The sequence below is a fragment of the Hemiscyllium ocellatum genome, unplaced genomic scaffold (assembly GCF_020745735.1).
Source record: "Hemiscyllium ocellatum isolate sHemOce1 unplaced genomic scaffold, sHemOce1.pat.X.cur. scaffold_2695_pat_ctg1, whole genome shotgun sequence".
NCBI classification, from domain to species: domain Eukaryota; kingdom Metazoa; phylum Chordata; class Chondrichthyes; order Orectolobiformes; family Hemiscylliidae; genus Hemiscyllium; species Hemiscyllium ocellatum.
This window is the reverse complement of record NW_026868166.1, coordinates 2,646-68,579: the sequence shown is the minus strand read 5'-3', so window position 1 is coordinate 68,579 and position 65,934 is coordinate 2,646. Positions and strand designations below refer to the sequence as shown.

The window sequence follows — 65,934 nt, the reverse complement described above, 5'->3', positions numbered from 1 at the left end:
TTTGAGGCACAAGCTCTTCATCAGGAATGATGCGTGGATGTTCAGAGGGGCATCAGCGTCCTTCTGTGCCAGTTGTCAGACAGGTGCAGCAGGCAATGAGCAAGGCAAGTGGTGTGTTAGCAAGAGGAATGGAGTTCAGAGATGGGAATGTCATCCTGCAGTTAGGGGTCATTTGAATAAATTCAAGGTTGAGTTAATCTGATTTTTGAACAAGAAAGAAGTGGATGTTTATTGCGGAAGGCAAGAAAATGGTTTTAAGCCCAGTTTAGAACATTCCAGAGTCAGACAACACAGAAACAGACCCTTCAGTCCAACTAAACCATGCTGACTGTGTTCACAAACTAAACTAGTCCCACCTGTGTGTATTTGGCCCATATCCCCTGAACCTTTCCTATTCACGTACTTATCCAAATGTCTTTTAAACCTTGTTACTGCACCTACATCCACCACCGTGTCTGGACATTGATTCCACACACAAACTACTCTCAAAAAAAAGGCGCTACTCCAGTCTTTTGAAAATCTTTCTTCACTCACCTTCCTCATTTGCTCCCTAATCTTGAAACCCCCATCCTAGGGAAAGGACACCTGCGGTTCACCTCATCTACCCTCCATGATTTTATGAGCCTCCTTTTAAGGTCACATCTCAACCTCATGTGTTCCAGTGAAAAAAGTCCCAGCCTATCCACCCAGCTGTAGGTATATTCATATCCAGTTATGAATTGTTCAATGCTGGTGCTGACTCGAAAGACCGAATGGCCTAGTCTTGCTCCCAACTCTCTCACTCTGTGTCCAGGACAGCAAGAGGCCCTAAGTCAGAGGAGCAGAAATTAGGCCATTCAGTCCATCAGGTCTAATCACCCCATTCAATCGTGGCTGCTAGGTTTCTCAACCCCATTCTCCTTTAAACCCTTGATCCCCTTGATACTCAAGAACCTATCTGTCTCAGTTTTAAATATCCCCAGTGACCTGGCCTCCACAGCCTTCTCTGAAAATAGATTCCACAGATTCACCGCTCTCTGGCTGAAGAAGTTTCTCCTTTCTAAAAGGACTTCCCTTTACTCGAAGCGCTGCCCTCTGGTCTGAGTCTGTCCTACCAATGGAAACATCTTCGCAACATCCACTCTGTCTGGGCTGTTCAGGATTATGTATGTTTCAATTAGACCCTCTTCCCCCCCGAGTGTGGGTCTTTAATCAGCATGAACCAGACCATTCAGGATGAGGTACAGCAGGGATTGGGGTCAGCAAAATGAGAATGGAGGGAGAGTGTGTGGATGGAGATTTTCAGCTTGGGAATGAGAGAGAAAAGAGGGTTTGCTATAAATTAGAATTGATCGGATGGGCCAAAGTGTGGTGGATGGAATTAAATTTTGAGAAATTCGAGTTGTTGCATTTTGGTCAAGCAATTCAGGCAGGACTGACAGAGTTAAGGGAGTGTTGCAGAACAAAGAGACCTTGGAGTGCAGGTTCCATAGTTCCTTGAAAGTGGAGTCTCCGGTAGACAGGATAATGAATGAGGCATTTGGTAGGATGGCCTTTATTGGTCAGAGCATCGAGTAGATGAGTTGGGAGGTCATGTTGTGGCTGTCCAGGATGTTGGTTAAGCCAATTTTGGAATACTGCGTTCAGTTCTGGTCTCCCTACTGTAGGAAAGATGTTATGAAACTTTGAAAGGGGTCAGAAAAGATTTGAGCTGTAGGGAGAGGCTGAATAGGCCAGGGATATTTTACATGGAGCATCAGAGGCTGAGGGGTAAACTTATAGACCTTTGTAATGGGCATGGATAGGGGGGGGGGAACCTAAGGTCTTTTCCCCAGGGTAGGGGAGTCCAAGAAATCTAGAAGGCATATGTTTGAGGTGAGAGCATAATGATTTAACAGGGGTCTGAGGGGCAATCTTTTCACATAGAGGGTGGTGCATGTATGGCACGAACTGCCAGAGGAAGTGGTGGAGACTGGCACAATTACAACATGTAAAAGGCATGTGGATGTCGGTCTGTTCTCAGCTCTGCTGGATTTCTGTTGAAGCTTTGACCCCCCCCCCCCCCCCCCTGCCACAACTGTCTTTACACCTTCTGGGACAATAAAACATTCAGTCAATCAAGTCCCAATGCACAATCTCCCAGCCTGTGAACCATCCAGGCACAGTGTAGTCACAGCAGGGAATCAAACAAGAAAAATGAAACAACATTAAAAAAATAGGTCACCTATTTATTTAATGTTTTTCATTAGGAAGTAAACCAGAAATAAGGCTCTATTTGTATTTGCAGAATGATATTTGCAGATACATTCTATTTTGCTCAAAAAATACACAATCAGTAAGCAGTCAATCCATGTAATTTACAAAATATTACACTTTGGAAATAGAACCAGTCTGACTCAAGACTGGGACACAGACAGACTCTGACCTCACACCTTTAATGCATTATGTGAACTGAGATGTCACATTTTGCTATAAAACCTCGAGTTATCTTGATAAGGTGCCTTGCAAGAAGGTCTGGGATTTACATGTGAATGATAGCTGCAATCCAGTCTAAAAGATGAAAGACTTGACAGTCCAGGTTTGTTCAATATATCATTTCGGTGGCAGAACGCGATAATGTTTTTCTATAAGTTATGTCTTAAGATCTTATTCTCCACAACCACCTGAAGGATCAGCGCTCTGAAAGCGAGTCATTCCAAATAAACCTGTTGAACACTCACCTGGTGGTGTGATTTTTAACTTTGTCCCGGTTAGGATGGATTGACCATGCCCAGAGATGTGCAGGTTAGGTGCATTAATCAGGGACTAAAAGTTGAGCAATAGGGGGTAGGGGAATAGGTGTGGGTCTGTTACCCTTTAGAGGGTCGGTATGGATTTGTGGGGCTGAGTGGCCTGCTTTCACACTCTGGGGATTCTCTGAAGGGAAGGGATTGGCACAAACTCATTATTTTTTTTTGCTTCCCAAAATCAGACCTCCTCACCTCTCAGCAGTATCCCAATGTTGTGAAAGATATTAACTTTCAGGTGGAGTTATCCAAAATTCAGAGAGATGTCAGTCTTGACGTTTTTGCTTTTCTGCCCCTGGAAGATCCTGAATCAGCACCTTCAGGGGAATTAGTTAGATGGAGTGAGAACAGAGGGAGAGAGAGTGGGATGTGCTTTCAATTTTGTGAAATAACAAAAGAAAAGAACTTTCCGCAGAAAGTAGAATTGCTTGTTCAGAATTTCTACCCTGCACTGACAGTGATGACTTTTGTAATCTCTTTTTTACATTTCAGGATCTGAAGATGGAAGTTTCAAAATCAACAGATGAAGGCCTAATGCCCAAAACGTTGACTCTCCTGCTTCTTGGATGCTGCCTGACCTGCTGTGCTTTTCCAGCGCCGCACTTTCTGACTCTGACTCTCCAGCGTCTGCAGTCCTTACTTTGACGTCCATGTCTGACAGTCATTCAATCCAATCCATCGGGACCGCAACAGTTTGCAACTATGATTCTGTGAGGAGCAAAGCTGTTGGGTACGTTTTCAGCATCAGTGGGACTGGATGAGAGACCCTACCGTTACAGTGCACTGAGTGAGGAGCGTGCAACAGCTCTACGGTTTGGAAAGAGGAATTCACGGTGGAGAGAAGCTCCACATGCGTTTGTGCGGCTGAAGCTTCGGCCATGGAGAAACCCGAGGAATCCCGCCCCGTGGAGAAACCATGGAAGTGTGGCAACTGTGGGAAAGGCTTGTTTCCCGTCTGCCCTGGAGACTCATTGGCGCAGTCACACTGGGGAGAGGCCGTTCCCCTGCCCTGACTGCAGGAATGACTTAAGCGATTCCTCCAACCTCCAGACCCACCAGTGGATCCACATGGGGGAGAGGCCCTTAAGCTGCCCCGAGTGCGGGAAGGCCTTTACCCAGGCCGCCTCCTTGCTGACCTACCAGCGGGATCACGTGGCATTGCAGGAGGATTGAAAGAAGGACGGCCGAGTGCCTTTACCAACTGGACTATCAACCCAGTTCCAGTGGCTCCTGAGTTCGATTCCCACAACAGATGGCGGAATTGGAATTTGGTCAGAAATCTGGAGTTCAGAATCTAACGGTGAAACTATTGTCGGTGGGGTGGAGGTGGAAAAAAACCCCCTTCTGATTCACTCAGTTCTTTTTTAGGGAAGACTTGAGCAGTTATTAGAGCAGTCGTCCCAGCTGCATCCTCTACCCGCTCTGGCCTACACATGACTCCAGACCCACAATAGTCTGGTTGACTCTATGCTGCTCATCCAACTTACTTGGATACAGGTTGAAATTGCTGAGTGAGGCAATACTTCCTCCAGATTATGGCTACACCAAGGATCCAATTACAAAGGGATAACTCAGTGGTGACCAATAATGAAGAAAGTGAGGAGTTGCACTTTGACCTTGAGCTGTTTTTAAAAAATTGCTACTTTTTCTACACCTTTCTGCTGGGAGATTCTGAAGCTGTAACAAAGTTGGGTCACAATAAAGATTACCTGATCTTCACACTGAGCTCATACTCTCAATGAGAGCTTTAAACTGCAACAGGTTTTTGGTTTAAAACTGCTGATTTCTTACAGGAGAAAGTTAGAACTGCAGATGCTGGAGATCAGGGTCAAGATTAGAGTGGTGCTGGCAAAGTACTGCAGGTCAGGCAGTGTCCGAGGAGCAGGAAAATCGACATTTCGGGTTTGCTCCAGACTCCACCCTCCTTACTGTGTCAACCATCTGTGAGTAAGGTACTCTCTTCACAACTCCTTTTCCATTTTTTTCATTCTGGGCTTCAATTTATGACTTGCAGCAACTGAAAGGAAAGAGAATGAATCCATGGAATGGACAGAATTGGGAAAAGTTTGTTTATAACAGAGTGTTTCATGTATTGAGTGAATGTAAAGAGGAAGTGGTGGATACATGTTCAGATGCAACGTTTAAAAGACATGTGGATAAGTACATGAATAGGGAAGGTGTGGAGGTATATGGGCCAAACACTGGCAAGTGGCACTAGTTTAGTTTGAGAACATAGTCAGCATGGAATAGTTGGACTGAAGGATCTGTTTCTGTGCTGTCTGACTGTAACTGTTCTTTCGTGGTCTTAAAACCATTTTCTTGCCTTCCACTTTAAAAATGTCTACTCTTCCTGTATCCAAAACATAAACCACAAAAAAATACACCTCATCCACACCACATAAAAATCCACACTTTGTTGTTCAAAAATCAGATGAACTCAGCCTTGAATAAATTCAATGACTCCCTAACTGCAGGAAGACATCCCCACTTCCAATCTCAGTTCAGCCTGCTAATATACCACTTGCCTTGCTGCACCTGTCTGACAACTGGCATTGACTGATGTAGAAGGATGCCTGTAATCAAAGCACTGATCACAGGGTGGTCTGGTTTCAGGACCTGATTTCTCTATCCTCTGTTGATCTCCCTGTTCCCACAGACTAAGATGTCGGTCTGTTCTCAGCTCTGCTGGATTTCTGCTAAAGCTTTGACCCCGCCTTTTATAACTTCTGGAACGATAAAATATTCAATCAAGACCCAAGCCACAATCTCCCAGCCTGTCAACTATCCTAATACAAGGTGTAGTCATAGCAGGGAATCAAACAAGAACAATGAAACAAAATCGTAAATAAATAGGTACACGTGCTTAATGTTTGTTCATGAGGAAGTAAACCAGAAATAGGGGTCTCCCAGGAATCTTCCAGTGCCCTACTTGAGGAATTCTGTCACCCTTACACCTATGAAGATCCAGCTATGAATTACAACAACATTTACACCAACAGAAATAAAGCAACGGTTATCAAATAGAGATAAACAGCACGGAAATAGACTGTTTCTCTATCTCATGCACACACGAGATAGATCATCCATGGGGGTGGGTTTGTATTTGCAGCATGATGTTTGCAAATACATTCTACTTTGCAAGGTTTGTAGCTCAGGTTGAAGATTAGGGTGTAGGTTTGATATCCAGACGTTTCATTACCTGGCTTGGGAACATCATCAGTGGCGACCTCCAAATGAAGCGAAGCTGTTGTCTCCTGCTTTCGATTTATATGTTTGGCCTGGATAGGGTTCCTGGGGTTTGTGGTGATGTCATTTCCTGTTCATTTTCTGAGGGGTTGATAGATGGTATCTAGATCTATGTGTTTGTTTATGGTGTTGTGATTGGAGTGCCAGGCCTCTAGGAATTCTCTGGCATGTCTTTGCTTAGCCTGTCCCAGGATAGATGTTGTCCCAGGATAGATGCTGTCCCAGTCAAAGTGGTGTTTTCTTTCATCCGTATGTTGGGCTACGAGGGATAGAAGGTCGTGTCTTTTTGTGGCTAGCTGGTGTTCGTGTATCCTGGTGGCTAACTTTCTTCCTGTTTGTCCTACGTAGTGTTTGTGGCAGTCCTTGCAAACCCCCGAGTATGGGTCTGGGTGATATACGCGTCGGCAGGTCGGTGTGGACTTGTTGGGCCGAAGGGCCTGTTTCCACACTAAGTAATCTAATCTAATCTAAAAAGATTTACAAGGATGTCGCCAAGACTGGAGGATTTGAGCTATAGGGAGAGACAGAACAGGCTGGGCTATTTTCCCTGGAGCGTCAGAGGCTGAGGGGTGACCTTATAGAGGTTTTATAAAATCATGAGGGGCATGGATAGGATAGATAGACAAAGTCTTTTCTATGGGATGGGAGAGTCCAGAAATACAGGGCATAGGTTTAGGGTGAGAGGGGAAAGATATGAAAGAGACCTAAGGGGCAACCTTCTCATTTAGAGGGTGGTACGTGTATGGAATGAGCTGCCAGAGGAAGTGGTGGAGGCTGATACAATTGCAACATTTAAAAGGCAACTGGGGGAAATATGGGCCCCGTGCTGGCAGGTGGGACTAGATTGGGTTGGGATATCTGGTTGGCATATACGCGTTGTCCAGGTTCAGGTGGATTGACAGTACTGAAATACCCATAGTGCCCAGGGATGTGCACGTTAGGTGCATTAGTCAGGGGTAAATGTTGAGCAATAGGGGTAGGGGAATTGCATGGTGGGTTACCCTTTGGAGGATCGGTGTGTAGTCTTTGGGTCGAGTGGCCAGCTTCCACACTGTGGGGAGTCTCTGAAGGGGAAGGGATTTTTGTAAACTGTGCAAGGCAACGCAGGCGTAGTGCGGGGGCCTGCTGTTGGCCTTGCCCTGCCCCTTGCACCTCCCCCTGTTGTTGAGCTGTCTAAAACACAGCTACTCTTTCTCTGCCCTTTTGCTGGGGGCATCTGCAGCTGTAACAATGTTGGGCCACAATAAAGGTAACCAGAACGTACTGCTGGGCTCAGGCTCTCATTGAAAGCTCCAAGCGGTTTTTGTTTTAAAGCTGCTCATTTCTTGCAGCCTCCTGCACTAAGTTTCCAAAGTCGTGTATCAGATGGAGCAGTGAATGAGTAGCTGGTTTCGTTAGAAATTATACACTTTTCAGGCGTGCAGGCACTGCATCATTTCATCGGCAGTTTACTGGCAGCACTGGGAGGTATGGGCTGTGTTCATTAGAAAGGAGGTGGAGGTGCTGCTGTTGGACTAGGTGGGACAAGGTTGAAAAATCACAACAGTGGGTTATAGTCCAACAGATTTATTTGGAAGCACTAGCTTTCGATGCGCTGCTCCTTCATCGGGTAGCTGTGGAGCAGGATCATAAGACGCAGAGTTAAGAGCAAAAGGTCCCAGTGGCATGCAACTGATATGATATATTGACAAATGTAGATTGATGTTAAACATTCAGCACACTTACCTTAATTGTTCACACCATTGAATAAAGGAGTTGGGACATCATGTTGAAGGTGTACAGGATGTTGGTGAAGTCACTTGTAGAGTACTGAGAAGGCTTGTGGTGGCCCTGTAATAGGAAGAATACTATTACAGAGGGTTCAGTAAAGATTTACCAGGATGTTGCCAGGACTGGAGGGTTTGAGTTATAAGGAGAAGCTGAGACTGTCTTCACTGGAGCACAGGAGGTTGAGGGGTGACCTCATTGAGATTGATATGATCATGAGGGTTCTAAGTAACATGAACATCAAATAGCGAGGAGCCTGCACGGTTATGTCAAGTGAGTGGGGGAGAAATTGTGGCATTTGGATACTTTAAATCCATCAGAAACAGCATCTCCATAGAGCATACTGTGCATGTCAGGTGAGGTGCCAGAAGACTGGAGGTTGGCTAACGTGGTGCCACTGTTTAAGAAGGGCGGTAAGGACAAGCCAGGGAACTATAGATCAGTGTGCCTGACATCAGTGGTGGGCACATTGTTGGAGGGAATCCTGAGGGACAGGATTCTACCTTCATCTAGGTGGATGGGCTGGGACTTTTTCACTGGAGCATTGGAAGTGGAGATGTGACCTTATCAACGTTTATAAAATCATGAGGGGAGAGATGAGGTGAACAAAGGGTGTCCTTCCCCTAGGGTTGGGGTTTCAAAATTAGGGAGCAAATTTTGACGGTGACAGGAGAAGGATTTTAAAAAGACTTGAAGGGCACAATTTTTTTTTTTACACAGAGTAGTTCACGTGAGGACTAAATGTCTAGAGGATGTGGTGGATGCAGGTACAGTAACGTCATGAATAGGAAAGGTTTGGAGGGATATGGGCCAAACACTGCCAGGTGGGACTGGTTTAGTTTGAGAACATAGTCAGCATTGACTAGTTGTACTGAAGGGTCTGTTTCTGTGCTGTCTGACTCTGGAACTGTCTTAAAACTGGATACTGGTCTTACAACCATTTTTTTGCCTTCCCCCACAAGCATCCACATAAAAATCACGTGAACTCAGCCTTGAATATATTCTATGACCTCCTAACTGCTGGAAGACATTCCCACTTCTGAACTTAATTCCTCTTGCTAATATGCCACTTGCCTTGCTCATTGCCTGCTGCACCTGTCTGACAACTGGCACAGCAGGACGCTGATGCCCCTCTGAACATCCACGCATCATTCCTGATGAAGAGCTTGTGCCTCAAACTACGACTGTCCTACTGCTTGACCCACTGTGCTTTGCCAGTTATGGTCTTCTCTACGTCAGGAAGACCGAGCGTAAACTTGGGGAATGGTTTGCCGAGCATCACAGCCGGGTCCTCAGAGGCTGAGCGGACTTGCCAGTCTCCACCCATTTTAATGCCCCTTCCTACTCCCCTTCTGACAAATTGGAGGAACAAAACCTCATCTTGTCTGAGCAGTCCACAGCCCGGAGGACTCGAGACTGAGTTCTCCAATTTCAAATAATCTCCCATCCCATCCCCCAACCCACTTCCAAGCCCTTTCCACTCTTCCCTGCCAACTAGATTCCTTCCTCCCATTCACCAACCAGGTTATGGGGATAATGCAGGAACAGGATACTGATTGAGGATGATCAGCCACGATCATAATGAATGGTGGTGCTGGCTCAAAGGGCAGAAGAGCTGACTCCTGTCCCTATTGTCTATTGTACCTTTTACCTGTCTCCACCTATCCTCACTTCATCACCCTGCCCCAGCACACCCTTGTTCCACAGCTCTCCCTATACCCACCCCCAATCCTGAACAAGGATTCCACCAGATACCTCAACTCTTCCACCTCCTGATACTGCCTGGCTTGCTGCATTCTTCCAGTCTCCTGCCTGTCTATTTTGTCAATTGAGACAAAGGCTTGGACTAATTTTTCCAGAGTCTGTCCCCTCACTGGATTCACTCCCAGTCCTTTCAGTTGCTCCAAGTCAACAATTGAACCCCAGAATGAAACGTAAATGGAAAAGGGGGTGAGAAAAGAGAATGCTGTACTCACAGATGTTGGACAGAGGAAGGAAGCTGCAGTCTGAGTGAAGCTCAATCTTCATTGAGAGAGAGGAGGGGCAGGAACTTCAGAACCTCATGGCCCAACTTCCGCGTTCACCAATAGGGGAGCTCCGAATGGCAGGAGGACAAGTCTCCTTCCGGTCCTCCAGTGATCCTTTTTGTCCATCAAAAGTAGGTTTCGGCCCTTTTCTGCTGACAGCGAGGAACACGCCCAATGTTTTGGTGACACTGGCAAACATGTGCCTTGCTTGTTGACACCGAGGAGTGTACACAATATGCTCTGTAGCAATGCTGGTGTTATTGACAGATTTTCAGTTTCCAAATGTCTATTGGAGATCAAAAAGGGCAGAGCGATATTTTTTCCCCTATGTGGCTCGATATTTGATTGAGCAGCCAAACAAATGGAAAAGCAATGTTTTTAAGTCTTTTCCTCTGTGTTGGGGTGACCTTCACAACTCGAGGACATAGGTTTGGGGTGAGGCCACAAAGATATAAAAGATACCTGAAGGGCAATGTTTCCATGCAGAGGGTGGTGTGTGTATGGAATGAGCTGCCAGAGGAAGTGGTGGAGGCCGATATAATTACAGCCTTTAAAAAGTATCTGGATGGGTATATGAATAGGAATGGTGTAGAGGGATATAGTGCTGGCAATGGGAACTAGATTAATGTAGGATATCTGGTTGGCGTGGACAGGTTGGACTGAGGGGATCTGTTTCCGTGCTGAAAATCTCTACGACTCTAAATAATAAAAAGTCAACTTTTCCAATGAACATATCCATGTTAACAAGGCTTAGTGCACAACCTGCTTTACTAACCATTCTCAACAGGTCCTGCCCCTTCAATGACTGAGGAACATATACATGCTGGTGCATAGTATCCTTCACTAGTATTTACACACTACCCTCAGCAATTGCACAAGTAACAGCAAAGGGTAAACAGCACAAGGATTAAAACACAGTGAGGGGTAAACAGCACAAGCGCCAGTAAAAGCAGATGGAAAGTGAGTGTAAAATGTGACTATGACAGGACAGGCCCCACATTCCTTCCCCTCCGTCCCCCCCACAACCTGCCTCACCTTTCACCTCCCGGGCCCAGTACCTTCCAGGTGGCCCCATAGTTGACACAGGGGCCGCCCCACGACCAGTAGAACTCCACCACCCAGGCGGCCGACCAGTTCCCAAGCAGGGCCTTAACCCCATCCGCCTCCAGAATGGTCACCGGCTCCTGCCTGCTGTACAGCCGGCCGGTGTGGCCGTGACACAGCAGCTGCACCAGGAAGGCGGCGGTGACCAGTGACGGGGGTCTGCCCCGGGCCGCACGGCGCCATTTTCCTAACGGCCGCCGCTTCCCCGCTCGAGCGACTTCTCCTCCCAACCGCCTTCACCCCCGCGTGACGTCTGCACGGGGGGATGGGCGGGGCCGGGGGAGCCTCACCGTCACCAAGCAACAGCCACCTCGCGCTACAACTGCTCATTCACAAAAACAAACTCTCCTGTCTCGCTCTGCAGCTGCAGGGGGGGACACTGCCACGTTTCGAGGAGCCCTGTCTACATTGGGAAAGCTCACGGCTCCATTTAAACAGATATTCCGACATCTAATACAACTATGTTAACTTTCAACTACTTTCAGGGAACATGTATTTTGCTCTGAGTAAGTCTATTGAGTTTAACTGCAGCATGGCTGTAGTTTTAAACTTGTTTGCTTTCCTGAACAGCTAGGTTTAAATGTTTTATTCGTTAGAGAACCAAAATTAGTGATAGTTCACATATCCACCCTGAAATGGGGTGGGTAACTGGATTGAGTGGGTAGGCGCCATACTAAGTTTAACTTTGGGGACAGCCTTTGAGCTGCATATGAATAAACTGCTTAAATGTTGCACTTATCGACTGCTAAATATCTGCTCTTGTTATCTTAACACTTAGCCTTCTGATTGGACATTGCAAAGGTTCACCTCCCGCCCACGCCCCACCAGCACCCTTCCCAAGGGTCAGACCCTCCCTCTCTCCAGGCACACAGTCTGAATAATTGACGAAGCAAAATTCACTGTCAAATCCCATCAACATGGAAGATCCCAGCCCACCCTACCTCCCACTCTGTACCCAACCCATCCAAAAACCACAAAACATCATCTCATCTTTAAAAAAACAAAAGAAAAACTGGACCGCATCAAAACGTTCAACAACGGTCAACGCTATGACTGTTACACAACACTGTACGGAGCTACATTTCAACTCGAGTTCGTTTGCACTCCCTCATGAGAGTTCACATTAAAAGCTCATTGTACCAAATCAACGGCATGCCACAGCTCTCTGGAATTCAGCGGAATTCTTCCTGGTATCCCTCATGTTTTCTGTTTTTTTTGAGAAAGGAGACCCTCCCGTGAGCTTCGCCTTCAGATCTCCTTGGCTCCGCCCAAGTTTCGGCTGATCAGTTCAAGCACAGGGTCGCAGCCTTTTCTTGCTAAGCTCAGCTGGCTTAAACGTTAGCAACGCCTCTGGTTCCCGTTGGGATTTACGCTCCCGAGCGCAGACCTGGCCCGCAGCCTCTAGTCCCACACGTCCTGCTGACTGCAAACTGCCCTTCTGTCAGCAAAAATACAAACACGACAGGGACAGTGTTCATTTCGCTATTCTCAATGTCAACTCTGACCCCACGAAAGGTTCTCTTTTCAGGGGCGGGCATGTCAATTGCCGACTTGGGGTTTGGTGAAATGTCTCAACAAGTGGTTCCGTTTGTCTATATTTACAAGAATTCTAACCCCAACTAGACATTTACATGTAAAATCTAAGAATTATGCAACGTGACACATGAAAGCATGATGAGGAGCATCTCCTGTGTCCTCTCTCAGCTCAGAGAAGACTTAAACCCCGCTCCCCACTGTAACATTCCTCCAGGTGACAAAAGGAATTTAACGCAGGCGGATTATAAGGGGTTGCTCAGTGGTCACAGCGCCAAGGGACCCGGGTTCAATTTCAGCCTCGGGGCGACTGTCCGTGTGGAGTTTGCACATTTCCAGCCTGCGCCTGCGAGGGTTTTCTCCGGGTGCTCCGGCTTCCTCCCACAATCCAAAGATGTGTAGGTAAGGGTGAATTGGCTATGCTAAATTACCCATAGTACTGTTAGGACGGAATCTGTTCTTGCATGTTCGTTTTAGGAGGAGAGACAACAGACGCTCAATTGTTTGGCACAAGCAGGCTTTAATGCAGAATCGTAGCTGATACAGTGAATCACCATGCATTCACTGGAGAAGGCGCGTTCTGCCTTCCCCTCCCAAATCTGCTCCTGATATACTCTTTGCTAAGCAGAGCTTCGCGGAGCTACTAAGCATTGCCTTATTAGGACATTTCGCGTTTGCTAGGCGTTTCCTGTTATTGAGCTCATTTGGGCGTTGGCAGCTGAGCTGGCCACGTAAGCAACAGTTTCGATTTCCCAAGCAGCAGCTACAGCTACAGTTTCGATTCCCCAAACAGCAGCTATAGCTCCACCCTCCCTTGACCTATTTTATCCTAACAGTACCCAGGGATATGTAGGATTGGGTAATTTAGCATGGCCAATCTACCCTAACCTACACATCCCTGGGTACTATGGGTAATTTAGCATGGCCAATCCACCCTTAGTGTAGGATTGGCCAGGCTAAATTGTCCTATAGTATCCAGGGATGTGCAGGTTTGGGTGAATTGGTCAGGCTAAATTACCCATAGTGTCCAGGGTTGTGTAGGTGAGGGTGGATTGGCCATGCTAAATTGTCCTATACTATCCAGGGATGTGCAGGTTTGGGTGGACTGGCCGTGCTAAATTACATAGTGTTTGGGGATGTGCAGGTTAGGGGGGCATTGGCCATGCTAAATTACCCATAGTGCCCAGGGATGTGTAGGCTAGGTGGGAATTGCAGGGTTACAGGCAGAGGTCTGGGTGAGGTGTGGGTTGGATGGGCTGAAGGGCCTACTCCTACAGTGCAGGGGTTCTAAGCGTGAGATGAGGTGCTTGACGGAAACGATGGGGAAGAGGCAGTGAAAACACAACGAGACCGTTTGAAAGTGGGAGCATGACAGGAGGGGGTGGGTAAATGGGATGTGGTGAGGGAGGGGGCTTAGGAGAGAAAGAGACACAGAAAGAGAGGGTCACACACAGATACAACTGGTGAAAGTGGGGAAGATTGTGATAGGTTCAGATAAGGTGGAGGAAGAAAAGCTGTTCCCTATTCACTGATAGTGACAAGGTCAGGGGCGGCCTGAAGTTCAGGGGTTTGAGCAGGAGAGAGAGGGGGAAAACAGAGGAAAAACAGGTTTACCCAGCAAGCAGCAATATGCTGGAATCCGCTGTCACCTCAGAGAGACAGACAGACGCAGAGGCAGATGCAGAGAGAGACACACAGAGAGAGAGAGAGAGACACAGAGAGACAGAGAGCCAGAGACAGAGTCAGAGATGGGGAGGTAATCAGATGAAAGGCCTCCCTGTGCTGTGAGATCCAAAAGGAGCACGCGAGCAGCTGCCCCAGTGTTTCTGGCGGTCTGAGGCATCTCCCCCTCGCCCCCATTACCGGTACCGCTCTCCCGTCCCATTGGCACCTTCCCGGTGAACGGCCCACACTCCCAATGCACTCAAGCTGCCCCTTACCCCCCGGGGGCTGGAAGAGGACGGAACAGCCCGTTCCGGAGCGGGGCTCGGGAACGCTGCCCATGTCTGCGACGTCCTTTCCGAGAAAGGAAACAAAAAGGACAACAGACAGGGGACCACCCGCATCAACGGGAATGACAACATTTCACCCTCAGACAAGGCTTTGTCAAGAGATGTACAGCACGGAAACAGACCCTTCGGTCTAACCCGTCCATACCGACCAAATATCCCAACCCAAACTAGTCCCACCTGCCAGCACCCGGCCCATATCCCTCCAAACCCTTCCTATTCATATACCCATCCAAATGCCTCTTAAATGTTGCAATTGTACCAGCCTCCACCACATCCTCTGGCAGCTCATTCCATACACACACCACCTTCTGTATGAAAACGTTGCCCTGTAGGTCTCTTTTATATCTTCCCCTCTCACCCTAAACCTATGCCCTCTAGTTCTGGATTCCCCAACCCCAGGGAAAAGACTTTGCCTATTTATCCTATCCATGCTGGTCATAATTTTGTAAACCCCTATAAGGTCATCCCTCAGCCTCCGACGCTCCCGGGAAAACAGCCCCAGCCTGTTCAGCCTCTCCCTGTAGCTCAGATCCTCCAACCCTGGCAACATCCTTGTCAATCTTTTCTGAACCATTCCAAGTTTCGCAACAGCGGGGAGACCCAGAAATGGAAAAGACTGAAGGGGGAAGTCAGCGGTAAATCTTTTGAAGAGGTTACAAAGGAGAGACCTCTGTCTGCAGCGGGAATGACCCCCACAGTAGCAGGTCGAGGTAGACGGCATTTAAGGAGAAGCTGGATACAGACGTCAGGGAGAAAGGAACTGAAGGGAATGCTGCTGTAAGGGAAATCAAGTGTGAGCAAGTGAAGGGGAGGTGCGTAGAGGCTCACATGGGTCAGAAATACTGAGAGAGACCAGTTGAGCTGAAGGACCTGACTGGAGACTCAATGGGACAGAGAGTGAAATCTTGGATCCACCTGCAAGAGAAGGAGAAACACGTGATTTACCTCCCAGGATTTCGCAAGTCCCGCAGATTCTGCAGATCACTTTTTTGGTCAGAGCACTGAGTATAGGGGTTGGGGTCTGGACAGGACGTTGGTTATGCCACTTTTGGAATACACAGGAACCTCGATTATCCAGAGGACACATGCAGGGTGTATTTCAGTCGCTTGACGATTAGATCCCTCACAGTGTGGAAACAGGCCCAACCAGTCCACACTGACCCTCCAAAGAGTAACCCACCCAGACCCATTTCCCTCTGACTAATGTACCTAACACGTCGGGCAACTTAGCATAGCCAATTCACCCTGACCTGCACATCTTTGGACTGTGGGACAGAACCGGAGCACTAGGAGGAAACCCACGCAGACGCGGGGAGAATGTGCAAACTCCACACAGTCTGTCGCCTGAGGCAGGAATGAAACCCGGGTCCCTGGTACTGTGAGGTAGCAGCGCTAACCACTGAGCCACCGTACTGGTTCATCTAATTCTGGATAATCGAAGTTCCTCTGTATTATGTGCACTTCTAGTCTATCGGAAGGATATTGCAAAACTTGAAAGGGTTCAGAAAGATTGACAAGGATGTTGCCAGGGTTGGTGGGTTTGAGCGACAGGGAGAGGCTGAACAGGCTGGGGTTGTCTTCCCTGGAACGTCGGAGGCTGAGGGTTGACTTTAAGAGAGGTTTATAAAATTATGAGGGGCATAGATAGGGATAGACAAAGTCTTTTGCCAGTACTAGAGGGCATAGGTTTAGGGTGAGAGGGGAAAGATTTAAAAAGGGTCCTAAGGGGCAACATTTTTCACACAAAGGGTGGTGTGTGCGCGTGTGGAATGAGCTGTCAGAGGAAGTGGTGGAGGCTGGTACAATTGCAACATTTAAAAGGCAACCACTTGGGTATCTGTGTAAGGAGGGGTTTGGAGGGATAGGGCCAATTGCTGGCAAATGGGACTTGATTAGTTGAGGATATGGAGGAGTTGGAGCGAAGGGTCTGTTTCTTTGTTGTACATCTCTACTTCAGGAGGAAATGCGCAGTCGCAGGCTCGCAGAGCCACTGGCTGCCAAGCAGATGGGAGCACAGCAACTGCAGTGACCCTCCACCCTCCCACCCAGGGTTCAGCCCTGGGCGGTGACTCACAGCAGCTGGCCCCGTCACTTGTGCCCCCGCTGGTACCGCAGCAGGTGCTGGGAGTGAGCGAAGCCCCTCTCGCAGACGGGGCAGGTGAATGGCCACTCCCCGGTGTGGACCCGCTGGTGTGTCCGCAGGTTGGTCAGCCGGGTGAAGCCCTTGCCGCAGACGGATCAGATGAACGAGTGCTCGCCGCTGTGAAGCCGCCGGTGCGACAGCAGGTTGGAGGAGCAGGTGAAGCCCTTGCCGCACTCGGGGCAGGTGAACGGCCTCTCCCCGGTGTGGACCCGCTGGTGTGAGAACAGGCGGGACGAGCGGGTGAAGCCCTTGCCGCAGACCGAGCAGGTGAAGGGCCGCTCCCCGGTGTGGACCTGCTGGTGGGTCAGCAGGTTGGATGACCGGGTGAAGCCCTTGCCGCACACCGAGCAGGTGAAGGGCCGCTCCCCGGTGTGGACCCGCTGGTGGATCTGGAGGCCGGAGGAGTGGGGGAAGCCCTTGCCGCAGACGGAGCAGGTGAAGGGCCGCTCCCCGGTGTGGATCTGCTGGTGCCGCAGCAGGGTGGACGAGTGAGGGAAGCCCTTGCCGCACACCGAGCAGGTGAAGGCCCCCTCGCCGGTGTGGACCTGCTGGTGGGTCAGCAGGGCGGACGACTGGGTGAAGCCCTTGCCGCAGACAGAGCAGCTGAACGGCCTCTCCCCGGTGTGGACCCGCTGGTGGGACAGCAGGGCGGACGAGTGAGGGAAGCCCTTTCCGCAGACGGAGCAGGTGAAGGGCCGCTCCCCGGTGTGGACCCACTGGTGCCGCAGCAGGGTGGACGAGTGAGGGAAGCCCTTGCCGCACACCGAGCAGGTGAAGGCCACCTCGCCGGTGTGGACCCGCTGGTGGGTCAGCAGGTTGGACGACTGGGTGAAGCTCTTGCCGCAGACGGAGCAGGTGAAGGGCCGCTCCCCAGTGTGGATCCGCTGGTGGGTCAGCAGGTTGGACGACTGGGTGAAGCCCTTGCCGCAGACGGAGCAGGTGAAGGGCCGCTCCCCGGTGTGGACCCGCTGGTGGGTCAGCAGGGTGGACGAGTCAGAGAAGCCCTTGCCGCACACCGAGCAGCTGAACGGCCTCTCCCCAGTGTGGACACGGCGGTGGATCTCCAGATCGGATGGGTAGCGGAATCCTTTCCCGCAATCCCCACACTTCCACGGTTTCTCCATGGCGCGCGGAATGCCTCCTGAGACTTCCTTTCCCCACAGTGGGCAAACTGGCTCAGGCACGTGCCCCTGTGGTTCAGGTAAAGACGATACTTCAAGAGCCTACTGAAGCAGACAAAAATGTTCAAAGAATTTTCCCCTTCTGGACTGAAAGAGGGACGTCTCTCCTATCCCACGAATCAAGGGGCTCTGTCAGACCTTCACATGGTACTCAGTTGGGGAGCTCTACCTGCAAAGCTGCTCTTCTCATATCCTGTGAAAAGGGGATTACAAAAGTCATTGCTGCCTGCACATGACAGGAATTCAGAACAGATCATTCTAGTTTCTGTAGAACTTCCCTAAAACAATCAAGTTACAATATGCAGATGCCAGTGTTGGGCTGGGGTGTACAAAGGTAAAAAAAAATCACATCACCAGGTTGTAGTCCATTAGATTTGTTTAGAAGTTCGAGCTTTCAGAGCTCTGCACCTTCATCAGGTAGCTAGTAAAACCTCCAGGCGAAAAAGACAGCAGATGCTGGAGATCAGAGTGGTGCTGGAAAAGCACAGCAGGTCAGGCAGCATCCGAGGAGCAGGGAAAAAAAAAGACGTTTCAGGCAAAAGCCCTTCATCAGGAATGAGGAAAGAATGAGGACACTTTCCTCATTCCTGAAGAAGGGCTTATGCCCGAAACGTCGAATCTCCTGTTCCTTGGATGCTGCCTGACCTGCTGAGCTTTTCCAGCACCACTCTGATCTCCAGCATCTGCAGACCTCATTTTCTCCTATAACCTAGAGTTGTGTGATTTTTAACTTTAAAAAAAAGTGTTGCAAATCTCCACCCGACATACACACTTTTCTTCAATTCTCACTCTGCTGTTTCTGATATTACCCATCCCCCAGTATTGTCCAGAAAGGGACTTATTACCTAAAAAAGCTGTAAATCTCCATCCCACACACTCTTTAACTCTTGCTGTACCTAATATCCCACCTCCCCCCATGCTCCAGCAGGGTCTGACTGATGCTCATTGACTGAGCCACACTCACCTCTTCCTGGATACATGGACCCTCCAGACCAACACAACATCAGCTCCCCTTAACCGCCCCTCCGCAACGGCGCATGTGCAGGAGCAACCGGTCACGTGAATGGAGGGACCGCCGTCGTCACAAAGGCCGCGCGTTGATTGGACGGAGCGCCCGTCCGTGCGGCGTTCCAGCCTTTCCCAATGGTCCACCACGCCGTGCGTCACGCGGCGGCACTGGTCTTTGTGACGCCCACGTGACCTCTCCCCTCCTCCACACCCCACGCGCCCCTCCCTTCACTCGACACGGGGAGGCCTGACCAATGGGGAGCCGTGGAGGACCGGAAGGAAGGCTGGTCCTCCTACCAATCAGAGCATCCCCTCAATGTTTGAATGCGGAACTTGGATCATGAGCTCCTGCTGCTCTCTCTCTCTCTCTCTGAATGAAGATTGAGTGTTACCCCAGACTGCACCAACCTCTGTGAGTACAGCACCCTCTCTTCTCACCCCTCCTATTCCATTTCTTTTCTCATTTTGGGATTAAACTGTTGGTTTGTAGGAAGTGAAGTGAAAGGAGGTGAACTCAGGAAAGGTGCATATGCTGGATGCATTGGTCTGGATCGCTGTCTCTGTCCCTCTGTGTCTGTGTCTCGGTGTCTGTATCTCTGTGTGTCTCTGTCTCTCTCGTGTCCTTCATCAGGAATTGCGGAGGGGGAGGGGGGTGGAAAGGGTGCTGAGAGATAAATAGGAAGGTGGGAGTGGGGCTGGGGGTAAGGTAGATGCAGGTTGGGTGGGGTTGATGGCGACAGGGTGGAGCAGATTGGTGGGAAGGAAGATGGACAGGTGAGACAGTTCAAGAGTGTGGTGCTGAGTTGAAGGGTGGAGCTGGGGTGGGAGGGGGGAGGGAATGTGAGGAAACTGGTGATATCGATGTTGATGCCATGTGGTTGCAGGGTCCTAGGCCACCTGATACCTGGAGGAAGAATGCCTCTGCATTGGGACCCTCCAACCATACAGGATCAATATTGATTTCACCAGTTTCCTCATTCTCTCTCTCTCTTCCCCCCCCCCCCCCCCCCCCAGCCCAATCCCAGATACAACCCTCGAACTTGGGACTGCTCTTTTGAACTGTTCCACCTGTCCATCTGCCTTCCCATCTATCTGCTCCACCCTCCTCTCTGACCTGTCACCTTCTTCCCCCGCTTTCATCTACCCATAGCATTCTCAGCTCCCTTCCCCCAGTCCCACCTCCCTCTCATTTATCTCTCAGCCCCTTTGGGCCCACCCCACATTCCTAATCAAGGGGTTATGCCCAAAATGTCAAACCTCCTGCTCCTCAGATGCTGGCTGACCTGCTGTACTCTTGCAGCACCAGACATTTTGGTGCTTATTTGTCTGGATGTTCTGATGTGACCCATTCGCAGATGTGAAGTCACATTCGAGAAAAACTCCTTCATGGAATGTGGGCTTTTTTTTTGGCAAGGCCAACAATGTTTTTGTCCCTAACTGCCCTTCAGACAAGAGGATTGCCAGACTTTAGGGGGCATTTTAAAAGTCAAGCACGTGAGCCATCATATGCAGGCAGCACCAAGTTAATGCTGACGGGTTTCCTTCCCTGAAGAGCGTTATTGAATCAAATGGGTTTTCAGAAAAGTTTCATTCTCTCAATGACTGAGACTAGTTTTCAATTCAGATTTTAAAAAAATACATTTAATTTCCCCAATGTTTGTTTTTACTGGTATTTGAACCCATGAGCCCAGATTATTTGCCTGGGGCCTCTGGATTGCTGGTCCAGTGTTGTTGTTATAACATCACTGACTCGCCTGGACAGCATTGAGAGTCATACAGATGTATAGCACACAAAGAGACCCTATGTGCAACTGGTGCATGCCGAGCACATAGCCAAAATTGATCTAGTCCGATGTGCCAGCACGTCCCTCCAAACCCTTCCCATTCATATTCCCATCCAGATGCCTTTTAAATGTTGCAATTGTCCCAGCCTCCACCACTTCCTCTGGCAGCTCATTCCATACACGCACCACCCTCTGACTGACAAAGATGCCCCTTAGATCCTTTTTATGTCTTTTCCCCTCTCACCTCTAGTTCTGGACTCTCCCACCCCAGGGAAAAGACCTTGTCTATTCACCCTATCCATGCCCCTCATTATTTTATAAACCTCAATAAGGTCAGCCCTCAGCCTCCGATGCTCCAGGGAAAACAGCCCCAGCTTATTTAGCCACTCCCTATAGCTCAAACCCTGGCAACATCTTTGTAAACATTTTCTGAACCCCGTCAAGTTTCGTTTAACTGAACAGTAAAAGTCATACTGGACAGGGATATATCATAGTGTTACTATGCAATATGTATTTATTTACGACTGTATAAATTTGATTTATAATTATTTCTAGTTATATCATAGTGTTGTAGCCATGTTATGTATTCCAAGTTTGGGAGAGGATTTGTAGCTCGGCTGCTCGTTGTTGTGGTTCTGTTTGCCGAGCTGGGAATTTGTGTTGCAGACACTTCGTCCCCTGTCTAGGTGACATCCTCAGTGCTTGGGAGTCTCCTGTGAAACACTTCTGTGTTGTTTCCTCCGGCATTTATAGTGGTTTGTCTCTGCCGCTTCCGGTTGTCAGTTCCAGCTGTCCGCTGCAGTGGCCGGTATATTGGGTCCAAGTCGATGTGTTTATTGATTGAATCTGTGGGTGAGTGCCATGCCTCTAGGAATTCCCTGGCTGTTCTCTGTTTGGCTTGTCCTGTAATAGTAGTGTTATGGATGTGGATCATTAGCTGTCTTCCTGTTTGCCCTATGTAGTGTTTTGTGCAGTCCTTATTGTGTACAAAATCCCATGCAAGGCCTGCACAAAACACTACATAGGACAAACAGGAAGACAGCTAACGATCCGCATCCATGAGTACCAACTAGCCACGAAACGACACGACCAGCTATCCTTGGTGGCCACACACGCAGATGACCAGCAACATGAATTCGACTGGGACAACACTACTATTATAGGACAAGCCAAACCGAGAACAGCCAGGGAATTCCTAGACGCATGGCACTCATCCACAGATTCAATCAATAAGCACATCGACCTGGACCCAATATACCGACCACTGCAGCGGACAGCTGGAACTGACAACCGGAAGCGGGCAGAGAGAAACCACTATAAATGCCGGAGGAAAGATGACAGAAGCGCTTCACAGGAGACTCCCACGCACTGAGGATGTCACCTAGACAGGGGACGAAACGTCTGCAACACAAATTCCCAGCTCGGCGAACAGAACCACAACATGTCATGTATTTCCAGTCATACCCGTTACAGGACAGGAGAATACTGGGCTCAATGCTGACTCTGTGGATGAATCTAGTCAGACTCATTCCTCTCTATATCCACAGAGTCCTGTAAGTGTATTCCTCTATAGGGTCCCTCCAGTCTCACTTGGGTATTGAGCGACTCCACTCCAGTCATCCTCAGAGCGAGCATGTTCTAGGTCTTGTTACCAAAGCAAAGTTCTTGCTCTGATTCTCTTTCCCTTCCCCCCCACATCTTGGTCTGTCAACATGGTAGAAAGAGAGTTGGGGGGCAGATAACTAGGTTAGCAAACTGCATGAGGGTGGCATGATGGCTCAGTAGGTAGCACCGATGCCTCATAGTGCCAGGGACCTGGGTTCAATTCCAGCCTCGGGCGACTCTCCGTGTGGGTTTCCCCGGAGTGCTCCGGTTTCCTCCCACAGTCCAACCTTGTACAGGTGAGGGTGGGTTGGCCGTACTAAATTGCCCAGAGTGTTCAGGGATGTGTAGCTTAGGTGCACGTGTCAGGGGTAAATATAGGGGAATGGGTCTGGGTGGGATACTCATCACAGGGTCGGTCTGGACTTGTTGGGCCGAAGGGCCTGTTTCCACACTGTAGAGGTTCTAATTCTTAACTTTTCTTGGAGCTAGATCTGCCAAATGTCAGGAATCAGAAAAATTGGGAGGGAGCGTATTAGGTACGGCAGTAGGGAGAGTGTGTGGGATGGAGACTCACAGGTTTTGGGTTATGGGCGTGGAATGAATATTCCGTGAAATCGATCTGTTAAACTCTGAGATTCTACGTGATACTGACAGCGATGACTTTCTAATTTACAGGCTTTCACAGGAGGATTTACCTGCATATCTTGAACTAATTGCCTCAGCCAGCTTGACTCATTGGGACTGGAATTTTATCGATCTTTTGAGTGGAGAAGGAGGATTGTCCCGCCTGCTTCCAGAGATCTGACTGGTAAAGCACTGAGATGCCGCTGTTCGAGGGTGGAGGGAGCTTTACCGGAGCGGAGAGTTAGCCAGCCGGCCACCCGCAGCAGAGTGGGACGTCAGAGGGAGCGTCGAACCTGGAGGGAGCCCGCGCCATGGGGAAACCGTGGGGAATGCGGGAAGGGGTTTCGAGTCCCCTCTGAGCTGGAGATCCACTGGCGCGGTCACACCGGGGAGAGGCCGTTCTCCTGCCCCGAGTCCGGCAAGGCCTTCGTTGGGTCCTCCAAGCTGCTGAGGCACCGGCGGGTCCACACCGGGGACAGGCCGTACCCCTGCCCCGAGTGTGGCAAGGCCTTCACCCAGCTGTCCCACCTGCAGACGCACCGGCGCCTCCACACACCAGGGAGAGGCCTCTCACCTGCCCCGGGGGCGGCAAGGCCTTCAATCGATCGCCGACCCTGCGGACGCACAGGCGCCTTCCCAACGTGATCGCACGGAGTTGAAGTCTGCAGCGAATCCCCCCCAGGACTGGGGGGGATCGTGCCCCGTGGGGGTATTGTGCCCCGTTCGAAGACAGTGGGTGAAGCGGGAAGGGAGCGAGGCTTCCTTTCTGCCGGACTGGCCGCTCTCACTCCCTTTGCTTCCCGTGGGACCGATGCTGTTTGAGGCTGGGACTGCACGTTCCCCGGGCCAAAGATCTGCAGGAGCTGAGGAAGTGCACTCCTTTCACACCGGATGGTAAATCATGTTTGTCCCATCTATTTCGGTCTTAAATACCCTCCGTGACCTGGCCTCCCAGCCTCCTGTGGCAGTGAATTCCACAGATTCCCCACTCTCTGTCTGAAGAGGTTTCTGCTTATCTCCGTTCTAAAAGGTCTAAGGCTGTGCCCTCGGCTCCTGGTCTCTCCTACCAATGGAAACGTCTTCCCAATGGCCACAGATAGATCAGAGTCAAATACAATAGCCTCTATTCCATTGAGTGTCCAGCACACTTTATAACACTTTGTAAAATCAGGAGGGCCATTGATGAGGTGAGTGGCAGGTGTCTTTTCCCGATAGAATAAAGAATATTCCAGCACAGGAACAGGCCCTTCGGCCCTCCAAGCCTACACCGATCCAGATCCTCTATCTAAACCTGCTGCCTATTTTCTCAGGATCTGTATCCCTCTGCTCCCTGCCCTTTCATGTATCTGTTGAGATACATCTTAAATGACGCCATTGTTCCCGTCCCTACCATCTCCGCTGGCAACACATTCCAGGTATCCAGCACCCTCTGCGTAAAGAACTTTCCATAGATATCTTAAATCTTTCCCCTCTCACTTTGAACTCATGACCCCAGGTAACTGAGTCCTCCACTCTGGGGAAAAACATTTCTTGCTATCCACCCTGTCTATACTTCTCATGATTTTGTTGGCCTCAATCTGGTCCCCCCTTAACCTCCGTCTTTCCAATGAAAATAATCCTGATCTATTCAACCTCTCTTCATAGTTAGCATCCTCCATACCAGGTAACATCCTGGTGAACCTCCTCTGCACCCTCTCCAAAGCATCCACATCCATTTGGTAATGTGGCGACCAGAACTGTACGTGGTATTCCAAATCTGGCCGAAACAAAGTCTTGTATAACTGTAACATGACCTGCCAACTCTTGTACACAATACTCTGTCCGATGAAGGAAAGTGTGCCATATGCCGCCTTGACCACTCTACTGACCTGCATTGCCATCTTCAGGGAACAATGGGCCTGAACACACAGATCTCTCTCTACATCAGTTTTCCCCAGGACTTTTCCCATATTACCTCACTGCTCGAGTCCTTCATAGTGCCCTCCTTCAGCACAGCTGTGATAGCCTCTCTGACCAGTAATACAACTCCTTCACCTCCCTCTCTATCCCACCTGAAGCATCGATATCCTGGGATATTTAGTTGCCAATCTGGCACTATGAGGCATCGGTGCTACCTACTGAGCCATCATGCCACCCTCTTGCAGTTTGCTAACCTAGTTATCTGCCCCCCCCTCTCTTCCTATAATAGTAGTTTGGTTTGTCCTATAATAGTAGTGTTATCCCAGTCGAATTCATGTTGCTTGTCATCTGCGTGTATGGCCACCAAGGATAGCTGGTCGTGTCGTTTCGTGGCTAGTTGGTATTCATGGATGTGGATCGTTAGCTGTCTTCCTGTTTGTCCTATGTAGTGTTTTGTGCAGGCCTTGCATGGGATTTTGTACACAATAAGGACTGCACAAAACACTACATAGGACAAACAGGAAGACAGCTAATGATCCGCATCCATAACACTACTATTACAGGACAAGCCAAACAGAGAACAGCCAGGGAATTCCTGGAGGCATGGCACTCACCCACAGATTCAATCAATAAACACATCGACCTGGACCCAATATACCGGCCACTGCAGCGGACAGCTGGAACTGACAATCGGAAGCGGCAGAGACAAACCACTATAAATGCCGGAGGAAACAACACAGAAGTGCTTCACAGGAGACTCCCAAGCACTGAGGATGTCACCCAAACAGGGGACGAAACGTCTGCAACACAAATTCCCAGCTCGGCAAACAGAACCACAACAACGAGCAGCCGAGCTACAAATCTTCTCCCAAACTTGGAATACATAACATGGCTACAACACTATGATATAACTAGAAATAATTATAAATCAAATTTATACAGCCGTAAATAAATACATATTGCACAGTAACACTATGATATATCCCTGTCCAGTATGACTTTTACTGTTCAGTTAAACGAAACTTGAAAGGGTTCAGAAAATGTTAACAAAGATGTTGCCAGGGTTTGAGCTATCGGGAGTGGCTAAATAAGCTGGGGCTGTTTTCCCTGGAGCATCGGAGGCTGAGGGCTGACCTTATTGAGGTTTATAAAATAATGAGGGGCATGGATAGGGTGAATAGACAAGGTCTTTTCCCTGGGGTGGGAGAGTCCAGAACTAGAGGTGAGAGGGGAAAAGACATAAAAAGGACCTGAGGGGCAACTTTGTCAGTCAGAGGGTGGTGCGTGTATGGAATGAGCTGCCAGAGGAAGTGGTGGTGGCTGGGACAATTGCAACATTTAAACGGCATCTGGATGGGAATATGAATGGGAAGGGTTTGGAGGGACGTGCTGGCACATCGGATTAGATCAATTTTGGCTATGTGCTCGGCATGCACCAGTTGCACATAGGGTCTCTTTGTGTGCTATACATCTGTATGACTCTCAATGCTGTCCAGGCGAGTCAGTGATGTTATAACAACAACACTGGACCAGCAATCCAGAGGCCCCAGGCAAATAATCTGGGCTCATGGGTTCAAATACCAGTAAAAACAAACATTGGGGAAATTAAATGTATTTTTTTTAAATCTGAATTGAAAACTAGTCTCAGTCATTGAGAGAATGAAACTTTTCTGAAAACCCATTTGATTCAATAACGCTCTTCAGGGAAGGAAACCCACTAGCATTAACTTGGTGCTGCCTGCATATGATGGCTCACGTGCTTGACTTTTAAAATGCCCCCTAAAGTCTGGCAATCCTCTTGTCTGAAGGGCAGTTAGGGACGAAAACATTGTTGGCCTTGCCAAAAAAAAAGCCCACATTCCATGAAGGAGTTTTTCTCGAATGTGACTTCACATCTGCGAATGGGTCACATCAGAACATCCAGACAAATAAGCACCAAAATGTCTGGTGCTGCAAGAGTACAGCAGGTCAGCCAGCATCTGAGGAGCAGGAGGTTTGACATTTTGGGCATAACCCCTTGATTAGGAATGTGGGGTGGTCCCAAAGGGACTGAGAGATAAATGGGAGGGAGGTGGGACTGGGGGAAGGGAGCTGAGAATGCTATGGGTAGATGAAAGCAGGGGAAGAAGGTGACAGGTCAGAGAGGAGGGTGGAGCAGATAGATGGGAAGGCAGATGGACAGGTGGGACACTTCAAAAGAGCAGTCCCAAGTTCGAGGGTTGTATCTGGGAGTGGGCGGGGGGGGGGGTGTCGGAATGAGGAAACTGGTGAAATCAATATTGATCCTGTATGGTTGGAGGGTCCCACCTGTCCATCTTCCTTCCCACCAATCTGCTCCACCCTGTCACCATCACCACCCCCCCCCAACCTGCATCTACCTTACCCCCAGCCCCACTCCCACCTTCCTATTTACCTCTCAGCACCCTTTCCACCCCCCCCAACCCCTCCGCAATTCCTGATGAAGGACACGAGAGAGACAGAGAGAGCGATCCAGCATATGCACATTTCCTGAGTTCACCTCCTTTCACTTCACTTCCTACAAACCAACAGTTTAATCCCAAAATGAGAAAAGAAATGGAATAGGAGGGGTGAGAAGAGAGGGTGCTGTACTCACAGAGGTTGGTGCAGTCTGGGGTAACACTCAATCTTCATTCAGAGAGAGAGCAGCAGGAGCTCATGATCCAACTTCCGCATTCAGACAATGACGGGATGCTCTGATTGGTAGGAGGACGGCCTTCCTTCCGGTCCTCCAAGGCTCCCCATTGGTCATGCCTCCCCTTGTCGAGGTGAAGGGGTGGGCGTGCGGGGGGAGGAGGAGGAGAGAGGTCACGTGGGCGTCATAAAGACAAGCGGTGGACCAATAGGAAAGGCTGCAACGCCGCACGCTCCGTCCAATCAACGCGCGGCCTTTGTGACGAAGGCGGTCCCTCGATTCACGTGACCGGTTGTTCCTGCACATGCGCCGTTGCGGGGGGGCGGTTAAGGGGAGCTGATGTTGTGTTGGTCTGGAGGGTCCCTGTGTCCAGGAAGAGGTGAGTGTGGCTCAGTCAATGAGCATCAATCAGACCCTGCTGGAGTATGGGGGGAGGTGGGATATTAGGTACAGCAAGAGTTAAAGAGTGTGTGGGATGGAGATTTACAGCTTTTTTAGGTAATAAGTCCCTTTCTGGACAATACTGGGGGATGGGTAATATCAGAAACAGCAGAGTGAGAATTGAAGAAAAGTGTGTGTGTGTGGAGATTTGCAACACTTTTTAAAGTTAAAAATCACACAACTCTAGGTTATAGGAGAAAATGAGGTCTGCAGATGCTGGAGATCAGAGCTGAAAATGTGTTGCTGGAAAAGCTCAGCAGGTCAGGCAGCATCCAAGGAACAGGAGATTCGACGTTTCGGGCCAGAGCCCTTCTTCAGGGCTTATGCCTGAAACGTCGAATCTTCTGTTCCTTGGATGCTGTCTGACTTGCTGAGCTTTTCCAGCAGCACCTTTTCAATTCTAGGTTATAGTCCAACAGGTTTAATTGGAAGCACTGGCTTTCAGAGAGACACTACTTCATCAGGCAACTTGTTAATATTTCAGATAATGGAAATGTATTGCTGGAAAAGCGTAGCAGGTCAGGCAGCATCCGAGGAGCAGGAGAATCGAGGTTTCGGGCATGAGCCCTTCTTCAGGAATGAGGAAAGTGTCCTCATTCTTTTCTCATTCCTGATGAAGGGCTTTTGCCTGAAACGTCGATTTTTTTTCCCTGCTCCTCGGATGCTGCCTGACCTGCTGTGCTTTTCCAGCATCACTCTGATCTCCAGCATCTGCTGTCTTTTTCGCCTGGAGGTTTTACTAGTGTTAGGTAGGATAGAGATGTAGTTACTTCTTAGGACATTGGGGGGCACTGTGAACCTATAGTTTAAAATGATGATCAAAGTAATTTTAATTCTGGGCTTGTTGCCATGACAACTAACAAAGCTGATGTTCAAATGAAAGAACATCAGCAAGGTCAATTTTGCCTGCTAAACTAAGTGATTAGATTAAGGTAAACTATGTGATAATAAGACTAGGAAAAATGTCTCAATCATAGTAATTCTTTGTGTCTATGATACAGAATGTCTCAAATATATGTAAAGCCTTTGTAAAAATGTTTCCAGAATACATAGAACATTTGTTTGCAAATTATACCATTTTGAAGAAGGCTTTTGTTTGTGAAAGATCACGTTGCATGCATTGAGATTAGAAAATAGTATACCTAACGGAGCTTATCGATAGATTTTCAGAACTTGTACATTTTCTCCAGCGAACCATTCGATCTTTCTTTCGTGCTTCGCTGTAACAGCTAAGTTTCTGCAGCTAAATAAATGTACCTCCAATTATATCAAATAATTGGGTAAGTGTGGTCTCTCCTTAAAAGAACACGCTTGGACGTTATTTCGTCCCAACACTAGCTACCTGATGAAGGTGCAGAGCTCTGAAAGCTCGAACTTCTAAACAAATCTAATGGACTACAACCTGGTGATGTGTGATTTTTTTTTTTACCTTTTGTACACCCCAGCCCAACACTGGCATCTGCATATTGTAACTTGATTGTTTTAGGGAAGTTCTACAGAAACTAGAATGATCTGTTCTGAATTCCTGTCATGTGCAGGCAGCAATGACTTTTGTAATCCCCTTTTCACAGGATATGAGAAGAGCAGCTTTGCAGGTAGAGCTTCCCAACTGAGTACCATGTGAAGGTCTGACAGAGCCCCTTGATTCGTGGGACAGGAGAGACGTCCCTCTTTCAGTCCAGAAGGGTAAAATTCTTTGAACGTTTTTGTCTGCTTCAGTAGGCTCTTGAAGTATCGTCTTTACCTGAACCACAGGGGCACGTGCCTGAGCCAGCTTTCCCCACAGTGGGCAAAGAAGTCTCAGGAGGCATTCCGCGCGCCATGGAGAAACCGTGGAAGTGTGGGGATTGCGGGAAAGGATTCCGCTACCCGTCCGATCTGGAGATCCACCGCCGTTTCCACACTGGGGAGCGGCCCTTCACCTGCTCCGAGTGCGGGAAGGACTTCAGCGACTCGGCCAACCTGCTGGCCCACCAGCGGGTCCACACCGGGGAGCGGCCCTTCACCTGCTCCGTCTGCGGCAAGGGCTTCTCTCACTCGTCCAACCTGCTCAAGCACCGGCGGGTCCACACCGGGGAGCGGCCCTTCACCTGCTCCGTCTGCGGCAAGGGCTTCACCCAGTCGTCCCACCTGATCTCACACCAGCGGGTCCACACCGGGGAGAGGCCATTCAGCTGCTCGGTCTGCGACAAGGGCTTCACCCGCTCGTCCCACCTGCTTTCCCACCAGCGGCTCCACAACGGCAAGAGGCCGTACGTCTGCTCCGAGTGCGGGAAGGCCTTCACTAAGTCGTTGAAGCTGAAGTCCCACCAGCGGGTCCACGCCGGGGAGCGGCCCTTCACCTGCTCCGTCTGCAGCAAGGGCTTTACCCAGTCGTCGCACCTGCTGGCCCACCAGTGGGTCCACACCGGGGAGCGGCCCTTCACCTGCTCGGTGTGCGGCAAGGGCTTCCCTCACTCATCCACCCTGCTGCGGCACCAGCGGGTCCACACCGGGGAGCGGCCCTTCACCTGCTCCGTCTGCGGCAAGGGCTTCCCTCACTTGTCCACCCTGCGGTCCCACCAGCTGCTCCACACCGGGGAGCGGCCCTTCACCTGCTCGGTGTGCGGCAAGGGCTTCTCTCACTCGTCCACCCTGCTGCGGCACCAGCGGGTCCACACCGGGGAGAGGCCCTTCACCTGCTCCGTCTGCGGCAAGGGCTTTACCCAGTCGTCCACCCTGCAGTCCCACCAGCTGCTCCACACCGGGGAGCGGCCCTTCACCTGCTCCGTCTGCGGCAAGGGCTTCCCTCGCTCGTCCACCCTGCTGCGGCACCAGCGGGTCCACACGGGGGAGAGGCCATTCACCTGCTCTGTCTGCGGGAGGGGCTTCGCTCGGTCCCAGCACCTGCTGCGGCACCAGCGGGTCCACACGGGGGAGAGGCCATTCACCTGCTCTGTCTGCGGGAGGGGCTTCGCTCAGTCCCAGCACCTGCTGCAGCACCAGCGGGGGCACAAGTGACGGGGCCAGCCGCTGTGAGTCACCGCCTAGGGCTGAACCCTGGGTGGGAGGGGGGAGGGTCACTGCAGTTGCTGTGCTCTCATCTCCTTGGCATCCAGTGGCTCTGCGAGCCTGCGACTGCGCATTTCCTCCTGAAGTAGAGATGTACAACACAGAAATAACTCCAACTCCAACTCCTCCATATCCTCAACTAATCAAGTCCCATTTGCCAGCAATTGGCCCTATCCCTCCAAACCCCTCCTTACACAGATACCCAAGTGGATGCCTTTTAAATGTTGCAATTGTACCAGCCTCCACCACTTCCTCTGGCAGCTCATTCCGCACGCACACACCACCCTCTGTGAAAAATGTTGCCCCTTAGGACCCTTTTTAAATCTTTCCCCTCTCACCCTAAACCTATGCCCTCTAGTTCTGGCAAAAGACTTTGTCTATCCCTATCCATGCCCCTCCATGATTTTATAAACCTCTCTTAAAGTCAAACCTCAGCCTCCGACGTCCCAGGGAAGACAACCCCAGCCTGTTCAGCCTCTCCCTGTAGCTCAAACCCTCCAACCCTGGCAACATCCTTGTCAATCTTTCTGAGCCCTTTCAAGTTTTGCAACATCCTTCCGATAGACCAGAAGTGCACATAATACAGAGGAGCTTCGATTATCCAGAATTAGATGAACCAGCACGGTGGCTCAGTGGTTAGCGCTGCTACCTCTCAGTACCAGGGACCCAGGTTTCATTCCTGCCTCAGGCGACAGACTGTGTGGAGTTTGCACATTCTCCCCGCGTCTGCGTGGGTTTCCTCCTAGTGCTCCGGTTCCGTCCCACAGTCCAAAGATGTGCAGGTCAGGGTGAATTGGCCATGCTAAATTACCCGTAGTGTTAGGTACATTAGTTAGAGGGAAATGGGTCTGGGTGGGTTACTCTTCGGAGGGTCAGTGTGGACTGGTTGGGCCTGTTTCCACACTGTAAGGGATCTATTCTTCAAGCGACCGAAATACACCCTGCATGTGTCCTTTGGATAATCGAGGTTCCTGTGTATTCCAAAAGTGGCCTAAGCAACGTCCTGTCCAGACCCCAACCCCTATACTCAGTGCTCTGGCCCATAAAGTGATCCACAGAATCTGCGGGACTTGCTTAATCCTGGGAGGTGTTGTGATGAATATAGGTCTAGGGAGGGTAGAACTGTAGTTGTTGCTTGGGGAATCGGGGGGTGCTGCGAAGCTGTTGTTTGGACCGCTGACTGAAACCGTCTCGTAAACAGCTGCCAAGGCCGAGTGAGCTCAATAACAGGCTCTGCTCGGCGCAGCTGCCAAGGCCAAACGAGCTCAAAAACAGGCGGCTGGACTGTTGTTTACGAGACTGAAACCGTCTCGTGGGCAGCTGCCAAGGCCAAACGAGCTCTGTGACAGGAAACGCTTTGTATGCGAGAGATCACGTAGCTTTGCTTAGCAAAAGTATATCAAGAGCGATTTTGTAGGGGGAAGGCAGAACGCGCGCCTTCTCCAGTGAATACATGGTGATTCACTGTATCAGCTACGATTCTGCAATAAAGCCTGCTTGAGCCAAACGATTGAGCGTCTATGGTCTCTCCTCCTAAACGAACACGCGAGGACGGGACTCCCGTCTTAACATTCTGGTGACCCCGACTCAGGGAGGGAAGAGACAGCAAGTTGGCAGATCGGTTGGCAGACAACTTTCGGCCGAAACTTTCTAAGGTAAGGAAGCGCCTGTTACATCTAAAGCTTCCAGTAGTTAACTTTTAAGTTAGTTCTTGTCTGCTTCCCGATCCTCTCCAACCCAAATTAATTTGATTTGGCCGCAGAAGGTGGTTGAGTCTAAAACATTGAATGTTTTTCAAGAAGGACTTAGATAGGGCTAAAGGATCAAAATGTATTAGAAGAAAGTGAGTCCAGCTATTGGAATGTTATTCCTTATTGTGAGGGGAGTTAAATCCCATAAGTTAAGAGACTATGCTTCAGTAAAAGAGGGCAGTTATGGAGACCATATCTGGAACACGGCACAATGTTAGGCACCTGTATTTAAGAATGGGTGTATGTGTTCAGAGAGCATTTGGAAGGGATGGGTTGTCTTTTGAGAACAGGCTTTGTTTGTATCTGCAGGAGCTTTGCAGAGTGAGTGGTTATTAATCGAAACTTAAGATGTTGAGTGGTTTGAAGTTTCATCTGGTGGGATAATCTTAAATTGGAAGTCTCTGTTTCAAAGGCCACAGATTAGAACAATTTTTTCTTCCTTTATGGAGAATTGGGAATCTTTGGAACTGTTCTGCAAAAATGTGGTGTTAAATATAGATTCTTGATCAGCAAGGAGGGAAATCTTCTGTGCTGTACTCTTCTATCTGTGTCCTAAGATACATGGGATTACAGAGTAAATGGATCATCCATAGCTTGAATAGCTGAGCATTTGGAAACCATTAGCAGAATTGGAGACAGTCAGCATAGATTTATGAAAGGGAAGTCAAGCTTGACAAATTTACTGGAATGTTTTGAGGATGTAAATAATAGAGTTACTGAAAGGGAGCCAGTGGAGGTGGTTTATTTGGAATTTCAGAAGACTTTTAACAAAGTCTCAATAAGGGATTAATGCGTAAAGTTCAAGAATGTAGGAATAGATCTAGTTTGAGGTGGATATAAAACTGGTTGGCAAGTGGGAAAAGAGTAAGAAGAAACAGGTCTTTTTCTGAATGGGAGGCTGGAAATGAGGGGCAGTAGCCGGATCCTGATGTGGATAGGTTTTTGCCCTGTTGTAAGATTCTCCATACAGGTATCAAAGGACCCATGCGGAGCGAAGGTGGTATTGGACTCCGACCCCACACAAGATCGCTTACCCGAGGATATCAAGTTGGTACAATTGACAAAGCCAGCTGCAACAGAACCCGTTTCCTCACGAAGAGTGAAGCAGCCGAATTAACGGTGAGCCGAGTGGACCTGTGGTGGTACTGCGGAGGTAGGATCCTGTACAATTGGTTGCCTCTAAATTGGCAAGGGAGTTGTGTCCTAGTAACCCTGAATCCCCGCTCTTTATGTCCCCACGAGCCCCTGGTGATTACACCTTCCAGAAGCCGCCCCGGGGACTCGATCCCCATGCCCGACATAGGCGAAACATCAACCCAATAGTGGATTTAAAGAACCCTCATGGGGTCTGGATCGATGCAATCAGTCACGCCAGAAACATCCCTGATGAGTATAAACTAATAGACGAGGTGGCCTTCGGCTTTGAGAGCTTTCCCCTTTTTGTGGCCATCTTCCCCATCACGATAAATAAACACACCAATAGAATCGATCTCATCCATTATAATGTCCAAAGGCTTGCCAACTTAACCCGAGATGCGGTTGACGCAATCCACGAGCAACTTGCTCAGACTTCCCTTATGACCTTGCAGAATAGGATGGCCCTGGACATGTTACTGGCCGAGAAAAGGGGGGTCTGTGCTCTGTTTGGAGAAACGTGCTGTACTGCGATAACAAACAACACAGGCCCGGATGGCAAGCTCACCAAGACCTTGACAAAACTCCGAGCCCTAGCCACTGAACTGAAGCAACAGTCGGGGGTTAAAAACCCAGTCATAGATTGGCTGAATAGCACATTCGGTAGATGGGGAACTGTGCTGGGACAGCTGGCCCTTGGTTTATGCATCTCTGTTGCTATCTTTATTACCTGTGGTGGTTGTTGTATACCATGTATCAGGACGCTTGTGACACGAAAGATTGACTGTGCCCTGACGGGAAAGGATGACCCCCCGCCCGCATACCAGGCAGCGGTGCTGGAGGAGCCTGTGATGGGGGCACCCCAAGGAAAGATTACGGGATCGGAACCAGAGGGAATGGAGGAGCTATGCCTGAGAGAGAAACGCGGGACAATATATGATTTTGCTTTATATCATTTCTAATCCTTTTCCTTCAGGGCCTCAGAATGTGAGGGCTGTGGTCCAAAGACCCCCTAGTTGTATATTTTTCCCATTCAAATTGGCAACAGGTAAATTTGTGCTTTTTATGCTGCAGTTAGAGATTGTGAAGTGCTATATGCCTCAAGACTGAAGAAACTATTGTTTACCCAAAAGATTCCTAGCCAACATCTTGTATTCCTAAAATGTTTTGATTGGTCTCAAAAGCCACTGATCACAGTAATAAGCCAGTAGCTGTGACGTGGATGTGGGTTTTTGTTGGTCAGTAAAGATAACTGGTTAGCCAGTGACGGGTAAGATTCCTCGAGCGAGGAACAACCTAAGATAGGCACAGTCATGCATTGGCCCTCAGAATAGTGGCCTGTGGCTTTAGCAGATCCCTGGCTTTTGCATCCGTACCGGAATCTGGTCAAGTTTCTGGCTGGCAAAGCAGCTTGATAGAAGGAAAATCGTGCACTCGGTACATTGTATTCACTGTATTTTTGACAAAGGAAAATGCTAGTTTTGTGGCATCTTCCAGAACCGACTTAACAACAAACCTTTGGGAAGGAGGGAAAGCTCATTGAATCCTATTACAAAAGATTTGACACGATGTCAGTAGTTTGAAAATTTATTTCAAGATGTCATGGTATAATACGACCGATTTTAATGAGTAGTTGTATAATTAGGTGTTCTTTGGACAACAGACCTTCATTCTACACTCATCCTAACTTTTGTTAATCTTGAGATCTACTTATGAGACCTTTCTTGTAGTTTTTTTTTAAAAGAAAAGAATCTAGAATTGCCTACCAATTGTTAATTTTTGTTTGTTACTTGTTTTGTAACAGTATGCTGCTTAGTGACCCCTTCACCCTGACCTAATGTTTCCCTAGAACCGGTCAGTCGGGTCAACATAATGTGTTCGGAGAAGCCAAAGGGATGTTTGGTGGGGCATCCGCCGACACACCTGGCACCGGTTGCCGCGCGACATTGCGTTTGTAGCGGTATGGGTTGATGTCACCTCAGTAGAGGCCAAGGGAGGGAATGTTGGGATGGATATAGGCCTAGGGAGGGTAGAACTGTAGTTGCTGCTTGGGGAATCGGGGGGCGCTGCGGAGCTGTTGTTTGGACTGCTGACCGAAACTGCCTGTGCAGCTGGACTGCTGTTTACGAGACTGAAACTACCAAGGCCAGGCGAGCGCAATGGCAGGCTCTGCTCAGCGCAGCTGCCAAGGCCATACGAACTCAATAACAGGCGGCTGGACTGTTGTTTACGAGACTGAGACCGTCTCGTGGATAGCTGCCAAGGCCAAACGGGCCCTGTCACAAGAAACGCTTTGTGTGCGAGAGATCACGTAGCTTTGCTTAGAAAAGTATATCAAGGGCGATTTTGTAAGGGGATGGCAGAACGCGCGCCTTCTCCAGTGAATGCATGGTGATTCACTATCAGCTACGATTCTGCAATAAAGCCTGCTTGAGCCAAACAATTGAGTGTCTGTGGTCTCCTCCTAAACGAACACGCAAGGACGGGACCCCCGTCCTAACAGTATCCACACCGGGGAGAGACCATACACCTGCTCTCAGTGCGGGAAGGCCTTCAGCACATCCTCCCACCTGCGGAGCCACCAGCGGATCCACACCGGGGAGAGGTCGTTCATCTGCTCTCAGTGCGGGAAGGGCTTCACCTACTCCTCCAACCTGCGGAGCCACCAGCGAGTTCACGTGCCGTTGCAAGGGGATTGAAGGAGTGACGGCCGAGTACCATTATCGATTGGACTATCAACCCGGTTCCGGGGACACCTGGGTTTGAATCCCCCCATGACAGATGCAGAATTGGTATTCGGTCAGAAATGTGGAGTTCGGAATCTAACGATGAGACTGTTTCAGGGAGGGGGTGGTGCGGGGGGAGAAAACCCCCATCTGATTCCCTCTCTCCTGTGTTAGGGAAGGGAATCGCCATTGTGGGAAAGGCTACACTCAGTCGTTCCAGCTGCATCCTTTACCTGGTCTGGCCTACACGTGACTCCAGACCCACAGCAGTCTGGTTGACTCTACACTGCCCTTCCTCCACTGGCAAAGGAGCGGGGAGAAACTTACTTGGAGACAGGGTATGGGTTGAAATTGCTGAGTGAGGCAATACTTCCTCCAGGTTACGGCTGTACTAAGGATCCAGTTACAAAGGGACAACTTGGTGCTGACCAATAGTAAAGACAGTGAGGTGGGGGGGGTGGGTGAGGAAACAGGGGAGGTGTGGTGTGTGCACTTTCACCTTGAGCTGTTCAAGAAACAACTACTTTTTCTCTGCCTTTTTGCTGGGGAGATCTGAAACTGTAAGAAAGTTGGGTTGCAATAAAGGTTACCTGAACTTACCACTGGGCTTAGACTCTCATTGAACTCCAAGAGGTTTTTGTTTTAAAGCTGCTCATTTCTTTCAGCCTCCTGCACTAAGTTTAGAACATAGAACAATCCAGCTCAGAACAGGCCTTTCGGCCCTTGATGGTGCGCCAACCTGTGAACTATTCTCAGCTCGTTCTCCTACACTATCCCAAAATCATCCATGCGCTTATCTAAGGATTGTTTAAATCTCTCTAATGTGGCTGAGTTGACTACCTTAGCAGGTAGGGCATTTCACACCCTTACCACTCTCTGTGTAAAGAACTTGCCTCTGACACCTGTCTTAAAGCTATCACCCCTCAATTTGTAGTTATGCCCTCTCTTGAATAAGGGCACAACATTTGCAATCCTCCAGTCCTCAGGTACTAAATCCGTCGACAATGACGACTCAAATATCAAAGCCAAAGGCTCTGCTATCTCCTCCCTAGCTTCCCAGAGAATCCTCGGATAAATCCCATCCAGCCCAGGGGACTTGTCTACTTTCACTCCTTCTCGAATTGATAACACCTGTGTGTAACTAACCTCGATCCTTTTGAGTCTAATATCTCATACCTCATTCTTTTCCTGAGTGAACACCGATGAGAAATGTTCATTTAGCACCTCTCTGCTCTCTACAGGGTCCACACTCCACTTCCCACTTCTGTCTTTGACTGGCCCTATTCCTACCCTAATCATCCTTTTATTCGATTTGCTAAAGACTGCTTGTGTCCTCTCTTTGCTCTTCTTAACTCTCTCTTTCAATCCTTCCTCGGTGATCTGAAATTCTCTATCATCTCATCTGTACCATCTTGCCTCATCAACACATACGCCTCATGAAACAGCATCATAAGACACAGAACTTATATCAAAAGATCAGTGTCATGCAATTAATAGAATATATTGAACAAACTGAGATAGTCTTCATCTCTTAGAATGGGTGCGGGTTTTGGTTCATTAATATGTAACAATGTTCTTGAGTTGACTTAAGGTTTTATTAAAAAAAAGACATCTCCGCTCAGACATTGCATTAAAGGTGTGAGATTTGAACCTGTCAGTATTCCAATCTTGAATCAGACTGGTTCTGTTTCCAAAGTCGGAATTTGTAAAATATTAGATGCATTGACTGCCTGAAGATTGTGTGCTTTTTGAACAAAATTGAATGTATCTGCAAATATAATTCTGCCAGTAGTGTGTGTGTGTGCATGAGAGAGTGAGAGTGTGTGCATGTGAGTTTGTGTGTGTGCGCGCAGAAGTGTGCGTGTGCATGCTTGGGAAAGGGAAGTGTGATGGAGTATGAGGCTGCGAGTGTGAGAGAGTGTTGAGGGGTGTGTGTGTGTGTCTGTCTGAGAGATAGAGTATGTGTGTGAGAGAGAGCCTTAATCAAAGCAAGGGGTTGCATTTTTGCTAAAACAAGGACTTGTACAGATAATGATCGGGCCATGAATCGTGTTAGAGAACAGACAGACGTGGGGGGTCGTGTTCAGAAATAAGGCTCTATTTGTATTTGCAGATACATTCTATTTTGCTCAAAAAATACACAATCAGTAAGCAGTCAATCCATGTAATATTTTGTAAATTACACTTTGGAAATAGAACCAGTCTGACTCAAGACTGGGACACAGACAGACTCTGACCTCACACCTTTAATGCATTATGTGAACTGAGATGTCACATTTTGCTATGAAACCTCGAGTTATCTTGATAAGGTGCCTTGCAAGAAGGTCTGGGATTTACATGTGAATGATAGCTGCAATCCAGTCTAAAAGATAAAAGACTTGACAGTCCAGGTTTGTTCAATATATCATTTCGGTGGCAGAACGCGATAATGTTTTTCTATAAGTTATGTCTTAAGATCTTATTCTCCACAACCACCTGAAGGATCAGCGCTCTGAAAGCGAGTCATTCCAAATAAACCTGTTGAACACTCACCTGGTGGTGTGATTTTTAACTTTGTCCAGGTTAGGATGGATTGACCATGCCCAGAGGTGTGCAGGTTAGGTGCATTAATCAGGGAGTAAAAGTTGAACAATAGGGGTAGGGGAATAGGTGTGGGTCTGTTACCCTTTAGAGGGTCGGTATGGATTTGTGGGGCTGAGTGGCCTGCTTTCACACTCTGGGGATTCTCTGAAGGGAAGGGATTGGCACAAACTCTTTTTTTTTTGCTTCCCAAAATCAGACCTCCTCACCTCTCAGCAGTATCCCAATGTTGTGAAAGATATTAACTTTCAGGTGGAGTTATCCAAAATTCAGAGATGTCAGTCTTGACGTTTTTGCTTTTCTGCCCCTGGAAGATCCTGAATCAGCACCTTCAGGGGAATTAGTTAGATCAGAGTGAGAACAGAGGGGGAGAGAGAGTGGGATGGTGCTTTCAATTTTGTGAAATAACAAAAGAAAAGAACTTTCCGCAGAAAGTAGAATTGCTTGTTCAGAATTTCTACCCTGCACTGACAGTGATGACTTTTGTAATCTCTTTTTACATTTCAGGATCTGAAGATGGAAGTTTCAAAATCAACAGATGAAGGCCTAATGCCCAAAACATTGACTCTCCTGCTCCTCGGATGCTGCCTGACCTGCTGTGCTTTTCCAGCGCCGCACTTTCTGACTCTGACTCTCCAGCGTCTGCAGTCCTTACTTTGACGTCCATGTCTGACAGTCATTCAATCCAATCCATCGGGACCGCAACAGTTTGCAACTACGATTCTGTGAGGAGCAAAGCTGTTTGGTTCCTGTTTGGGTACGTTTTCAGCATCAGTGGGACTGGATGAGAGACCCTACCATTGCAGTGCACTGAGTGAGGAGCGTGTAACAGCTATACGGTTTGGAAAGAGGAATTCACGGTGGAGAGAAGCTCCACATGCGTTTGTGCGGCTGAAGCTTCGGCCATGGAGAAACCCGAGGAATCCCGCCCCGTGGAGAAACCATGGAAGTGTGGCGACTGTGGGAAAGGCTTGTTTCCCGTCTGCCCTGGAGACTCATTGGCGCAGTCACACTGGGGAGAGGCCGTTCCCCTGCCCTGACTGCAGGAAGGACTTCAGCGATTCCTCCAACCTCCAGACCCACCAGTGGATCCACATGGGGGAGAGGCCCTTAAGCTGCCCCGAGTGCGGGAAGGCCTTTACCCAGGCCGCCTCCTTGCTGACCTACCAGCGGGATCACGTGGCATTGCAGGAGGATTGAAAGAAAGACGGCCGAGTGCCTTTACCAACTGGACTATCAACCCAGTTCCAGTGGCTCCCGAGTTCGATTCCCACAACAGATGGCGGAATTGGAATTTGGTCAGAAATTTGGAGTTCAGAATCTAACGGTGAAACCATTGTCGGTGGGTGGGGGTGGAAGAAAACCCCCATCTGATTCACTCAGTTCCTTTTTAGGGAAGACTTGAGCAGTTATCAGAGCAGTCGTCCCAGCTGCATCCTTTACCCAGTCTGGCCTACACGTGATTCCAGACCCACAATAGTCTGGTTGACTCTATGCTGCTCATCCAACTTACTTGGATACAGGTTGAAATTGCTGAGTGAGGAAATACTTCCTCCAGATTAAGGCTACACCAAGGATCCAATTACAAAGGGACAACTCAGTGGTGACCAATAATGAAGAAAGTGAGGAGTTGCACTTTGACCTTCAGCTGTTTTTAAAACATTGCTACTTTTTCTACACCTTTCTGCTGGGAGATTCTGAAGCTGTAACAAAGTTGGGTCACAATAAAGATTACCTGAACTTCACACTGAGCTCATACTCTCAATGAGAGCTTTAAACTGCAACAGGTTTTTGGTTTAAAACTGCTGATTTCTTACAGGAGAAAGTGAGAACTGCAGATGCTGGAGATCAGGGTCAAGATTAGAGTGGTGCTGGCAAAGTACAGCAGGTCAGGCAGCGTCCGAGGAGCAGGAAAATCAACATTTCGGGTTTGCTCCAGACTCCACCCTCCTTACTGTGTCAACCATCTGTGAGTAGGGTACTCTCTTCACAACTCCTTTTCCATTTTTTTCATTCTGGGCTTCAATTTATGACTTGCAGCAACTGAAAGGAAAGAGAATGAATCCATGGAATGGACAGAATTGGGAAAAGTTTGTTTATAACAGAGTGTTTCATGTATTGAGTGAATGTAAAGAGGAAGTGGTGGATACATGTTCAGATGCAACGTTTAAAAGACATGTGGGCATCCAAGATGGCGGCGACTCAGCAAGTCTGAGTTTACAGTGCTCTTCCCAAAACCTGGGTAAAGTGAGTTACTCACCCCCACCACACTTACCAAACCACCCAAAAAAATTTTCTAACCTTAATTAGCTGCTTACTATTATATTTAAGCAGTTTAATATTAAGTGGATAATGAGTAAACCAAAGGGACCCCGCAGCTCTCAGAAAACAAAGACTCCTCCGGCTGCAGCTGATGTAAAAACAGGCCTTGAAGAGATGATTGCCAGGCTGGAAACGACACTCGTCAATTTCATCGCAGAATCCAGACAGAGGTGGAACTCATTCGAAGAAAAGCTACAAAAGCACAGCCAGGCTATTGAGGAACTGCAGGGCCGAGTGGAGGGGGCGGAGCTAAAGGCCACGACCTCCGAGGCTGCAGCACAAACAGCTGCAGAACAGGTGCGAGCTCTGGAGCAGAGAGTCCGGGCCTTTGAAATCTACATGGATGACCTGGATAATAGAAATCGGAGAAAGAATATCCGTCTTCTGGGCCTCCCTGAACAAGAAGAGAAGGGACAATTAGCAGCATTTCTGGAGCGATGGCTGCCCCAGCTTTTAAACCTGGGGGCTGAAACTGACCGGGTAAGGGTGGAGTGGGCCTACCGGGTCGCAGTACGCGGATCTGGCCCAAACCAGCGCCCACGCCCGGTCCTGTTCCGGCTGCAGAGTTATAGGGAGAGGCAGATACTCCTGGATGCCTCCAGAAATCTTGGAAAGGATCCTAAAGCCATGATCCATGAAGGATCCAAGATTATGTTATTTCAGGACTTCTCCCCGGCTTTGGCCCGAAGGAGGAAGGCGTTTGATGAGGTGAAGAAATGTCTAAGGAACTTAAATATTCAATTCATCTTACGCTACCCAGCGACGTTATGCTTTAACCACGAAGGATCCGAGTATAATTTTAGATCACCAGAAGAGGCTAAGGAACTTTTAGACTCGTTTAAATAAATCGTAAGAGACAATTTATGTTGGCTTGCCTCTTCCACACGCCGTGGGGAGAAATGGATACTTTACTCTACTTTACTTTTGCTTCTGGGAGCAGGGTTGTCTTCCCTTGCTATTTTATGTTATTATACTTAACTGTAATTTGTTGGAGTTGTAATTTTATAGTTATGTGTGTTTGTACGTGGCATTGATGCTATCAGATATACTCAGGTATGGGTGGGGAGGGGTGGGGGTGGGGCACTCACTGTTAACTCTAGCTCGGTATTATATCTAAATCCTATTAAGGAGCGCCCGGGTCAAGGGTGGGACACTGTTTGGGAGAGGATATGGTGGACCTTTAGAAAGGAAGTAAGGCCCCCTGAGAACAAGGGGGAGGATCTCCATTCAAACATGTTTTTTTTTGTTCTTATTGTTTGGAAATAGTTTCCTTTTTATTATACTGTTATGAGTGTATTAGAGAACATTTTCTCTTGTTTGAAGGATGTAAGTGACTCAACTATACACTCTGGATAATTGTGGATTAGATTAGTAGTTAACTGAGTTTCATTGTTTTTCTTTCTTCTTTAGTATCATTCCTTTGAATTTTGATGATTATATATTTAAGATCTATTTTTATATTAATGTTTGTGCTTGAAAGTTCAGTTTATTTTTGTAAATCTGTCAAAATATTAAATTTCTAATAAAAATATCTTCTAAAAAAAAATAAAAGACGTGGATAAGTACATGAATAGGGAAGGTGTGGAGGTATATGGGCCAAACACTGGCAAGTGGCACTAGTTTAGTTTGAGAACATAGTCAGCATGGAATAGTTGGACTGAAGGGTCCGTTTCTGTGCTGTCTGACCGTAACTGTTCTGTCGTGGTCTTAAAACCATTTTCTTGCCTTCCACTTTAAAAAAATGTCTACTCTTCCTGTATCCAAAACATAAACCACAAAAAAACACACCTCATCCACACAACATAAAAATCCACACTTTGTTGTTCAAAAATCAGATGAACTCAGCCTTGAATAAATTCAATGACTCCCTAACTGCAGGAAGACATCTCCACTTCTAATCTCAGTTCAGCCTGCTAATATACCACTTGCCTTGCTGCACCTGTCTGACAACTGGCATTGACTGATGTAGAAGGATGCCTCTAATCAAAGCACTGATCACAGGGTGGTCTGGTTTCAGGACCTGATTTCTCTATCCTCTGTTGATCTCCCTGTTCCCACAGACTAAGATGTCGGTCTGTTCTCAGCTCTGCTGGATTTCTGCTAAAGCTTTGACCCCGCCTTTTATAACTTCGGGAACGATAAAATATTCAATCAAGACCCAAGCCACAATCTCCCAGCCGGTCAACTATCCTAATACAAGGTGTAGTCATAGCAGGGAATCAAACAAGAAAAATAAAACAAAATCGTAAATAAATAGGTACACGTGCTTAATGTTTGTTCATGAGGAAGTAAACCAGAAATAGGGGTCTCCCAGGAATCTTCCAGTGCCCTACTTGAGGAATTCTGTCACCCTTACACCTATGAGGATCCAGCTATGAATTACAACAACATTTACACCAACAGAAATAAAGCAACGATTATCAAATAGAGATAAACAGCACGGACATAGACTGTTTCTCTATCTCATGCACACACGAGATAGATCATCCATGGGGGTGGGTTTGTATTTGCAGCATGATGTTTGCAAATACATTCTACTTTGCAAGGTTTGTAGCTCAGGTTGAGGATTAGGGTGTAGGTTTGCTCGCTGAGCTGTAGGTTTGATATCCAGACGTTTCATTACCTGGCTCGGGGTCGTCATCAGTGGCGACCTCCAAATGAAGCGAAGCTGTTGTCTCCTGCTTTCGATTTATATGTTTGTCCTGGATAGGGTTCCTGGGGTTTGTGGTGATGTCATTTCCTGAGGGGTTGATAGATGGTATCTAGATCTATGTGTTTGTTTATGGTGTTGTGACTGGAGTGCCAGGCCTCTAGGAATTCTCTGGCATGTCTTTGCTTAGCCTGTCCCAGGATAGATGTTGTCCCAGTCGAAGTGGTGTTTTTTTTCATCCGTATGTTGGGCTACGAGGGATAGAAGGTCGTGTCTTTTTGTGGCTAGCTGGTGTTCGTGTATCCTGGTGGCTAACTTTCTTCCTGTTTGTCCTACGTAGTGTTTGTGGCAGTCCTTGCAAACCCCCGGAGTATGGGTCTGGGTGATATACGCGTCGGCAGGTCGGTGTGGACTTGTTGGGCCGAAGGGCCTGTTTCCACACTAAGTAATCTAATCTAATCTAAAAAGATTTACAAGGATGTCGCCAAGACTGGAGGATTTGAGCTATAGGGAGAGACAGAACAGGCTGGGGCTATTTTCCCTGGAGCGTCAGAGGCTGAGGGGTGACCTTTATAGAGGTTTATAAAATCATGAGGGGCATGGATAGGATAGATAGACAAAGTCTTTTCTATGGGATGGGAGAGTTCAGAACTACAGGGCATAGGTTTAGGGTGAGAGGGGAAAGATATGAAAGAGACCTAAGGGGCAACCTTCTCATTTAGAGGGTGGTACGTGTATGGAATGAGCTGCCAGAGGAAGTGGTGGAGGCTGATACAATTGCAACATTTAAAAGGCAACTGGGGGGATACGGGCCCCGTGTTGGCAGGTGGGACTAGATTGGGTTGGGATATCTGGTTGGCATATACGAGTTGTCCAGGTTCAGGTGGATTGACAGTACTGAAATACCCATAGTGCCCAGGGATGTGCAGGTTAGGTGCATTAGTCAGGGGTAAATGTTGAGCAATAGGGGTAGGGGAATTGCGTGGTGAGTTACCCTTTGGAGGATCGGTGTGTAGTCTTTGGGTCGAGTGGCCAGCTTCCACACTGTGGGGAGTCTCTGAAGGGGAAGGGATTTTTGTAAACTGTGCAGGCAACGCAGGCGTAGTGCGGGGGCCTGCTGTTGGCCTTGCCCTGCCCCTTGCACCTCCCCCTGTTGTTGAGCTGTCTAAAACACAGCTACTCTTTCTCTGCCCTTTTGCTGGGGGCATCTGCAGCTGTAACAATGTTGGGCCACAATAAAGGTAACCAGAATGTACTGCTGGGCTCAAGCTCTCATTGAAAGCTCCAAGCGGTTTTTGTTTTAAAGCTGCTCATTTCTTGCAGCCTCCTGCACTAAGTTTCCAAAGTCATGTATCAGATGGAGCAGTGAATGAGTAGCTGGTTTCGTTAGAAATTATAAACTTTTCAGGAGTGCAGGTACTGCATCATTTCATCGGCAGTTTACTGGCAGCACCGGGAGGTATGGGCTGTGTTCATTAGAAAGGAGGTGGAGGTGCTGCTGTTGGACTAGGTGGGACAAGGTTGATAAATCACAACAGTGGGTTATAGTCCAACAGATTTATTTGGAAGCACTAGCTTTCGATGCGCTGCTCCTTCATCGGGTAGCTGTGGAGCAGGATCATAAGACGCAGAGTTAAGAGCAAAAGGTCACAGTGTCATGCAACTGATATGATATATTGACAAATGTAGATTGATGTTAAACATTCAGCACACTTACCTTAATTGTTCACACCATTGAATAAAAGGAGTTGGGACATCATGTTGAAGGTGTACAGGATGTTGGTGAAGTCACTTGTAGAGTACTGAGAAGGCTTCTGGTGGCCCTGTAATAGGAAGAATACTATTACAGAGAGTTCAGTAAAGATTTACCAGGATGTTGCCAGGACCGGAGGGTTTGAGTTATAAGGAGAAGCTGAGACTGTCTTCACTGGAGCACAGGAGGTTGAGGGGTGACCTCATTGAGATTGATATGATCATGAGGGTTCTAAGTAACATGAACATCAAACAGCGAGGAGCCTGCACGGTTATGTCAAGTGAGTGGGGGAGAAATTGTGGCATTTGGACACTTTAAATCCATCAAAAACAGCATCTCCATAGAGCATACTGTGCATGTCAGGTGAGGTGCCAGAAGACTGGAGGTTGGCTAACGTGGTGCCACTGTTTAAGAAGGGTGGTAAGGACAATCCAGGGAACTATAGATCAGTGTGCCTGACATCAGTGGTGGGCACATTGTTGGAGGGAATCCTGAGGGACAGGATTCTACCTTCATCTAGGTGGATGGGCTGGGACTTTTTCACTGGAGCATTGGAAGTGGAGATGTGATCTTATCAACATTTATAAAATCATGAGGGGAGAGATGAGGTGAACAAAGGGTGTCCTTCCCCTAGGGTTGGGGTTTCAAGATGAGGGAGCAAATTTTGACGGTGACAGGAGAAGGATTTTAAAAAGACTTGAAGGGCACAATTTTTTTTTTTACACAGAGTAGTTCACGTGAGGACTAAATGTCTAGAGGAAGTGGTGGATGCAGGTACAGTAACGTCATGAATAGGAAAGGTTTGGAGGGATATGGGCCAAAACACTGCCAGGTGGGAGTGGTTTAGTTTGAGAACATAGTCAGCATTGACTAGTTGTACTGAAGGGTCTGTTTCTGTGCTGTCTGACTCTGGAACTGTCTTAAAACTGGATACTGGTCTTACAACCATTTTTTTGCCTTCCCCCACAAGCATCCACATAAAAATCACATGAACTCAGCCTTGAATATATTCTATGACCTCCTAACTGCTGGAAGACATTCCCACTTCTGAACTTAATTCCTCTTGCTAACACACCACTTGCCTTGCTCATTGCCTGCTGCACCTGTCTGACAACTGGCACAGAAGGACGCTGATGCCCCTCTGAACATCCACGCATCATTCCTGATGAAGAGCTTGTGCCTCAAACTACGACTGTCCTACTGCTCGACCCACTGTGCTTTGCCAGTTGTGGTCTTCTCTACGTCAGGAAGACCAAGCGTAAACTTGGGGAATGGTTTGCCGAGCATCACAGCCGGATCCACAGAGGCTGAGCGGACTTCCCAGTCTCCACCCATTTTAATGCCCCTTCCCACTCCCCTTCTGACAAATTGGAGGAACAAAACCTCATCTTGTCTGAGCAGTCCACAGCCCGGAGGACTCGACACTAAGTTCTCCAATTTCAAATAATCTCCCATCCCATCCCCCAACTCACTTCCCAGCCCTTTCCACTCTTCCCTGCCAACTAGATTCCTTCCTCCCATTCACCAACCAGGTTATGGGGATAATGCAGGAATAGGATACTGATTGAGGATGATCAGCCACGATCATAATGAATGGTGGTGCTGGCTCAAAGGGCAGAAGAGCCGACTCCTGCACCTATTGTCTATTGTACCTTCTACCTGTCTCCACCTATCCTCACTTCATCACCCTGCCCCCAGCACACCCTTGTTCCACAGCTCTCCCTATACCCACCCCCAATCCTGAACAAAGGTTCCACCAGATACCTCAACTCTTCCACCTACTGATACTGCCTGGCTTGCTGCATTCTTCCAGTCTCCTGCCTGTCTATTTTGTCAATTGAGACAAAGGCTTGGACTAATTTTTCCAGAGTCTGTCCCCTCACTGGATTCACTCCCAGTCCTTTCAGTTGCTCCAAGTCAACAATTGAACCCCAGAATGAAACGTAAATGGAAAAGGGGGTGAGAAAAGAGAGTGCTGTACTCACAGACGTTGGACAGAGGAAGGAAGCTGCAGTCTGAGTGAAGCTCAATCTTCATTGAGAGAGGGGAGGGGCAGGAACTTCAGAACCTCATGGCCCAACTTCCGCGTTCACCAATAGGGGAGCTCCGAATGGCAGGAGGACAAGTCTCCTTCCGGTCCTCCAGTGTCAAAAGTAGGTTTCGCCCCCTTTCTGCCGACAATAAGGAACACGCCCAATGTTTTGGTGACATTAGCAAACATGTGCGCTACTTGTTGACACCGAGGAGTGTACACAATATGCTCTGTAGCAATGCTGGTGTTACTGACAGATTTTAAGTTTCCAAATGTCTATTGGAGATCAAAAAGGGCAGAGCGATATTTTTTCCCCCATGTGGCTCAATATTTGATTGAGCAGCCAGACAAATGCAAAGTTTTTAAGTCTTTACCTCCGTGTTGGGGTGACCTTCACAACTAGAGGACATAGGTTTAGGGTGAGGCCACAAAGATATAAAAGATACCTGAAGGGCAATGTTTCCCTGCAGAGGGTGCTGCAGGTATGGAATGAGCTGACAGAGGAAGTGGTGGAGGCCGGTATAATTACAGCCTTTAAAAGGTATCTGGATGGGTATATGAATAGGAATGGTGTAGAGGGATATAGTGCTGGCAATGGGGACTAGATTAATGTAGGATATCTGGTTGGCGTGGACAGGTTGGACTGAGGGGATCTGTTTCCGTGCTGAAAATCTCTACGACTCTAAATAATAAAAAGTCAACTTTTCCAATGAACATATCCATGTTAACAAGACTTAGTGCAGAACCTGCTTTACTAACCGTTCTCAACAGGTCCTGCCCCTTCAATAACTGAGGAACATATACATGCTGGTGCATAGTATCCTTCACTAGTATTTACACACTACCCTCAACAATTGCACAAGTAACAGCAAAGGGTAAACAGCACAAGGATTAAAACACAGTGAGGGGTAAACAGCACAAGCGCCAGTAAAAGCAGATGGAAAGTGAGTGTAAAATGTGACTATGACAGGACAGGCCCCACATTCCTTCCCCTCCGTCCCCCCCACAACCTGCCTCACCTTTCACCTCCCGGGCCCAGTACCTTCCAGGTGGCCCCATAGTTGACACAGGGGCCGCCCCACGACCAGTAGAACTCCACCACCCAGGCGGCCGACCAGTTCCCAAGCAGGCCCTTAACCCCATCCGCCTCCAGAATGGTCACCGGCTCCTGCCTGCTGTACAGCCGGCCGGTGTGGCCGTGACACAGCAGCTGCACCAGGAAGGCGGCGGTGACCAGTGACGGGGGTCTGCCCCGGGCCGCACGGCGCCATTTTCCTAACGGCCGCCGCTTCGCCGCTCGAGCGACTTCTCCTCCCAACCGCCTTCACCCCCGCGTGACGTCTGCACGGGGGGATGGGCGGGGCCGGGGGAGCCTCACCGTCACCAAGCAACAGCCACCTCGCGCTACAACTGCTCATTCACAAAAACAAACTCTCCTGTCTCGCTCTGCAGCTGCAGGGGGGACACTGCCACGTTTCGAGGAGCCCTGTCTACATTGGGAAAGCTCACGGCTCCATTTAAACAGATATTCCGACATCTAATACAACGATGTTAACTTTCAACTGCGTTCAGGGAACATGTATTTTGCTCTGAGTAAGTCTATTGAGTTTAACTGCAGCACGGCTGTAGTTTTAAACTTGTTTGCTTTCCTGAACAGCTAGGTTTAAATGTTTTATTCGTTAGAAGAAAATTAGTGATAGTTCACATATCCACCCTGAGATGGGGTGGGTAACTGGATTGAGTGGGTAGGCGCCATACTAAGTTTAACTTTGGGGACAGCCTTTGAGCTGCATATGAACAAACTGCTTACATGTTGCACTTATCGACTGATAAATATCGGCTCTTGTTATCTTAACACTTAGCCTTCTGATTGGACATTGCAAAGGTTCACCTCCCGCTCACACCCCGCCAGCACCCTTCCCAAGGGTCTGACCCTCCCTCTCTCCAGGCACACAGTCTGAATAATTGACGAAGCAAAATTCACTGTCAAATCCCATCAACATGGAAGATCCCAGCCCACCCTACCTCCCACTCTGTCCCCAACCCATCCAAAAACCACAAAACATCATCTCATCTTTAAAAAACAAAAGAAAAACTGGACCGCATCAAAACGTTCAACAACGGTCAACGCTATGACTGTTACACAACACTTTACGGAGCTACATTTCAACTTGAGTTCGTTTGCATTCCCTCATGAGAGTTCACATTAAAAGCTCATTGTACCAAATCAACGGCATGCCACAGCTCTCTGGAATTCAGCGGAATTCTTCCTGGTATCCCTCATGTTTTCTGGTTTTTTTTGAGAAAGGAGACCCTCCCGTGAGCTTCGCCTTCAGATCTCCTTGGCTACGCCCAAAGTTTCGGCTGATCAGTTCAAGCACAGGGTCGCAGCCTTTTCTTGCTAAGCTCAGCTGGCTTAAACGTTAGCAACGCCTCTGGTTCCCGTTGGGATTTACGCTCCCGAGCGCAGACCTGGCCCGCAGCCTCTAGTCCCACAGTTCCTGCTGACTGCAAACTGCCCTTCTGTCAGCAAAAATACAAACACGACGGGGACAGTGTTCATTTCGCTATTCTCAATGTCAGCTCTGACCCCCCAAAAGGTTCTCTTTTCAGGGGCGGGCATGTCAATTGCCTACTTGGGGGTTTGGTGAAATGTCTCAACAAGTGTTTCCGTTTGTCTATATTTACAAGAATTCTAACCCCAACTAGACATTTACATGTAAAATCTAAGAATTATGCAATGTGACACATGAAAGCATGATGAGGAGCATCTCCTGTGTCCTCTCTCAGCTCAGAGAAGACTTAAACCCCGCTCCCCCCTGTAACATTCCTCCAGGTGACAAAAGGAACTTAACGCAGGCGGATTATAAGGGGTTGCTCAGTGGTCACAGCGCCAAGGGACCCGGGTTCAATTACAGCCTCAGGGGCGACTGTCCGTGTGGAGTTTGCACATTTCCAGCCTGTGCCTGCGAGGGTTTTCTCCGGGTGCTCTGGCTTCCTCCCACAATCCAAAGATGCGTAGGTGAGGGTGGATTGGCTATGCTAAATTACCCATAGTACCTAGGGATGTGTACGTGAGGGTGAATTGGCCATGCTAAATTACCCATAGTACTGTTAGGACAGAATTTGTCCATGCATGTTCGTTTTAGGAGGAGAGACAACAGACGCTCAATTGTTTGGCACAAGCAGACTTTATTGCAGAATCGTAGCTGATACAGTGAATCACCCTACATTCACTGGAGAAGGCGCGTTCTGCCTTCCCCTCCCAAATCTGCTCCTGCTATACTCTTTGCTAAGCAGAGCTTCGCGGAGCTACTAAGCATTGCCTTATTAGGACATTTCGCGTTTGCTAGGCGTTTCCTGTTATTGAGCTCATTTGGGCGTTGGCAGCTGAGCTGGCCACATAAGCAACAGTTTCGATTTCCCAAGCAGCAGCTGCAGCTACAGTTTCGATTCCCCAAACAGCAGCTATAGCTCCACCCTCCCTTGACCTATTTTATCCTAACAGTACCCAGGGATATGTAGGATTGGGTAATTTAGCATGGCCAATCTACCCTAACCTACACATCCCTGGGTACTATGGGTAATTTAGCATGGCCAATCCACCCTTAGTGTAGGATTGGCCAGGCTAAATTGTCCTATAGTATCCAGGGATGTGCAGGTTTGGGTGGACTGGCCATGCTAAATTACATAGTGTTTGGGGATGTGCAGGTTAGGGGGCATTGACCATGCTAAATTACCCATAGTGCCCAGGGATGTGTAGACTAGGTGGGTTAGCCAATGGGAATTGCAGGGTTACAGGCAGAGGTCTGGGTGAGGTGTGGGTTGGATGGGCTGAAGGGCCTACTCCTACACTGCAGGGGTTCTAAGCGTGAGATGAGGTGCTTGACGGAAACGATGGGGAAGAGGCAGTGAAAACACAACGAGACCGTTTGAAAGTGGGAGCATGACAGGGGGGGGTGGGTAAATGGGATGTGGTGAGGGAGGGGGCTTAGGAGAGAAAGAGACACAGAAAGAGAGGGTCACACACAGATACAACTGGTGAAAGTGGGGAAGATTGTGATAGGTTCAGATAAGGTGGAGGAAGAAAAGCTGTTCCCTATTCACTGATAGTGACAAGGTCAGGGGCGGCCTGAAGTTCAGGGGTTTGAGCAGGAGAGAGAGGGGGAAAACAGAGGAAAAACAGGTTTACCCAGCAAGCAGCAATATGCTGGAACCCGCTGTCACCTCGGAGAGACAGACAGACGCAGAGGCAGATGCAGAGAGAGAGAGACAGAAAGACACAGAGACGGGGAGGTAATCAGATGAATGGCCTCCCTGTGCTGTGAGATCCAAAAGGAGCACGCGAGCAGCTGCCCCAGTGTTTCTGGCGGTCTGAGGCATCTCCCCCTTGCCCCATTATCGGTACCGCTCTCCCGTCCCGTTGGCACCCTCCCGGTGAACGGCCCACTCTCCCAATGCACTCAAGCTGCCCCTTCCCCCCCCACCGGGGGCTGGAAGAGGACGGAACAGCCCGTTCCGGAGCGGGGCTCGGGAACACTGCCCATGTCCGCGACGTCCTTTCCGAGAAAGGAAAGGAAAAGGACAACAGACTGGGGACCACCCACATCAACGGGAACGACAGTTCACCCTCAGACAAGGCTTTGTCAAGAGATATACAGCACGGAAACAGACCCTTCGGTCTAACCCGTCCATACCGACCAAATATCCCAACCCAAACTAATCCCACCTGCCAGCACCCGGCCCATATCCCTCCAAACCCTTCCTATTCATATACCCATCCAAATGCCTCTTGAATGTTGCAATTGTACCAGCCTCCACCACATCCTCTGGCAGCTCATTCCATACACACACCACCTTCTGCATGAAAAAGTTGCCCTGTAGGTCTCTTTTATATCTTCCCCTCTCACCCTAAACCTATGCCCTCTAGTTCTGGATTCCCCAACCCCAGGGAAAAGACTTTGCCTATTTATCCTATCCATGCCCCTCAATTTTGTAAACCTCTGTAAGGTCATCCCTCAGCCTCCGACGCTCCAGGGAAAACAGCCCCAGCCTGTTCAGCCTCTCCCTGTAGCTCAGATCCTCCAACCCTGGCAACATCCTTGTAAATCTTTTCTGAACCCTTCCAAGTTTCGCAACAGCGGGGAGACCCAGAAATAGAAAAGACTGAAGGGGGAAGTCAGTGGTAAATCTTTTGAAGAGGTTACAAAGGAGAGACCTCTGTCTGCAGCGGGACTGACCCCCACAGTAGCAGGTCGAGGTGGACGGCATTTAAGGAGAAGCTGGATACAGACGTCAGGGAGAAAGGAACTGAAGGGAATGCTGCTGTAAGGGAAATCAAGTGTGAGCAAGTGAAGGGGAGGTGCGTAGAGGCTCACATGGGTCAGAAATACTGAGAGAGACCAGTTGAGCTGAAGGACCTGACTGGAGACTCAATGGGACAGAGAGTGAAATCTTGGATCCACCTGCAAGAGAAGGAGAAACACGTGATTTACCTTCCAGGATTAAGCAAGTCCCGCAGATTCTACAGATCACTTTATGGCCAGAGCACTGAGTATAGGGGTTGGGGTCTGGACAGGACGTTGGTTAGGCCACTTTTGGAATACACAGGAACCTCGATTATCCAAAGGACACATGCAGGGTGTATTTCAGTCACTTGACGATTAGATCCCTTACAGTGTGGAAACAGGCCCAACCAGTCCACACTGACCCTCCGAAGAGTAACCCACCCAGACCCATTTCCCTCTGACTAATGTACCTAACACGACGGGCAATTTAGCATGGCCAATTCACCCTGACCTGCACATCTTTGGACTGTGGGACGGAACCGGAGCACTAGGAGGAAACCCACGCAGACGCGGGGAGAATGTGCAAACTCCACACAGTCTGTCGCCTGAGGCAGGAATGAAACCCGGGTCCCTGGTACTGTCAGGTAGCAGCGCTAACCACTGAGCCACCGTGCTGGTTCATCTAATTCTGGATAATCGAAGTTCCTCTGTATTATGTGCACTTCTGGTCTATCGGAAGGATGTTGCAAAACTTGAAAGGGTTCAGAAAGATTGACAAGGATGTTGCCTGGGTTGGAGGGTTTCAGCTACAGGGAGAGGCTGAACAGGCTGGGGTTGTCTTCCCTGGAACATCGGAGGCTGAGGGTTGACTTTAAGAGAGGTTTATAAAATCATGAGGGGCATGGATAGGGATAGACAAAGTCTTTTGCCAGAACTAGAGGGCATAGGTTTAGGGTGAGAGGGGAAAGATTTAAAAAGGGTCCTAAGGGGCAACATTTTTCACACAGAGGGTGGTGTGTCTGCGTGTGGAATGAGCTGCCAGAGGAAGTGGTGGAGGCTGGTACAATTGCAGCATTTAAAAGGCATCCACTTGGGTATCTGTGTAAGGAGGGGTTTGGAGGGATAGGGCCAATTGCTGGCAAATGGAACTTGACTGGTTGAGGATATGGAGGAGTTGGAGCGAAGGGTCTGTTTCTGTGTTGTACATCTCTACTTCAGGAGGTAATGCGCAGTCGCAGGCTCGCAGAGTCACTGGATGCCAAGGGGATGAGAGCACAGCAACTGCAGTGACCCTCCCCCCTCCCACCCAGGGTTAAGCCCTGGGCGGTGACTCACAGCGGCTGGCCCCGTCACTTGTGCCCCCGCTGGTGCTGCAGCAGGTGCTGGGACTGAGCGAAGCCCCTCCCGCAGACGGGTCAGGTGAACGGCCGCTCCCTGGTATGGACCCGCTGGTGCTGCAGCAGGGTGGACGACCGGGTGAAGCCCTTGCCGCAGACCGAGCAGCTGAAGGGCCTCTCCCCAGTGTGGACCCGCTGGTGGGTCAGCAGGGTGGACGAGTGGGTGAAGCTCTTGCCGCAGACAGAGCAGCTGAACGGCCTCTCCTTGGTGTGGACCCGCTGGTGGGACAGCAGGGTGGACGAGTGGGTGAAGCCCTTGCCGCAGACGGAGCAGGTGAAGGGCCGTTCCCCGGTGTGGACCCGGCGGTGGGTCAGCAGGTTGGACGAGTGGGTAAAGCTCTTGCCGCAGACCGAGCAGCTGAACGGCCTCTCCCTGGTGTGGACCCGCTGGTGTAAGAACAGGTGGGATGACTGGGTGAAGCCCTTGCCGCAGACGGAGCAGGTGAAGGGCCGCTCCCCGGTGTGGACCCGCCGGTGCCGCAGCAGGGTGGACAAGTCGCTGAAGTCCTTCCCGCACTCGGAGCAGGTGAAGGGCCGCTCCCCGGTGTGGACCCGCTGGTGCCGCAGCAGAGTGGACGAGTCGCTGAAGTTCTTCCCGCACTCGGAGCAGGCGTACGGCCTCTCCCCGGTGTGGACCCGCTGGTGGGACAGCAAGTGGGACGACTGGGTGAAGCCTTTGCTGCAGACGGAGCAGGTGAAGGGCCGCTCCCCGGTGTGGACCCGCTGGTGCCGCAGCAGGGTGGACGAGTCGCTGAAGTCCTTCCCGCACTCGGAGCAGGCGTATGGCCTCTCCCCGGTGTGGACCCGCTGGTGGGACAGCAGGTGGGACGACTGGGTGAAGCCCTTGCCGCAGACGGAGCAGGTGAAGGGCCGCTCCCCGGTGTGGACACAGCGGTGGATCTCCAGCACGGAGGGGGATCTGAATCCTTTCCCGCAATCCCCACACTTCCACAGTTTCTCCATGGCACGCGGAATGCCTCCTGAGACTTCCTTTCCCCACAGTGGGCAAACTGGCTCAGGCACGTGCCCCTGTGGTTCAGGTAAAGATGATACTTTAAGAGCCTACTGAAGCAGACAAAAACGTTCAAAGAATTTTCCCCTTCTGGACTGAAAGAGGGACGTCTCTCCTGTCCCACGAATCAAGGGGCTCTGTCAGACCTTCACATGGTACTCCGTTGGGGAGCTCTACCTGCAAAGCTGCTCTTCTCATATCCTGTGAAAAGGGGATTACAAAAGTCATTGCTGCCTGCACATGACAGGAATTCAGAACAGATCATTCTAGTTTCTGTAGAACTTCCCTAAAACAACCAAGTTACAATATGCAGATGCCAGTGTTGGGCTGGGGTATACAAAGGTAAAAAAAAAATCACACATCACCAGGTTGTAGTCCATTAGATTTGTTTAGAAGTTCGAGCTTTCAGAGCTCTGCACCTTCATCAGGTAGCTAGTAAAACCTCCAGGCCAAAAAGACAGCAGATGCTGGAGATCAGAGTGGTGCTGGAAAAGCACAGCAGGTCAGGCAGCATCCGAGGAGCAGGGAAAAAAAAACAATCGACATTTCGGGCAAAAGCCCTTCATCAGGAATGAGGAAAGAATGAGGACACTTTCCTCATTCCTGAAGAAGGGCTCATGCCCAAAACCTCGATTCTCCTGCTCCTCGGATGCTGCCTGACCTGCTGCGCTTTTCCAGCAATACATTTCCATTATCTGAAATATTAACAAGTTGCCTGATGAAGTAGTGTCTCTCTGAAAGCCAGTGCTTCCAATTAAACCTGTTGGACGATAACCTAGAGTTGAAAAGGTGCTGCTGGAAAAGCTCAGCAGGTCAGGCAGCATCCAAGGAACAGGAGATTTGACGTTTCAGGCATAAGCCCTGAAGAAAGGCTCTGGCCCAAAACGTCGAATCTCCTGTTCCTTGGATGCTGCCTGACCTGCTGAGCATTTCCAGCAACACATTTTCAGCTCTGATCTCCAGCATCTGCAGACCTCATTTTCTCCTATAACCTAGAGTTGTGTGATTTTTAACTTTAAAAAGTGTTGCAAACCTCCACCCGACACACACACACACACTTTTCTTCAATTCTCACTCTGCTGTTTCTGATATTACCCATCCCCCAGTATTGTCCAGAAAGGGACTTATTACCTAAAAAAAGCTGTAAATCTCCATCCCACACACTCTTTAACTCTTGCTGTACCTAATATCCCACCCCCCCCATGCTCCAGCAGGGTCTGACTGATGCTCATTGACTGAACCACACTCACCTCTTCCTGGACACAGCGACCCTCCACACCAACACAATATCAGCTTCCCTTAACCCACCCCCGCAACGGCGCATATGCAGGAGCAACCGATCACGTGAATCGAGGGACCGCCGTCGTCACAAAGGCCGTGCGTTGATTGGACGGAGCGCCCGTCCGTGCGGCGTTCCAGCCTTTCCCATTGGTCCGAGTAAAAAATGAGGTCTGCAGATGCTGGAGATCACAGCTGCAAATGTGTTGCTGGTCAAAGCACAGCAGGCCAGGCAGCATCTCAGGGATAGGGAATTCGACATTTCGAGCATAAGCCCTTCATCAGGAATCATTTCCCATTGGTCCACCGCGCCGCGGGTCACGTGGCGGCGCTGGTCGTTGTGACGCCCACGCCCACGTGACCTCTCTCCTGCACCCACCACCCACGCGCCCGTCCCTTCACCTCGACTCGGGGAGGCATGACCAATGGGGAGCCTTGGAGGACCGGAAGGAAGGATGGTCCTCCTACCAATCAGAGCACCCCCTCATTGTTTGAATGCGGAAGTTGGAGCATGAGCTCCTGCTGCTCTCTCTCTCTCTGAATGAAGATTGAGTGTTACCCCAGACTGCATCAACCTCTGTGAGTACAGCACCCTCTCTTCTCACCCCTCCTATTCCATTTCTTTTCTCATTTTGGGATTAAACTGTTGGTTTGTAGGAAGTGAAGTGAAAGGAGGTGAACTGAGGAAAGGTGCATATGCTGGATGCATTGGTCGAGATCGCTGTCTGTGTCTCTGTCTCTCTGTGTGTGTGTGTGTCTCTCTCGTGTCCTTCATCAGGAATTGCGGAGGGGGAGGGGTGGAAAGGGTTCTGAGAGATAAATAGGAAGGTGGGAGTGGGGCTGGGGGTAAGGTAGATGCAGGTTGGGGGGGGTGGTGATGGCGACAGGGTGGAGCAGATTGGTGGGAAGGAAGATGGACAGGTGGGACAGTTTAAGAGGGTGGTGCTGAGTTGGAGGGTTGGAGCTGGGGTGGGAGGGGGGAGGGAATGTGAGGAAACTGGTGAACTCGATGTTGATGCCATGTGGTTGCAGTGTCCTAGGCCACCTGATACCTGGAGGAAGAATGCCTCTGCATTGGGACCCTCCAACCATACAGGATCATTCTCCCCCTCCCCCCCCCAGCCCAATCCCAGAGACAACCCTCTAACTTGGGAATGCTCTTTTGAACTGTCCCACCTGTCCATCTGCCTTCCCATCTATCTGCTCCACCCTCCTGTCTGACCTGTCACCACCTTCCCCCGCTTTCATCTACCCATAGCATTCTCAGCTCCCTTCCCCCAGTCCCACCTCCCTCCCATTTATCTCTCAGTCCCTTTGGGCCCACCCCACATTCCTAATCAAGGGGTTATGCCCAAAACGTCAAACCTCCTGCTCCTCAGATGCTGGCTGACCTGCTGTACTCTTGCAGCACCAGACATTTTGGTGCTTATTTGTCTGGATGTTCTGATGTGACCCATTCGCAGATGTGAAGTCACATTCGAGAAAAACTCCTTCATGGAATGTGGGCTTTTTTTTTTGGCAAGGCCAACAATGTTTTCGTCCCTAACTGCCCTTCAGACAAGAGGATTGCCAGACTTTAGGGGGCATTTTAAAAGTCAAGCACGTGAGCCATCATATGCAGGCAGCACCAAGTTAATGCTAGCGGGTTTCCTTCCCTGAAGACCGTTATTGAATCAAATGGGTTTTCAGAAAAGTTTCATTCTCTCAATGACTGAGACTAGTTTTCAATTCAGATTTAAAAAAATAAATTTAATTTCCCCAAGGTTTGTTTTTACTGGTATTTGAACCCATGAGCCCAGATTATTTGCCTGGGGCCTCTGGATTGCTGGTCCAGTGTTGTTGTTATAACATCACTGACTCGCCTGGACAGCATTGAGAGTCATACAGATGTATAGCACACAGAGACCCTATGTGCAACTGGTGCATGCCGAGCACATAGCCAAAATTGATCTAGTCCGATGTGCCAGCACGTCCCTCCAAACCCTTCCCATTCATATTCCCATCCAGATGCCTTTTAAATGTTGCAATTGTCCCAGCCTCCACCACTTCCTCTGGCAGCTCATTCCATACACGCACCACCCTCTGACTGACAAAGTTGCCCCTCAGGTCCTTTTTATGTCTTTTCCCCTCTCACCTCTAGTTCTGGACTCTCCCACCCCAGGGAAAAGACCTTGTCTATTCACCCTATCCATGCCCCTCATCATTTTATAAACATCAATAAGGTCACCCCTCAGCCTCCGATGCTCCAGGGAAAACAGCCCCAGCTTACTTAGCCACTCCCTATAGCTCAAACCCTGGCAACATCTTTAACATTTTCTGAACCCTTTCAAGTTTCGTTTAACTGAACAGTAAAAGTCATACTGGACAGGGATATATCATAGTGTTACTATGCAATATGTATTTATTTACGACTGTATAAATTTGATTTATAATTATTTCTAGTTATATCATAGTGTTGTAGCCATGTTATGTATTCAAAGTTTGTGAGAAGATTTGTAGCTCGGGTGCTCGTTGTTGTGGTTCTGTTTGCCGAGCTGGGAATTTGTGTTGCAGACGTTTCGTCCCCTGTCTAGGTGACATCCTCAGTGCTTGGGAGTCTCCTGTGATGCTTCTGTGTTGTTTCCTCCGGCATTTATAGTGGTTTGTCTCTGCCGCTTCCGATTGTCAGTTCCAGCTGTCCGCTGCAGTGGCCGGTATATTGGGTCCAGGTCGATGTGTTTATTGATGGAATCTGTGGGTGAGTGCCATGCCTCTAGGAATTCCCTGGCTGTTCTCTGTTTGGCTTGTCCTGTAATAGTAGTGTTATGGATGCGGATCATTAGCTGTCTTCCTCTTTGTCCTATGTAGTGTTTTGTGCAGTCCTTATTGTGTACAAAATCCCATGCAAGGCCTGCACAAAACATTACATAGGACAAACAGGAAGACAGCTAACGATCCGCATCCATGAACACCAACTAGCCACGAAACGACACGACCAGCTATCCTTGGTAGCCATACACGCAGATAACAAGCAACATGAATTCGACTGGGACAACACTACTATTATAGGACAAGCCAAACCGAGAACAGCCAGGGAATTCCTAGAGGCATGGCACTCATCCACAGATTCAATCAATAGGCACATCGACCTGGACCCAATATACCGACCACTGCAGCGGACAGCTGGAACTGACAACCGGAAGTGGGCAGAGACAAACCACTATAAACGCCGGAGGAAAGATCACAGAAGCGCTTCACAGGAGGCTCCCAAGCACTGAGGATGTCACCTAGACAGGGGACGAAACGTCTGCAATACAAACTCCCAGCTCGGCGAACAGAACCACAACATGTCATGTATTTCCAGTCATACCCGTTACAGGACAGGAGAATACTGGGCTCAATGCTGACTCTGTGGATGAATCTAGTCAGACTCATTCCTCTCTATATCCACAGAGTCCTGTAAGTGTATTCCTCTATAGGGTCCCTCCAGTCTCACTTGGGTATTGATCGACTCCACTACAGTCATCCTCAGAGCGAGCATGTTCTAGGTCTTGTTACCAAAGCAAAGTTCTTGCTCTGATTCTCTTTCCCCTCCCCCCTCCACATCTTGGTCTGTCAATATGGTAGAGAGAGGTGGGGGGGCAGATAACTAGGTTAGCAAACTGCATGAGGGTGGCATGGTGGCTCAGTAGGTAGCACCGATGCCTCATAGTGCCAGGGACCTGGGTTCAATTCCAGCCTCGGGCGACTCTCCCTGTGGGTTTCCCCCGAGTGCTCCGGTTTCCTCCCACAGTCCAACCTTGTGCAGGTTAGGGTGGGTTGGCCGTGCTAAATTGCCCAGAGTGTTCAGGGATGTGTAGCTTAGGTGCACGTGTCAGGGGTAAATATAGGGGAATGGGTCTGGGTGGGATACTCATCACAGGGTCGGTATGGACTTGTTGGGCAGAAGGGCCTGTTTCCACACTGTAGGGGTTCTAATTCTTAACTTTTCTTGGAGCTAAATCTGCCAAATGTCAGGAATCAGAAAAATTGGGAGGGAGCGTATTAGGTACGGCAGTAGGGAGAGTGTGTGGGATGGAGACTCACAGGTTTTGGGTTATGGGCGTGGAATGAATATTCTGTGAAATCGATCTGTTACAGTGGTTAGCACTGCTGCCTCACAGCGCCTGTCAGACCTGGGTTCAATTCCCGACTCAGGCGACTGACTGTGTGGAGTTTGCACGTTCTCCCCGTGTCTGCGTGGGTTTCCTCCGGGTGCTCCGGTTTCCTCCCACAGTCACAAAGATGTGCGGGTCAGGTGAATTGGCCAAGCTAAATTGCCCGTAGTGTTAGGTAAGGGGTAAATGTAGGGGTATGGGTGGGTTGCGCTTCGGCGGGTCGGTGTGGACTTGTTGGGCCGAAGGGCCTGTTTCCACACTGTAAGTCTAAGTCTAAACTCTGAGATTCTACGTGATACTGACAGCGATGACTTTCTAATTGACAGGCTTTCACAGGAGGATTTACCTGCATATCTTGAACTAATTGCCTCAGCCAGCTTGACTCATTGGGACTGGAATTTTATCGATCTTTTGAGTGGAGAAGGAGGATTGTCCCGCCTGCTTCCAGAGATCTGACTGGTAAAGCACTGAGATGCCGCTGTCCGAGGGTGGAGGGAGCTTTACCGGAGCGGAGAGTTAGCCAGCCGGCCCCCCGCAGCAGAGTGGGACGTCAGAGGGAGCGTCGAACCTGGAGGGAGGCCGCGCCGTGGGGAAACCGTGGAAGTGTGGGGAATGCGGGAAGGGGTTTCGAGTCCCCTCTGAGCTGGAGACCCACCGGCGCGGTCACACCGGGGAGAGGCCGTTCTCCTGCCCCGAGTCCGGCAAGGCCTTCATTGGGTCCTCCAAGCTGCTGAGGCACCGGCGGGTCCACACCGGGGACAGGCCGTACCCCTGCCCCGAGTGTGGCAAGGCCCTTCACCCAGCTGTCCCACCTGCAGACGCACCGGCGCCTCCACACACCAGGGAGAGGCCTCTCACCTGCCCCGGGGGCGGCAAGGCCTTCAATCGATCGCCGACCCTGCGGACGCACAGGCGCCTTCCCAACGTGATCGCACGGAGTTGAAGTCTGCAGCGAATCCCACCCAGGACTGGGGGGGGATCGTGCCCGTGGGGGGATTGTGCCCCGTTCGAAGACAGTGGGTGAAGCGGGAAGGGAGCGAGGCTTCCTTTCTGCCGGACTGGCCGCTCTCGCTCCCTTTGCTTCCCGTGGGACCGATGCTGTTTGAGGCTGGGACTGCACGTTCCCCGGGCCAAAGATCTGCAGGAGCTGAGGAAGTGCACTCCTTTCACACCGGATGGTAAATCATGTTTGTCCCATCTATTTCAGTCTTAAATACCCTCCGTGACCTGGCCTCCCAGCCTCCTGTGGCAGTGAATTCCCCAGATTCCCCACTCTCTGTCTGAAGAGGTTTCTCCTTATCTCCGTTCTAAAAGGTCTAAGGCTGTGCCCTCGGCTCCTGGTCTCTCCTACCAATGGAAACATCTTCCCAATGGCCACAGATAGTTCAAAGTCAAATACAATAGCCTCTATTCCATTGAGTGTCCAGCACACTTTATAACACTTTGTAAAATCAGGAGGGCCATTGATGAGGTGAGTGGCAGGTGTCTTTTCCCGATAGAATAAAGAATATTCCAGCACAGGAACAGGCCCTTCGGCCCTCCAAGCCTACACCGATCCAGATCCTCTATCTAAACCTGCTGCCTATTTTCTCAGGATCTGTATCCCTCTGCTCCCTGCCCTTTCATGTATCTGTTGAGATACATCTTAAATGACGCCATTGTTCCCGTCCCTACCATCTCCGCTGGCAACACATTCTGGGTACCCAGCATCCTCAGCGTAAAGAACTTTCCATACATATCTTAAATCTTTCCCCTTTCACTTTGAACTCATGACCCCAGGTAACTGAGTCCTCCACTCTGGGGAAAAACATTTCTTGCTATCCACCCTGTCTATACCTCTCATGATTTTGTTGGCCTCAATCAGGTCCACCCTCAACCTCCGTCTTTCCAATGAAAATAATCCTGATCTATTCAAACTCTCTTCATAGTTAGCATCCTCCATACCAGGTAACATCCTGGTGAACCTCCTGTGCACCCTCTCCAAAGCATCCACATCCATTTGGGAATGCGGCGACCAGAACTGTACGTGGTATTCCAAATCTGGCCGAAACAAAGTCTTATCTAACTGTAACATGACCTGCCAACTCTTGTACTCAATACTCTGTCTGATGAAGGAAAGTGTGCCATGTGCCACCTTGACCACTCTACTGTCCTGCATTGCCATCTTCAGGGAATAATGGGCCTGAACACACAGATCTCTCTCTACATCAGTTTTCCCCAGGACTTTTCCATTTACTGTATAGTTCGCTCTTGAATTGGATCTTCCAAAATGCATCACCTCACATTTGTCCGGATTGAACTCCATCTGCCATTTCTCTGCCCAACTCTCCAGTCTATTCTCCATTCTGCTGTATTCTCTGACCGTCCTCTTCACTATCTGCTACTCCACCAGTCTTCGTGTCAACTGCAAACTTGCTAATGAGGCAACCTACACCTTCCTCCAAATCATTTAGATATATCACAAACAACAGTGCTCCCAGCACGGAGCCCTGTGGAACACCACTGGTCACCGTCTCAGTTTTGAGAAACTCCCTTCCAATACTACTCCCTGTCTCCTGTTTCCCAACCAGTTCTCTATCCATCTGGCTAGAATACCCTGGACCCCATGTGATTTCACCTTTTCCATCAGCCTACCATGGGGAACCTTGTCAAATGCCCAAGTAAAGTCCATGTCTATGACATCTGCAGCCCTTCCCTCATCAATCAATTGTGTCATTTCCTCGTAGAATTGTATTGAGTTGCTAAGACATGACCTTCCCTGAACAAATCCATGCTGCCTGTCACTCATATGCTCATTTTCTTCCAAATGTAAATAGATCTTATCCCTCAGTATCTTCTCCAGCAGCTTCCCTACCACTGACATCCAGCTCACAGGTCTGTAATTACCTGGATTATCCCTGCGACCCTTCTGAAACAAGGGGAAAACATTATCAATTCTCCAGTCATCTGGGACCTCACCTGTGTTTAAGGAAGCTGCAAAGATATCTGTTAAGGCCCAAGCTATTTCCTCTCTTGCTTCCCTCAGTAACCTGGGATAGATCCCATCAGGACCTGGGGACTTTGACCACCTTAATGCCTTTTCAGAATACACGTCACTTCCTCCTCCTTATGCCGACTTGCCCTAGAGTATTCAAAGATCTATCCCTAACGTCAACATCCACTATGTCCCTCTCCTCTATGAATCCTGACACAAAGTACTCATTAAGAATCTTGCCCATTTTCTCTGACTCCACACACATCTTTCCTCCTTCGTCCTTGAGTGGGCCCACCCTTTCTCTAGTTACCCTCTTGCTCCTTATATATGAATAAAGGGCTTTGGGGTTGTCCTTAACCTTGCTCGCTAAGGATATCTCATCGCCCTTTTAACCCTCTTAATTCCTCATTTCAGATTGGTCCTACTTTCCCGTTATTCTTCCAAAGCTTTGTCTGTCTTCAGTCGCCTAGACCTTATGTATGCTTCCTTTTTCCTCTCAGCAAGTCTCACAATTTCACCTGTCATCCATGGTTCCCTAATCTTGCCAATTCCATCCTCATTTTCACAGAGACATCTCTCTCCTGAACTCGAATCAATTCTCTTTAAGAGCATCCCAAATATCGAATATGGATTTTCCTTCAAAAAGCTGCTCCCAATCCACACTTCCCCAGCTCCTGCTGAATTTGGGGATAGTTGGCCTTTCCCCAATAAGCACTCTTCCTTTCGGACCACTCTCGTCTTTGTCCATGAGTATTCTAAACCTTACGGAATTGTGATCCCCATCCCCAACGTAATCCCCTCCTGAAACTTCACCCACCTGGCCGGGTTCATTCCCCAACACCAGGTCCAATATGGCCCCTTCCCGAGTTGAACTATTTACATACTACTCTGAAACCCTCCTGGATTCTCCTTACAAATTCTGCTCCTCTAACAGTAAGTGAATCCCAGTCAATGTTGGGAAAATTAAAATCTCCTCTCACCACCACCTATCCTACATCTTTCCATGATCTGTTTACATATTTGTACCACTATCTCACGCTCACTATTGGGAGGCCTGTAGTATAGCCCCAACATTGTTACTGCACCCTTCGTATTTCTGAGCTCTGCTGAAAATGTGTTGCTGGTTAAAGCACAGCAGGTTAGGCAGCATCTAAGGAATAGGAAATTCGACGTTTCGAGCATAAGCCCTTCATCAGGAATGAGGCGAGTTTGCCAAGCAGGCTAAGATAAAAGGTAGGGAGGAGGGACTTGGGGAGGGGCGATGGAGATGTGATAGGTGGAAGGAGGTCAAGGTGAGGGTGATAGGCCGGAGTGGGGTGGGGGCGGAGAGGTCAGAAGGAGATTGCAGGTTAGGAGGGCGGTGCTGAGTTGAGGGAACCGACTGAGACAAGGTGGGAGGAGGGGAAATGAGGAAACTGGAGAAATCTGAGTTCATTCCTTGTGGTTGGAGGGTTCCCAGGCGGAAGATGAGGCACTCTTCCTCCAGCCGTCATCTTATGTTCTGCCGGTGCAGGAGTCCAAGGACCTGCATGTCCTCGGTGGAGTGGGAGGGAGTGTTAAAGTGTTGAGCCACGGGGTGGTTGGGTTGGTTGGTCCGGGCGTCCCAGAGGTGTTCTCTGAAGCGTTCAGCAAGTAAGCGGCCTGTCTCCCCAATATAGAGGAGGCCACATCGGGTGCAGCGGATGCAATAGATGATGTGTGTGGAGGTACAGGTGACTTGTGGCGGATATGGAAGGATCCCTTGGGGCCTTGGAGGGAAGTGAGTGTGGAAGTGTGGGCGCAAGTTTTACATTTCCTGCGGTTGCAGTGGAAGGTGCGGGGGGTGGAGGTTGGGTTGGTGGGGGGTGTGGACTGACGAGGGAGTCACGAAGGAGTGGTCCTTGCGGAACGCTGATAGGGGGAGGGGAGGGAAATATATCCCTGGTGGTGGGGTCTGTTTGGAGGTGGCGGAAATGACGGCGGATGATACGTTGTATGCGGGGTTGGTGGGGTGGTAGGTGAGAACCAGTGGGGTTCTGTTTTGGTGGCGGTTGGAGGAGCGGGGGCTCAAGGGCGGAG

At 49.2% G+C, this 65,934-nt stretch overlaps 1 protein-coding gene, 3 long non-coding RNA genes and 1 pseudogene across 5 annotated transcripts; 2 read left to right on the top strand and 3 right to left on the bottom strand.

The window, feature by feature from the left end:
• Positions 1-6,618: 6,618 nt before the first annotated feature.
• On the bottom strand, positions 6,619-11,125 carry LOC132812385 (uncharacterized). Of its 2 annotated transcripts, none has more exons than XR_009643604.1 (3): positions 10,841-11,125; positions 7,737-7,841; positions 6,619-7,624 (listed from the first exon to the last, which is right to left on the bottom strand). It is a non-coding gene; the product is annotated as an uncharacterized LOC132812385 (long non-coding RNA). The 2 variants fall into 2 exon arrangements; XR_009643605.1 differs by lacking the exon at positions 10,841-11,125 and adding an exon at positions 9,755-10,592.
• Positions 11,126-14,406: 3,281 nt separating this feature from the next.
• Positions 14,407-56,822, bottom strand: LOC132812388 (zinc finger protein 850-like; annotated as a pseudogene).
• LOC132812390 (uncharacterized) lies at positions 19,121-25,668 on the top strand. Its single transcript, XR_009643607.1, has 2 exons — positions 19,121-19,198; positions 22,851-25,668. It is a non-coding gene; the product is annotated as an uncharacterized LOC132812390 (long non-coding RNA).
• LOC132812387 (zinc finger protein 229-like) lies at positions 29,368-32,331 on the top strand. Its single transcript, XM_060822933.1, has one exon. The coding sequence runs from the start codon at positions 29,614-29,616 to the stop codon at positions 30,790-30,792; it is 1,179 nt and encodes a 392-aa protein (XP_060678916.1). The 5' UTR covers positions 29,368-29,613; the 3' UTR covers positions 30,793-32,331.
• On the bottom strand, positions 45,549-49,119 carry LOC132812389 (uncharacterized). The gene is made up of 4 exons (XR_009643606.1): positions 48,811-49,119; positions 47,745-47,930; positions 45,724-45,829; positions 45,549-45,611 (listed from the first exon to the last, which is right to left on the bottom strand). It is a non-coding gene; the product is annotated as an uncharacterized LOC132812389 (long non-coding RNA).
• Positions 56,823-65,934: the final 9,112 nt, after the last annotated feature.

What these genes read in the sequence shown, in the direction of transcription:
- LOC132812387 (XM_060822933.1), top strand. Translation starts at nt 29,614, where the DNA reads ATGGAGAAACCGTGGAAGTGTGGGGATTGCGGGAAAGGATTCCGCTAC.